The 72089-nt window shown below is 40.2% G+C and overlaps 1 protein-coding gene across 1 annotated transcript; it reads left to right on the forward strand.

The window, feature by feature from the left end:
- The first annotated feature begins 34036 nt into the window (after window positions 1-34036).
- ajap1 (adherens junctions associated protein 1) lies at window positions 34037-50850 on the forward strand. The gene is made up of 4 exons (XM_041060894.1): window positions 34037-34763; window positions 49043-49130; window positions 49272-49514; window positions 50778-50850. The coding sequence occupies exons 1-4, from the start codon at window positions 34061-34063 to the stop codon at window positions 50848-50850; spliced, it is 1107 nt and encodes a 368-aa protein (XP_040916828.1). The 5' UTR covers window positions 34037-34060.
- Window positions 50851-72089: the final 21239 nt, after the last annotated feature.

Genomic DNA, 72089 nt, shown 5'->3' on the forward strand with positions numbered 1-72089 from the left:
TTGATCAAAAAAGAAAAAACCTGTCTGGATTGAATTTACAGTCGACACCCAGACCTCACCTTGAAGCTACTGTATGGATTGTGCTTTTCCCTCCAGGCTTTTATCCATTGTCCCTGCACAGCAGTGTTACCATTTGTTACAACACTTTTTTCCCGCCTAGACATGGGGAAAAAATGTGCTACATATGTGACCTGGGAAAATGGAACAAGCTATTTCTCTGCACTTCCGTCAGCGCTATCGACCAATCAATTAGAGCATTCTTTCCTCCGCGGCACAGTTTCTGCTTTAAGTTATGCCCTGTGTATGCCTCTTTTCTGTCAGTGTTATGCTTGTTTCCATAGCAATGACTCCCGTGCTCCCACACTCTCGACTTCCAGGTAGGCACTGCCTGGGTGACAATGCTTCACTGAAGAATTTCTCATCATTACAGATCCTCTGCTAGGCTAAAGAGAAATATTCCAGCAGTAAGTCAATTGTCCTTGAGTGTGTGCCAGTAAATTTCCATTGATATCTTGCTGAAAGGCCCAGGTATTAACATTCGACATACCAGAGTGGCTTTCTACTTAGGTCTCTCTGATTTAAACCGAATAAAAAAGGGTTGAAGTAGAGGAAAACAGACTTGGATGGCTTATTTACTGTACACATGATAAATATCAAGGGGAAATGAGATAGAGCACAGCAGTACATTTCTATACATAGTAATGCTTTCGGTTATTATTTATTTGGTTCGTCACTATAGCTAACCACTGGATATTTTTGCATCCTCTGGGCTTAACCAGAATTAAGCCCCCCACCGCTAACACAAATTAAACATTTCTTCAAGGTCGGCTCCCGTTTTACATCACTGCACCCCCCAACCCCCAACCCCCCCCCCCCCCCCCCCCCCCCCCCCCCAACCCCCAACCCCCAACCCCCCACCCCCCAACGGCTCCGCTGACTGATTTATCTGGCTCCCTTTGTATGATTCAACAAAATGAGTTGGAGGACGAGAGCCATGCTGCAACAGGGAACGGCATTTAAAGCTATGCATTAAAACAATAAGCTGTTGATAGCATCTGTGTGATGAAGGGTGGTTTTTTTTTTACCTCATTTTATTTAGACAGTCATTTTCATTTGTTCATGGAGAATGCTTGCAGCCAGAATGCACAGGGATAAGGGTCTTACAGTTAGTCAATTAGCAAATCGAGCTTGATTTAATGTTCCCGCCACCATCTAATCATGTAAAACACTCAAGCACTGTGGTGATTTATCACGTGCCAATCTTTCCCACTTCTGGCGAACACCGCACAGTGTGTGAAATGGATTGAGTCACTTTGTTGTTTCGCTTTTTTTTTCCAGGCATATGTCTGTGGCCTCACGTAGACGCCAAATAAAAGAACCCCAGTCTGTTTTCTTTGGAAAACATATGCTAGTGGCTCAAAGACAACAACTGTTCTTCGGTCTTCTCAATCTCAGCTTTTCCCTTTGTCTGATTTGCCTTTTCCCCTCCTTTCCCCCCCATTTATTAAAATTTGTTTAATTCCATCCAAGGAGAAACGTTGCTAAAAAAGTTTGCTGGCAGCATCAAAGTTGCAACTCGAGGTTGTCAGTGTGAATTTGTTTCAGGGTGAAAAAAATTGTGTGACTTCACAACAGCTGTGTGAAAGCAGAGGAGAGAGTTTAAAGTAGTGTATCAAGTAGACACTAGATGTTACAGACAGGTAGAGCAGGTGAATAGGTACATTTTGTAAGTGTGCAATTCTTCCCCTCCTCCTTCAGCATTCATCTTCAAGCTATCTGTCAAGACGTAAACTGCCATCTCTCGCTCTCAGACATCTCCTCCTGCATGCCTGTGCAGCACAATATAAACACATTTTGTTTTCCTTTCCACAACAAAAATTACATGTAAACTAAAGTGAATGTGAGTTCAAACGCCAATAAAAAGAAATAAATGTTGCTCATCTTTGAATTGAGAAGATGTGACATTTCCCTGAAAATTGTTGAGAGGCCCTGGCCACCGGCCCAGTATGCTGACAGGATGCCTTTGTCTGTTTCTGTGTGTGTGTGGGGGGCTGTCTTTTTAATAACAGACAGAATAAACGCATGCAGTAGATGTTCAACTTGACTCCAGAGTCTCGCCAGGGAGTGCCGGGTATCACACCTGGATGGCAGAAGATCAATGGAGGTGGCTCATCCTCAGACTCTCAACAGTTCTGCTCACACTTGCTCATACTTTTATCTATCCACTCACAGACCCCACGGGTAGCATAGCATCACTGAAACAATGTCAATGTAAATCACAAGGAAATTTTGCGAGGTAGATGCAATGAATAATATTTTAACTGTAAGATACAAAGAATTAGTCGATCTAATTTTCAGCTCAAAATTTAGTCTGATATCAATTAGACTGATGTACTGAGTGGGCAGGTTTTAAACATGTTGAACCGTGATCCGTAAGAGGATAAACAGTATAGAAAATGGATGGATAGTCTACATGTACTTTGGTTTTTCTTACTCAGTACTGCTGGATTGTCTACCTAGACGGGTTAGGACTTATTTCCTCTCTCCAACTGGACTTCGGTGTGGTTTGATGTAACTATTAAAACCAAACCTGCATAAAATAATCCTGAATCAACCAGTTCGCTTTGTTTTTGTGAATCAGAAAGTACAGGTTAAAAAAAAAAAAATGTGGTGTACACATATGGAATAAAACATTTTACATACATTTTCCAATCCACATTCACTACCAAATTAATATTTCCCAACAGAATTTTACACACTTCTGTTCTCTTTCTGTAAAAGCCTGACAGATTAAATAATGTATTGGAATCAGAGGGTTGGAGTAGATCTGTAGTCTGGGTTACAATTACATGTTGGGCTATACACCCAGTAAATGAATGTGGCACCATCCTGGAAAAAAGCATCCAGTTCTTTGTGCGTGGTAAAATCTATGCCCTGTTAGTAACACAGGCTTTTTGTTCAAAAATACAGCTAAAGCTCCTCCAGAGCCACTGAAGACATTATTTACAACCAATTTCAAAGGCTGAGCAGTGGCCCTCATGACTCGTAAATGGATCTTCACTTCTGATCATCAACTTTTCATGATGAAGTCAGCTCGTATCTCCTCCCTGTGCCCCCTCTCACATACTTTCTTTTCCTCATCTGTGTGTGTTTCGCTGTACCACACCTGTCCACTACAGATTCACCTGACTGCACTTGTCACCAGCTAACTCCCTGCACAGCTGTTCCTCATTTACTCATTAGCTCCTCAGTAGATCCAGAGAACACTCCCACCCACCTGACTGTATATATTGTGTAACTCATGTAGTGTCTGAGCTATTATTGCTTGTGATATCAGACTCAGTACCTGTGGAACATCCTGACTTGACTCCCCATTAAAAGCCACGTAAGAGCCTTTTACATAACTTGACCTTCTCCATCTGTTCAGTTGGCTTTGGGTCCAAACATTGTCCACCAGCGTTAAATAGCCTCAGAACAACACGGCTGCGGCTAATTGTTCATTCAAACAAAGGAAGTTCAGAAGATAACATGCCGACAATATCTCAGCACAATATCAGTTTACTTCATTCTGTGTGAAAGCCTGTTTGTATATTTACAATCACAATCAGCTGTTTACACACTCTGTAGCCGAGAGTCGCAGTGCACGACCTCCAAATTTATAACTGTGGGAGCCACTGTAATCAACATAAATCAAGCAATACGGGAATTATGTCTGATTTACCCAGCAAGCAGCAACATCATACACTGTTCAATCAGAAAAGACTAACTTATGAATTAAAATATTTTATTTAAATTTATTAAATTATTTAATGTCCATATGAAACATATGGGGGCCCTCAAATAAAACGCAATCAAGTAAACGTCAATTAAACATTGGACTCAACAGTCGTCCTCTCACCTTAACCATGTTTATTATTACAACCATGATGACAAATGTCCTCTAACCTTAACAAAGTATTTATTTTGACCCAAACCATGACCCTTCTTTATACCTTATCAGGTTGTTTTTGTGCTTAAACCTAGTCAAACCACCACCATAGCATTGTCACATCATTAAAGGGTTAGTTATTTATTTTTCAACAGTGCTTTTTAATAATTTATCCGTGGCATATCTCCTGCTGCCATAGCGCTGCTAATTAGGGGAGATGCTTCTATGGGTTGTATGAGAGGGTGGGGACAAATGACCTATATGGTCATTTAGGTTGGAAGACCTGTTGTTATAATCATGTGTGTTGTATTTCAACTTATTTCATTGTTTGATCTGGTTTAGTTTAGGCCTTCAAATCTTCCCTACAGAATCCCTAAAGAGTGCACTGAGTAGTGATACTGTGGGCCCTGTGTAGAAAAGACAGAAGCAGTTGTAGTTTTAAGTGTATTTGATTTGATGGTTTTATCCAGGAGGGAGCTGCCTCCTGAATTGTACTCTGACAGGACTGTAGAAATAAATGAAAATATATGAATGAATGGGAGCCAAGAGGCAAGGCTTAGAGGGAGTATTAGAAAAGAAAAATTTAACATGAAGTATTCTCCCTGACTAGACTGTCAGTAAGCTCCATTTATTCTTTCTCACAGAATGGGTACTAGACAATGGAGGTAATGCCTCCTGTTATTTGAGGTAAAGGTAGAATGCTCGTGTTCATGGTTTTTTCCAATTAGCTGTTTTATGTGCACAGACAGACAGCTCATCGGATGAAAAAGTGAAATGCATCCAGTTGGATTCCCTCAGTCATTAGCTAAGAGCCAGCCCTGACCCCTAAATGGGCTCGAGCTCTCCACTCTATAGGGCTCAACCTCCCCATTAATACCCAAGAGCTGAAGAAGCAAAGGACAATATGATTGCCTCTATAAATACCCCAATCATTTACCTGACCGTCCATACATTAACAGCTCAAGATGTTCACAGATCACAGGACCTGAGTGGGTAGAAAGGTCATGTAGTTTCTCATGGCACTTTTACTGGAATGTGGCTTTTCTCTACAAATTTCAAGTGTTGAAAGAAAAAAAAACATGATCCCTAGAAAGTTAGACTGTTCATCCCAGCTGCCACTGAAATGTTCATCCAAATGATGTTGCCATAGTAACACATCAGTTTTTCTCAGTCTCATGCTCCACATTTTTGGCACATGAGATGTAGTGATTATGTCAGATTTCCATGGCATGCTGTAAGGTTACCATGGTAAATGGCTGTATCAAGAGTGTAGATGTGGGTATAAATGACCAGTGTATCCGTTTCTTTCATCTGAAATGACTTCATGTAAACTATGATTGCAGCCCTGCTAACACCACAAGGTGTGCAACTCAACACAGATGTGAAAAGTGACCATTATTCAATATGTCACCTCCTACAACATAATATACTAAGTCAAATTAAATGGAAACCTAGAAAGGTCATCTGTTACACATGCACTAGCCTTTTTTTTCTTGATGTGTTTGTTTTCATCAGCACTTTGGAGAAATCGAGTGGTAAGCACAACTTCCTGAGGAATTAGCCAATATGAGTCAGCCTCCACAACAAACATAACACACAATAGACCTACAAAAACTTTTTGGCTTGTCTGTTTCTACAAGTATGGTGTGCCAACTGTAGACCACATTTACACTATGTTTTTAGCATCATTACCCCATCACTGACTATTGTGAGAATGGTGTCCTACAAAGCTGAATGAAACTTATAAATGTTCTTCATTTGACCTAAATTAGGAATATTTTAGCAAAGTCACAGTAAATCTACCTGAATATGATAGTTTTGATGTAAAATGTCATACCATGATGGTAACAATGTTCCTCACAATATTTTTTGTGCTTCAGGGAGGCTTGTCTGCCATGCAGCCTATTCTGATTGGCACTGCTTTACACACCAGTAGCATGATGAGGGAACTAACAGCTGCCCTTATTGCTGCCTTTGCAATATATTTTATCTGTGCTTGTGATTTCAGTTTGAAATTCCCACGAGCAACCACTTTGAAAGTTGGAAACCTGAGAATAAATTCTCTGAGTCAGTGCTTCACAACTTTTGGCAAGGGACCCGTTAAATGGATGCAGAATAATTACTGTGTGTTGCAAGAGGTTTTGTGGGGTATATTGCTGCAACCAGCTGATGATTAATCGAATAAAAGAATGTGAAATGTGACAGTCACTCATTGGATGAACCACTTTGTTTTCAGTGTGAGACAGGGTTAATGGTTAGGGGAATAGGGATTGCTTAGGTTTATGAGTCAAAAGTCAAAAAGATGAAGTCTTAGTTCTCTAATCTATGACTGAAACTAGGAGCTGCTTCAGTTAACATTTAGTGTTTTAGATTTCATATCCAGTTGTATCTTGTTGTAGTGTCCTAACCAGTTTTCCATTTTACATCCATTCACAGCCTTTTTTTTAAAAAAATACAACCTAATATTTTAGGTTATAATATATCAGTTTAACTAATATGGGCCATTGTGCTTTGAGAAATAGTAATAGATGTTCAGGAATACTGACTAACCTGTCCATAGCAGGATATGGATGCCCCCCCGAAGCATGAGCACTGCACTGAGTGGTATTATTAATGTGTAACTAAACCATGTGTTAATGGCTGGTTAAATGGGTCTTTGCATATACAAACAGTGTAGATAGCTCCTGTGTAAACCACCAAAGGCAAACCTGAAAAGCTGCCAAAACACTGGATTAAGTGATTTTTATAATGGAAGCATATGGACAGACCTGTTCTGGTGCGATCACTTGACAAGAATTAAGTCAATTACAATACATTTTTATGTTGCATAATATGCTCAATTAACCCAATGATGTAAGAGCAGACTGCTTAGTGTAGCATGAGATTTGAAAAGCTCCTTGCTTGTTCCCATTCATTCCTAGTAAGATCAATCCACTCCTACTTTCTAAAGACATAATAAACTAATCTGACTGTGAAAAAGTCGCCAGCATCAACGGGTTACAATTGATTGTGTTACCTCCAACAGTTGTAGTTATAGTTTTTAGACAGAATATTTACTTTCAGGCTAAAACTTCCACATATTTTAGTCACATTTGGACCAAAACTGCACATATAATATAATAGGAACACACAGTATAATATGGCTGCTTCAAGTCCATAGCTTCAGATTAGAAAAATGAGCAGTGCTGTATGAGTGTAATTAGATTTTAGACATTTAGACATCTACTAATGTATCTGTTAATTATGGAGCTGTTTGGTGAAGTTTCAGTAACATTGGCCAGATGCTTTGTACCGTGTGTCATGGCCTCTATTTAGGATGTTTTATTTATTATCTATTTGGCAGTCAGCAAGAGAATACATAATTGTATCCCACTGTTCCCTGAGGTTTTCCTTCTTCTTTCATATTGTCACAGACTTGGCAAAATTAGATTTAAAGAGAAGTACCTTCAACATCAATGGTAATGAAATCAAGCAGTGTAATTGAATTTGAATTTATAGGGGTTACTGTTGACTAAATAAATAAAAGGTTGTCTTCTCTTCTTCCGCATGACTATAAAAAAAAAAAACAGTGAGCAGCAGAGACAAGAACAAGAAAAGTTGTATTGGAAGGACAGTCCCTTATCATTAAAGTTGTACTGGACACAATGGATTAAGTGATGATGTGTAATGTGCAAGACGTCAGTCATAGTGAAAAACCTACAGGTCAGCTCAGTTCTTTTTATCCTCTTTTTGCTTGTTGTTTTGATTTTAAAGGCTGCAGACTTTGCTCTCAACAAGCCTGTTTCCACAATCAGCAGACTACCGATAAACATATGGTGAACATATGGGGTATTTAGCAGCTATAGGGACAAACATTCTTACATCATTAAGGGAAAAAAAGCAACAGTGGGGAGGGGGGCAACTTTAAAGCCGCCAAGTGTGTCTGTCCATTTCTGCTACAAAGGCTTTAAGACACTGAAGCCCAAGCAACTGCAGCCTGACCCCTGTGATTATTATTATCGTTATTACACAATGAAGAGAGTGAAAAATGAAATATATGTATAATAGAAACCCTATCATAATACTATAATAATACTGAGGTCAGCTGTACAAAGCTCTCGTAGTACTTAAGATTGCAGAACAGAATGAAGCCTCATACAGCTACAACAAGCAGGTCCAACGGTTTCCCAGGGTAAGATAAATGGGTTTTAAAAGAATGACAGGAGGGATAGTTTCATGACAACCTCTGCACTGCAAAGAACAGACTGAACTTGCCCAGTGAGAACCATGTGAAGTCCCTACACTGTACTCTCTGTCTGTAACCCCATCTAGACCACAGCCACAAACCCCCTCTGCAGCATCCAAATCACCCTGCACATGCAAACTGAACCCACAACTTCTGTTCAGAGTGTCTCAGTCCAGCTTAGCAGATCCACAGCAATACTCAAATCCCTCCTCCTTTTAATTCGCACTCTCGTGGCGGGGTGTTAATGGCTTACACAACAGATGTTTAGTATGCTGCGTTTAGGTCCATATGAGTTGAAGTCACCCGCAGTCTTAGACATGCATGACAACCTGTGACTCCGTCTCTGAGGCAAAATAAGCCTGTTCGCACTGTATCACACTTACGTTGCTTGCATGAAGCAACAGAAACAAACACGTGAGTACAAGTACATACACAAACACGCAACACGGGAAGACAACATGCAGAACAGTGAGCGTAAGGGGAGAGGGAGTGTGAATGAGAAGGAAGAGGTGACAGTGAAAAGGGAGCGATGACGGCTTCCATCTGCCGGGGCGCCACTGACAGTTTCCTCAGACAGAGGTATCCACTTGGATCAGTATGTATGTATACACTCTAATGCAGTAATGATGGTATTTGACAGAAGTGTGCTTCATGGCAACAATTAGTGGAGGAGGAAAGTTGCCTCGTCATGTATAGAGCAATCAGTTTTAGAAACAGCTGCAATTCATCTGATTGGGAGAAGAGTGACTGTGTTCATAACTACATGCTGTTCAAGGCAGTCCTGAAGAGTGTGAGCCAAAGCGCGACACAACAACACCTGAGACAAAGGGAGGGCTCATTTTTGCAGGCTCAGACTATGAATCTTGAGAATTTGTGCACAAGTTCAAATACAGCGAGCACAAAGAGTCCAGCCTTGTGATATTTTTTTTCCAGGAAAGGCTAAAGCAGTCGCAAAGGCTAAAACAGGTGTAATGTGGTCATTGGTTTGACACTTTGACCCTGAGGTGTAGAAGAAAGGCCGCCACACTCTCTCTTTTTCTCACGCAAGAGTTGGTCTTGTCATAGGTAATATTTTCACCTATCTCGCAGTGCGGTCACATCAGCACATTGATTTTAATGTAATGGGATTTTACCTACCACTGACATCTTGTAGTGCAGGTGTGCAAAAAGCCTCCAGGATGACAGTTTAATGCTAAATTCATGTCAAATGGGAAGGATGGTAGATATAAGCAGCCCTCACTAAGTACCTTTCACTTCAGTGTTCAGCTAGTAAATATTACGAGAAAACACGGTTAACCTCAGCTTGGGGAGTTATCTCTGCTCTGAAGCTCAGGGTGATGTGACAGATCCCGATGTCTAAGTTTCTCTGAATTCTGACGTCACTACACATCCGGCTATAAATATGCTGTAATATATATATATATATATATATATATATATATATATATTTTTTTCCTTTTCTAAACTGGAATTGCGCATTTTAAAGAGGGTGACAAAATATGGAAATGACACCAACGAGTCTGTGAATGTTCTCATTAATCCAGGTCATAGTTCTCTCTTTGAAAATTGAATCGAAGGCAACTGGACATATGTTTGTCTGGGAAGACGTTTCGCCTCTTATCCAAGGGGCTTCATCAGTTCGTATGCATCGGTCTATCTAGTCCGCACTACTCTGACTCAGTCAGACTAGTGCGGACTAGATGTTGTGCACATTTCCGCACTAGTCTAACTCAGTCAGACTAGTGCGGGCTAGATAGACTGATGCATACGAACTGATGAAGCCCCTTGGATAAGAGGCGAAACGTCTTCCCAGACAAACATATGTCCAGTTGCCTTCGATTCAATTTTCAAAGAGAGACACCAACGAGGGAAATATTTTGATACTAATTTGATACTAATTATGAACAATGATAATAAAAACTTTGTTCAGCTGCTCTAAATGACTTTCAATTTACATCTGTAATCTTTGATGCCAGTGTGATGAGATTCGTCTCTCACAGACAAGTATTATGTGCAGCATTCCCCATGCCTTGTGAAAGGCAGAGCATTTGCATAAGCACATCATATGGCTAAACCCAGTATGCGACCACTGGAGCGACCTAAACAAGCTAAGTGCTGTAATTTTTGAGGGTTTAAAGCTGCTTTAAGTGGATTTTGAAAATATCTGACTCTAGCTCCCTCCAGTGGTTGTACAAAAAAGACACTAACATTTTCCTTCGCTGTACGCTACACTCATGGACACTGGGATAAAAGAAAAAACATGATTTAATTACTCAAAAATTACTTCTTAATTTACTTTGTTTCTTTCAGTAATTTTAATTGATTTTTGTTGTGCACATTTCCAGCTATTTTTTCAAAGCAACAATCAATTTGAAATGCCTTTTTTCCCGGTTTATTGTTTCAACCATTGCTAATGCCACTGGTATTATCTGCCAGCATCAATTATAATAATAATTACAATAATAATCTGGTTGAGGCAGACGGCCGCCCACCCTGAGCCTAATTCTGCTTGAGGTTTCTGCCTCTTAAAAGGGAGTTTTTCATTGCCACTGTTGCCAAGTGCTCACTCGTGGTGAACTGTTGGGTCTCTGTAATTAATATTATAAAGAGTATGGTCTCGACCTGCTGTATATGGAAAGTGCCCTGAGATAACTTCTGTTATGATTTAGTGCTATACACATAAAAGTGACTTGAACTTGACTAATTAGCCTAAGCTGTTGTCACTTAAATTTTTAGGAGCAGGGGAACTAATACTCTGCAAATTATGGGTTATCTAGTGAATACAGATTTGATCCTGTGTGTATGGGGGAGAAAAGACCAGGCCCAACTCAACCCTTAAACAAAATGTTACATCATGTATTATTATACTCAGAGGGTCTGTCAGCAGGTCCTGGTGCCAGCTGCTGTGAATACATGTATCTGACACAGAGCTGTTTCTTTTTTTTTCTTTACCAGCACTTTCTATGCAGAATACACCTTTCACCCATGACTCTCCGTGTCTCAGTCCTACACAGCTGCACGGCTCTCGAGCTGTGCTGGACAGCGCTGCCCCTTGTCGTAGCCGAGCTGACACTCATGAGTGGCAGCCGTGTGACGCGAGACACTCCGGCACATGACATATTTGGCTTTAAAATTACGTCACGGGCGCGTGGGGCTCAGCAGGCAGGTCGTTCGTCAGTCTGAGAGAAGAGGAGCAGCAGGAGGAGACGGACCAGCCTCCTCTCCCCCTACCAATGACGAGCTCTCATTCCCCCTCTCTCCAACTCCTCCGAAACAACTCTCAACCTCCAGGATTGTCCGTCGTCGCTTCCCCTCTTCCTCTTTTCAGTTGCACCTAATTTTTTTTTTTGGAACTTTATCTAACCCCTCCGCACCCCTCAACACCTCCAGAGATGTGAGTAGATAATGAGGACCCCCTGCCATTGGTGACTTGTCTCCTCCGTGCTTCAGAGAACCGAACATCCTCATCTTCCTCTTCCATTTTTTCCTTTTTTTTCCCTTCGTCTTCTTTTTTTTTCTTTTGGACGATCATCTGCCTCTCAACGATGTAGGAGAAGGTGCGCTGTCATTTCAGCGAGAGGATGCCAACTACATGCCTTGTTTTTGTTCTCCGCATCTTACAGCTTTGTCATTCCAGCCGAGAGGGGGGAAATGAAAGATATGCGTGAAGGCAAAGTTTGAGGGTACCTCTTTAGGTTTCCCGCTCACCTGTCCGCCTGCACGCGCGTACCCCTCTCCTTTTAACTGATAACGAGGAAGATAGAACAGTTCGACAGCCAACTTCAAAAAGACCTGACTATTTGCTCTGGTATTTTTTTAGTGGGATTTGGCAGCGGCATTGAAGGAATTTGATGTGCGCAACGTTGAAGGATATGGCTTAAATAATGTTGGCGTTAATGACAGCTGGAGTAAGGTCCGTCACTTGAGTGTTTTTGTTTTTTTTTTGTTTTTTTTTTTCAAATCAGTTATTGTCGACTTTGGTGGAAACCCTTCTAAATGGGAGGATACCTGGAAGACTGAGTCGGATTCGGCAGTCGAGAAAAAAATGTGGATAAAACGGAGTGTTGCGCGCAGGTAAGAAACGAATATTTTCCATTTCACGTTAAAGCAGTTCTCTTGTAATTAGCAGACGCTTGGGAGGGACCGAAAAATGTTGATATTGTTTCATGTTGTTTCACATTTGACGCCGTTGTTCGACAACATGTTGTCTCAGTTTTTTTTTTAATCTACGCCACTGCAAGTTATGAGAGTCTGCAGGAATTGGTGATTAGATTACATGTATTAGTAGGTCTGTCATGTTCTTTAAAAAAAGAGAAAAGAAAACATGTAAAGGTAGGTACCCTTGTACCAAACTTCTTAAAATACACCGACTGTCTTTCGTTGTGGTGTTGACACTGAGGAATATCAAGGCGTATGGATATGTTTTGTGATGGTTGAAGGGAGAAAAATGATCGAAAATTTCGCGTCCCGTACGCTGGGGGTCGCCAACAGCACGGCGCAAGAATCAACACACACACACACACACACACACACACAGCGTGCGCTCGGAATACACGTGCACAGACGCACGCGCACACGCAGGCTCAAGGTTAGGTCTGTCAGCTCCTCCCCAGCTTGTGAGAACAAACGCACGCACGCGCAGCTCATGGACGCACAATTAATAAGGTAATTAGCCGGTGAAATTAAACACGAAAAAAATATAAATCATACATATAAATTATACATTCATGAATACTCTTCAAATTAAAATTTCAGAGTTTGTTGCTTTTAAAGTCTAGACAACCCCCCCCCCACAAAAAAAGGAAGTAGTGGGTGTATGTACTGAACAGTTCTTACACGAGATAGAGGAGAGGATGGCATCCAGACTGGCTTTACCCCATTCAACAACATCCACTCACACTTTACCCTTCCTTTCCTCCTGCTCTGATACTACGATGAAAACTGTTAAAAGTAAGTAAAACAATAAAAGGATATTTGCTTTGCTTTCATGATAAATAAATAAAGCTCCTAAACTGAAGCAGAATGGAGCCCAGTGTCCCCGCTTTGACTCAGTTAGGAAGTCTGCAAACAAAAGCTAAAATTCAGCTCATTCATTTGGCGTAAAATAGGTTTAGAGGGAATGACACGCTGTGAAATGAGACCAAACCTGCCAGTGGTGAGATTCTCTAGCCACCTGCTGGATGTCATTCCCACTGGTAGCTCTAATTCCTGCCCATTTGCAGTTAGACATTTATTATGCATGACACACACACTGTACATCTTTGGGCTGACCTCGCAGGGTAATGGCAATACATGCCATAGACAGGGCTGCTGTAGAAGATGATAAAATGAAATGCATTTAGGTCCCAGATCTCTACCAGGGATCGGTCGGAGGCACAGAGAAACCAATTTCCATCTTCAGGAATTTCCTTGTCACTTGCTGACATGATGTGGAATGTCAAAATGGGATGTGGGATGGATGGCAACTGCTGTTATGGACTGAGGCCACTTCCTATTTGCCAGTAGTTTGTCATCACAGGCTAAAAGCTTGTATTGTTTGTTATTATCATTTATTATCTGACATTGATGGCAACACTTGGGGGGGGGGCACATCTTGGCTGGGATAAATTCTTGCTCTTCAGTATGGGTTGAGCATAACGTTATTAGTTTTGTGGGAAAAACAAATGAAGAAATGGGCAGTGAGCATGTGCAGGAAAAAAACACTGTTCCTCTCGGAACAGACAAAGAACAGACCACCTATAGAACCTGCATATGTGGGCGTAAATGCAACAGGACTGATTTTAGCAACGCAGGAGAGAAGGATTGATGGATAGATAACGAAAGAATTTAAAACCAAGGATTTTGAGGATGACCACTGTTGTTACTCTTCATTTACTCTGGGCTGACTGACTCTTTAAGACACCTAAAGGTCTAGGGTCGGGTAATAATTCTGTATGATTGTTTAATGGTTCATTGAGTGAAATACTATGGTGTTAAAAACTAACAGAAAAAGTTGTTTAAGTTTTGTTTTTAAATACAGTATGTGAGATTTCCGCTAAATAGTGGACTCATATAGCTGAACACTAGTTTGTTAGTTTTAATTGTGATTTTACATACCTTTATCTTAATGTGAGATAAATGGATATCAAAATAAATTCCACAGTCTGATAACTACTGTAACTATTCTGTCCTGAATAACTTTAGAATAAGGGTGAAACCATCTTCTGCTGTAATGCTAAAAATGTTTTAGGGCTGCAATTAAGTTTGAATAATCAATTAAAGATAAAAGATAGTAAAACATGCCCGTCGCAGATTCCCACAACCCAAGTTTCTGTTTTTCTGACCAACAGCCCAAGATTTCCAGTTTGCAGTTTTATGAAAAAGAGAAAAGGTGAAAAATCCTCATAGTTGTGACACTGAAATAAATTAATGTACAGCATGTTTGCTTTATAAATTACTCATATAAATGGTCAAAATTGTGTAAACTGATTAGTTTACTGCTGACTGACGAATCGGAATATTGACTTATAGTTTCAACATCAATTATACTGCACTCAGAATATGTTTATGTGGCGTGACTGTGGAACACAGGTGCTTGTCGTCGGAAACTTCTGGAGCATTTTGGGTAAAAAAACTTAAGTAAAAATCTTGTTCTTCAATCGTGAGTAACACTGTATTGTTGACTGGTTTTAATAGTGTGTGTAGTGAAATACTCACTATGGCATTAACTGTCCAGGCTATTGCTCAGGTTACAAATGTAGAAAATGTGCTTTGCGGTGAGATGCTGTACACCAGCATGTCCTGTAAATGGGAGTAAAACAGCACGTGCTGCATTGCCACTTTAATGTGACATTTTTCCAGTCAAATTAATGGGGTTCTCAAGCTTCATGTTTTTGTATCGCAATAAAGGTAGATTTAGTTTTAATGCGAGGACAATGGCACAAAATTATAACAAGCTCGAACCAGAGAGTGTCTCACTTGAGAGTAAACCAGCAGGGATTCAACTCTGCCAGGCGCGGCATCTCCAGGCTCAATCTTTCATGGACGTCACACAGTTTTAGGTTCCCCACGGTGAGCTCTCGTACTGCTGAGGCACAGGAGATGCTATCAGACCTCGGCACACTACAGCTGCAAACTGCTGGCAGAGACACCAGTTGCCTTTCAGAAGAGCGTCATTTGTCAGTTTTCACTTGCCTGCAACAAGACTTGTAAGTGCAGGTGACTGTTCCTTCAGTGTCCAGCTTTTTCTGCCCTGGATAAAAGCTTGTAATAAATGTGGATAGGGTAACTGTGATATGTCAAGTGATCTGCGTGTTAGAACGCACACTTAGTATATACTGCTACTAGAAAAGAAAAGGTGGCTTTGATGGATCGTGAGCTATACAAGGTTGGGAATTACATTCTCATATTGATATTCCTGGTGATGATGTGCTTAGTATTCTGCGTGTTATCGCATGTAAAAAACAAAACTGACTAATAGTCTAATTCTGATTAATATCACTGGCTCAATGAACCAGGGTTCCTAATATATTACGCTCCACACTGAGGTGTTTTCGCCAGTGAGAAACAATTCCTCTTGCACAGTGTTATTCGTCTAGAGCTGCTTAGGGTGTATATGACCGGCCGTCTTCCTCACAGCTAGCTCTACCAAGAACTCCAGGGTTAAACATGGCACTACTGTGTAAGGGGCCATCAGATATTCAGATATTCCTGTGATTTAGGTGCCATCTTAATAGCCTCTATGAGGGTTATTAACTGGGCCTCTCTGGAGCGTGATTAACCTAATTTGCAGTGAAATAGGATGTGTTGCTTCTCTGAGATCCTATCCTCTGGAGATATGTGTGTGTGTGTGTCTCACTAAGTGTGCGTGTGTGCATGTCCTAAACACCCTGTGCTCAGCAGTCTGTTAAATCCAGAAGGACCAGAACAGGTTGTCCCTGTGAAACAGCGTATGAGACATAACAGACATGGATGCCGGTTCATCTGGCCATTCTGGAAATACAACGACAAGAGAAGAAGAGAGTCGCTAAGGACAATGGTGAACTATAAATTACTCTTCATTGACCAGCATAGCAATTAATGGAAAGAGTACATAGGCAGAGTTGCGTGATAACTGCTTTCAGTTCATTTCCCCAACATTACGCATAACTGCATAGAGGATGCTTGAAATGACAGGGCTGGAGTTCAACCCATACAGCTTTTGGAAAATGAGTAATACTAAAACACTTGAATTTGAACTGTGAAATGTCGAGTGGCTTAACACTGCTTCCTTCCTAAACTTAAATCCCCATATTCAGATCTCATGAAATTCAAGTCCAAGTTCCCACCACAGTGTCAGCAGCCCTCAGCCTGATTGGGTTTCATGACAAACTTGTCCAGGCTACATGAGAAAGTGTGTGTTTCTAATTCACTGAAGCACATCCATCCCACAGCGTAAAGGAACTAACAGCACGGAGCTCATACTTGATTCATGTAGTGAGCTTTTGCTGGATCAATACTGCCTCTACAAAGGATCAGATTTATCCGTCATGGCCCTTCCCACTAACTGGCCCTCTCCAGTCATGGTGGGGCGTCTCTCAGCGGGCCATTTTCCACGAAAATACTTCATAAATGAACAAAAGGAACAAAGGTAATTGATGTGGATTGTTGTATAAGGCAAAAATAAAAACTTTGTCTGCGAGGGGGCCGAGTTGATTGGAGCATTGTCCTGTTTGTCTGATCCCTTTTCTCTCCTTTTTCACCACATTCCCATGCTCTTTATAGCCCAGCTTATCTTTCTGAGCATGTGGGTCATGCACACTGTAGTGGAGGACATTGTGCAGTGGGAGTAATTAATGGGATGATGCAACACCCTTGGCTGTTGCATCTTAGGCCCTCAAACCACATACATATACACACTCCACCCTTTTTCCCTTTTGTTTGCTTTCCTCTATGAATTATGTTGCGACCTCAGCAATGCAACAATGTTTCTTACACTACTACCATAGTAGCAGCTGCTGCAGCTCAGCCTTAAAGGCATGGTTGGAGTCTGTGTGTGTGTGTTTTTGTGTTGCACACTACCAAAACATTTGGAAAATTTCGTAGAATATTTGCCTCCCAGAGGCCTGCTGCACAGAAGCAATCCATAAATCTCTGTAACTCTTCGGAGAGCCAACTGTGGTATTTATCTCCCTAATACTGGATATCTACTGAGGAGAGCTTAACTCCTACACCTCAGAGCCTGTATTTTTCAAAGCAACACAGCCACATGCAGCCGATAACTAAAAAAACACAACCTAACGCGCAGAGATAATTCCAAACAGTGCATTTTGATTTATGATGAAGAGTCCAGTTGAGCAGAGGTACTGTACTGCAGCACACTGCCATCCTCCAAAGTAAAAGGTCAAAACAGACGATTGTGTATCTACAAAGATGATTCTCGGCAGCCCCCCGCCCCACTCCCCTCCAAAGTTTTTGACCTCTTGAGGTCACTGAGGAAGTTTGTTCGTATGTTCAAAGTATTTTGAATAACAGCTCATGTCCTAATAAAGGTTATACTTGTGACATGTTGTTTAATGAATCACTCAGTATTTGGATGTGACAAGTTGCCTTTGTCCAAGGGATAGACATATAGACATACATGTAAATCCCAAAGGTATTGATTTCTCAGACTCAAACAGTGAGTTGAAAAGTGTAATTGCAAAAGGGAAATTGTACAAAGAAGCAGAATACCTGAGTGATAGGTCTGCCCTTTGTGTTTGTTGCTGATCGGTGGGAGCAGGGATGGTGAACACCTGGCCAGCCTTGATGCTTATCGCCTTCAGTTGATATCAGTTGCCTGTCACTTAGCTGGAGCAGGATCTAGGAGGATTTAGCCACCATAATCAACAAATTAGAAACACAACATAGTGGGAATAAGCGATTTGGTTCCTGTGTATCTTGGCAATAGAGTTTGCCACCACAGAGCCATTTGCATGTGTGTATGTGTGCGTGCGTGTGTGTATGTGTATACATGCTGGGTTATATTTGCCCTGTCGCTTAGTCTGAGAGCTTGAGCACACAGCCCTCTTCAGCTCCAACAAAGGCATGATTGCATATTCAACAGGCTGCAAACAGAGACTCAGAGGTATCACAGCTCCTCCTTATAGTGGACGGAGGATGAACCCCCTCGGCTACTCCACGAAATGCACATAGTTCCACAATGACTGTGCAAAAACAACCAACAACAAGGGGCAAATTCTTGATAGCTTCTGTATCCAGTGCATGTATAGATGAGTGATGGCTATGATACGAAAATATGTAGTAATATGTATGTAGATTTTTATGAGCTTGTAATTGAGACTAAGTTCTTAAATGTAATGTAAAAGTCAAGTGACTTATAATAACCATTTTCACTGCATGTTGGGTATAATGTATCAATTAATGTATTAAAATGTATTATTACATTCTCCTACCTCTTGTCATAGGACACATATCTTTGTCATAAATAACTAAATGACTTTTCAATATCATAATCACAATATATTGGTCATTTACAGATGCATTATTTAGAGTTTTAACATTATCAACAAAGTCCAACAAAGTCTGTAAAAAAAAAAAAAAAATCAAATCAAATCCAACAATGAACTGAGCCTGCTAAGTACTGTCCATGTATCCCAATTCTGGCAGAGCTTATTCCTCTGCACCCTCCTTGGGTTCTGATAACTGGTTCCATTTTGGATCTAGTTTGCCATCTGCAAGATATCTGGATTCATTAAGTTTCAGCTCTAAAACGCCTCTTATCATACCCTTTATCTAACCTAATTTTTGAATTTACATTTTATATATTGTGCTGTTGTAGATAAAGGCTGTGAACATTAATTAAGCTGCCACTAAAAACTGTTCTGTTTCTGCTTTGTCGGCCAACAAAAGGTGATTAAAGATCTTTGAGAATAGTGATTTTATCCTTGAGTTACTTGCAGATGTTGAAATGTAAACTTGATAGGTTTCAGTAAGGGATTTGAAAGGATTCTGACTTCGATAAAAAGCTGTCAAACCCCATCGACTTCATGCACCTAATGGACACTGTACTTTATCTTGAGTCACATCAACCAATGCTGCTGTAAATACTCACAAGTGTAACAAATTTGTATTAATCCAAGCCAGAAAACAGTCCCACTTGTTTGAGTAATGTTTGCTAAAAACTGCGGTGCCCAGCGGACCATTTAGCTCTTAAAAAAATGAAACTATATATTTGTGAGCAGTTTTTAAACATTTACTTTTTCACTGGGATTAAATATGCTTGGTGCTGATAACCACAGACACGAGCGGGACGTTGGAAAGTATTGAGGGACAGACCGATTTATTGCTGTTTTTTTACTGGATTTGTTGATATGATATTAACACAATAATTAATTGTGTGTGATAGCATTACGATAACCATATAATGCATTTTGACCCACATCTGAAGTGTCTCCTATGTAAAATGTGGTTCTGAAAAACAGAACATGATGTTCATGAGCTGTGAGGATAAAAAATCAGTACAGTTTTCAGATGCTCAAATCTCTACAATCTGCCATCCACCAGAAATAAAAAGGCTGTTGATGCTTCATCCCTGAAAAATTGTGTGCACAATGGCAGAAGCGAGGTTGAGAAAAAAAAAAAGTGCCAAGCAAAGGAAAAAAAAACGAGCAGAACTGGATTTAAATAACAATGGAGCATTTTGCTAATGGTCCATTTTGAGCTGCTGCCACAATATGATACTGTCTGTGAGAATTATGGTTGGATAAGAAAGGTGCTGATGTCTCTGGAGAAGTCCTAATGCTTTGCACGCTGTACTGCATGAGAATGTTAGTATTTGATAACAGAAGTGCAGTGTGCTGACTGTCATTCTTTCTCTCATACATGTGACCTTATTAACACACATTAAAACCTGCAGACAATTGAGATGAATTACGCTTTGCTGTTCTTTAGTGAAGAATTTACTTTTGAGTCTGACAAAACGTGAAGCACTACTTCAACAATGTGTTAAAGTTTGCTTTCAGTGCCATAGCAGGTTCTATTGTGTCCCAGACTGTGGGCCAGGTGCCAGTTAAAATGACTTTTTAATTGAATAATGGAACAAGCCATGTAGCCTCATAATTCATAAATATCCAATATGCAGCACCATTCATCAAGGTTGCAGAGAATTCCTTTCAGCATTTTGTATACCTTCTGACATTTTCAATTTGCTTTATCATTAACAGTTTATTGAGTTTATTGGACTGGAAAGCCAGCCCTGCCATATTTTTCATATGAATAACACATTTCTCTGAGAAGTTCAGGCTTTGTAATGGTGGTATATTTTCTAAAATGACAGTTGGGTGTTTCTTTCCAACTGTATGCATGAGCACACTCATTTTTATTTTATTATCTTGTGCAAGTTGAGATGATTCCAGTCAATTTAGAAATTATCAAGAGACACAGAGATTACACTAGACTGTAGTTTTGGTCTTCTGGTAAGGTTTTAGTGATCAATGCATCAGAGCGTGGAGGGATAATGATCTTCATATACTGTAGCATCAGTTAATACTTAGGACAAATAACAGTAACTTGTTGAGTTGTAACTTAAATTTCAGTGCTAGTCACCTTGATGCTTGCACTCAAGGACGAAAAATCATGGGAGATGTCTCCTAAACTCTAGAGTTTATGAACAACAATATAAAAGCACATCATTGCATTTGCCTTATGTTAAAAAAATCATGTTATTATAATGACAGATCCTTAAGCTCTGTTCACCTTGTCACAGAAAAACAGCCTTTGCATGCACTTGCTTAGTTATTGTGTATGTAGTATGTGGTGGGTTTGACCTGCTGTTAGTGCTAGATGACAGGTCAAATCACCAGGAAGGTTCGTTCTTTGGGAACCATTAAAGTCTATACCATATATCAAGGTAATTCACTCAGTAGTTGTCCAAGCACTTCAGTCTGGACCAGCGTGGTAGACTGACCAACCAAGCAGTGTATGCTTGGTGAAACATCAGGTGCAGCTTCAGATGCAGGGACCACGGTTTGATAGAAAATAAAGTCAGTTCTCTAGGTAAACACATGAGAGGATGAGAGGTTATAAAACTTGGAAATTGCTGGAAGAAAATATGGTTATTTGTGCTATAAATAATGCAGAGGTTTTTTTGGGGGCTCTATCTATGGTTTTATTTGTTTGCTGTCCCTAGTGTGTTAATGTAAACAGTAAAGGAATACATGTGGGACAGGTGTATTAAAGGAAGCAGAACGGTCAGGGAGTGTGTTTGAGTGTGTGTTTCTGGAGCTTGTTGAAGTGAAGCTCCTCCACACTCCCTCACTCCCCTTGAGATTTTTGCGCTTTGCAAGAATCGTACAACATAAGAAGCCTGGTTTTTGCTCTATAATCTAAATGTCACATAAGTCCCCGGCTTCATCGTCTGCTTTACCCCACACACATGCACACAGATAATAAAATAGCAGTCCAAAATTAAAACTGTAATACGTGTAAAATATTTAAAACCTAGTATCCCATCAATCTCAGTCTAGGGCAGTTTGTTATTCACTGACAGCTCAGAACAGAGCATGGTCCAAACAGACACAGACACAAACAACAAGGCAAGATTATTAGAAATGAAAAATTATTAGATGTTAATGAGAGATTTATAACGAGATATATCACAACATTGTGCGTCAGAGAATTCAATCCTCTAAATACAGGTGTGTTTATTCCAGTGTTAAACTTCTTTTAAAACTCCTGCCTGACTCTGTTTCTGTGGTTAGGTTTTCCTCCAGGGACAGATGAGGGTAAAACCTCATGCTGCGCCTGCCTCACAGACTGTATTTGAAGTTTGGAGTTAACATTTGGGTTAGGGCTGAGGTTTGGCGAAGGGATTCTTCGCAGTCTGATTCAGCACCCAGGCTGCACCCGAACCCCACTCTGGTGAGACCACTGTGACAACCTTCAGTCCAACTCAGTGCTTGTATTTCCTGACCAGTGAACCTGTCAGTCCTTCTCCCAAACTCTAAAGAAGCAAGGGGTTTGGAAGAAATATCTGTCTCGGACAGAGCATGCACTCGATGGGCTCTCTCTGTTTAGCTCCTCAGGGACCCATCACTGCCCATTCAGCAGGAGAAACTTGATTTACTGAAACAGTATCTGAAATTTAAATGAACAAGACATGTACAGTAAAAGTAAATTAAAAAAGTAAAATATCCCACTCTGGTTTTACAGAACACCTTCCTGACTGAATGAATTTTTTTCTCTCCATTTGTAAATTAAAGTATCACTTTAACCCCATGTAACACATCATCAAAACTGTTAGCCAGGCCGACTATTTTGGTAGTACCTTTGGTTGTAGTGCTTCTCTTTTACAAAGAGAACAGTAGTTAAGTTCAATTGTTAAGAGCATCCCTACTTGAGGCTGTCTCGGCTTTACAGTAAATCTCAGCTGACCTCCTCTTGAAAACAGTGATTATTCTGGGTCAGACTCTCTTAAAGCTACATGCTGGAATTAATGGAACTGGGAAGGGCAGAGAAGGACTGTTATCATGCCCTCATTTTCTCAATATGCTGCAGCTGAGGCAAAAAAAAAAAAAAAAATCTGTTTTCCTTCTCTAATCCCAGAGGGGTCAGAGCAATTTCCATAAGATGTGAATTTATGTGTTCTATAAGAAAGCAAGGCAATTACCAGTATATTGAAGGTGTTGCCAATAAGTGGGAGTGATGCAGTTATTTACTGTGTGTTAGCGTTGTGGCTCATGTTTTTTAGAGGTCAGTTTAGTCTTTGGACTTTGGACAACATTTTAAGCTCCCTAGGACGTAAGGTACTTGTGAATTTACTATGATGCTAATACGGCATGAACCCTCTTGTATTATTGAGAGCTCAGGTCTGTTATCACAGCGTGACAGCGCATGATGTCATTTATGTACTGTATATTCATCAGTCTCAGCTGACCAAGCAGTGATCTGTGGAGCAGGAGATGGATGTGTTTCCTGGACAGAGCAGAGGGGCACTTACTGTAGCCATGGAGAGTGGGATATGGATATTTCTGGGATTAGCAATAATATGTCAGGTTATAAAACCTTTCTGAGCTGCTGATGCACCAAAAAAACAGCACCACCTTTTTTATTTTTTGTCATAGCCACATCAAGTGTTTAGGTGAATGTGTGTAACGTGTACACATTTAGGACTTAATAATAATACATTGTCAGTACATGAAACTTTTTAATTGTCACATTATTACTTCATGTTATCATTTTATTAAATTTGTCAACCAACCAAATGATTCTAAGCTAATTTTAATTACAGTATATAGTTATTAAGATTTTCAATTTAGATGTGTGAAGAGTTTTGTCAGTAGATATGTAGAACAGCAGAACACAGGCAACTGCACTGGACATCAATTTAATTATATAGTGAAGCGGACTAAAGCCAGAGCTTGAGGGTTGTGTTCCAGATGTAAGAAAACTGCATTCAGAATCACAATGACATTTGTAATAACTTGGAATTTAAACTAAATGCTACACTGGCTAAAACAAAAAAGAACATTCTTGGATATCATGGATATGCCAAGAATAGTAAACCCCAAGAAAATGTGTAGTAGTTTTACACACACACGCACACACACACATCATTTTCTTATATATAAGTATATATAAGTTGTAATTACATTAAGCTGTCAAATACAGCTTGCTTTGCCAGTGGGGTCCAATCTGCACTTCTGTGTGCATTGCCCTCACAGTGAGTCATCTGAAAGGAGAAATGTCCTTGTTTTATGGCCTGGATGTTATCAGAGAGGTTTTACCCCCCAGAGGGGTAAGACTGCCACACAGCTCCTTCCCTGTTCTGTCTTTTCTTTCTCCATCTCTGTCGCTCTCTTAGGGTAATGCAAATGCATACTCCATATCCCCCCATCTCTATTTTAAGAGTCTTCTCCCCAGTGTGAACGGGTTGTGCTTAGGGCTGGCAGAATCAGGGAAGGTGGAATGAATGGAAACACATTATATGAGCTTTCACCAGCATCCCACTGTCTTTAGTGTATTCTCAATCCATAATCCTTTAAAGTTGTTCAGTCTAGCAACATAGCTGCTGGAGCTACTTAATAGTAGGGCCTCAAAGTGTATGTATGAGTTTTGAAGGAAGACATAACCAACCCACACATCCCCCAGAGGCTTTTGAGGAAAGCAATGACAGTGTCATGTTTTACAAACAACTTGGCTATAAATAACATCCCATACAACGATTACACAGGCACTGAAAGCCACAATGAATGTTTCCAACTGGAAACATATCTGATTGTGCAGACACTGTCAAAGAAAAGATGAACATCATTTTCTTACAGATCTTCCCCAACAGCGTATGTACAGCATATGGTGTTACTGTTGCTTGATAAATAAAAAAAATATTCATTCAGTACTAACCAGATGTTAAGTATTAACATTATGATAATCATCACAGCAGGGTTAGGACAACCTGTGTAAGATCATGACTAAGAAGTTTGCTTAGTCCCATATAAAACTGGTTATCATGGAATGGAAACATATTACTGTTGCTGCTGATTTTACTCAGAGTGTATTTTTTCAGTTTTTTTTTTTTTTTTTTTTTTTAAACACAAACTTTCAGATTGGGTTATTTCAGGTTAAATACAGTAGCCCTTGTATTCAGACCATGTGAGCCCAAACCAAACTGCAAATAAATGGTTAAATAATTTGCTATGTGCAAATTATAAAATCTTATAAACCATAATAAGTTTTAACCGTTGAACTCTACCTTTAACAGAGCCAATTCAACAGCGTAAAGAGAGTATGAATCTTCTTGTAACTGGTATGTTTAAAGTAAAAAGGACCCCAACAGTTACCCCCATCTAAACCTGAATAAGACCTCAACAAAATGATCACCACTGTAAACACAGCCATTGTCTGCACACTGGAGATACTGATTAGGTAATCCTTATTGTGCTGAAACCAGCCGTAGAATCTGTTTCGCTCAGTTCAAGTGGTTTGGTTAAGCCCAGAGGCTTCAATATGTGAAAGGGTTTATGATTCAACGCAGAAGCATGAATCACAGGTAGGTGGAATAGTTCCTTTATGGTTTGTTCTTGAAAGGGTTTTTCTTTCCTCAAAGAAAACATTCAACATGACCACTGTCGACTAACCATCATGACTGACAGCTGCAACTAAATACTACAGTACAACTGCAGTGTCACTCTCTCACACACACAACTACGGAGTTCCTGTCTCTGTCACTGGCTGTACCATTGGCAATGATCTGCAGCAGTGGGTAGATTTTCAACCTAGTTGGCCCATTTCTATATTTGTACATTCCCAAAGTATTCATTTCATTCCATTTGTTGGTATTTTCAGTGGACAGATTTTTATGCAATAGCTAATATTTTTTTAATACAAAATGGATACATTTATACCCGTTCTTTGATGCTAAATTATCCCTTTATAAAAACTATTTTAACAAGTACTTATAGTAAAATATACTGAGCGTAAACCACAACCGAGAAGTATATGAAAGTGAAAAGTCATAATTCACTTTACCTTTCACAAAGAGAGTAGTAGTAGTAGTAGTAGCAGAAAATCCATTTCTCAGAAGAGAGAAAATACACTGATCTTACTGAAACGTATCAGCGCTCTCCTCAGTTGCATACTTTAACTAGACAGGAATATTAACATTTTATATTTTGCATAATTTTCCCCTGAATGAGGTAAAACAAGTGTTTCTGGGAATATGATTCATTCTGACATACTGACGTTGTGTTTCTTTCGCCAGATATTTTACTTGTTAGATTATTTTACTTTCACAAACACCCCCGTTGAGCTCAAATAAAGTAATGGATTAGTATTTAATGTATGTGTCTTTTTATGTCCTTGTATCAGTTGAAAAATGACTGAGGTTGTGTGCACACAGCTAAAAAGTAGCTCAACTAGGAATATGCTCAGACTGTCTCTGTCAAAAATCGGTGTCTTCAAAAGCATAAAATTGACTGTGATGACCAAAAAAAACAAACAAAAAAAAAAAAAAAAACAGGACAGCTATGCTGATTATAGGAAGTAACATTTTGGAACAAGATAATTTAATATTATTGTGTGTAATTTATTTAATAGAAAAATCCAGAAATCTGATGCATATATTAGTCTTCCTGGAATCCACACAACAAACAAACAAATCAAATGTCAGAAAGAAAAAGTCAAGTCAGTGAGAACAAGTTTATTGCTGAGATGCAATCTGCTCACAGAGTCTCATTTTAACCTCTTGCTGTGTGTGTTTGGACCCACCAGAGAAAACCACCCACAGCAGCTTGAAACTTCATGAACTACAGTTGGTGAACCTTTTCCCCAGTGGATCTTTTTTTTTTTTTTTTTTTTTTTTTTTTTTCCAAGTGCCGATTTTAGAAGTGTGTGGGAGAGACATGGATACCATAGTTCAACGTGTAAATGCTCTATCAATTGCTAGTGCTACCCTGAATAAAAACACTGGTTATTTTTTGTACTCTGAAATTGTTAACATAAGGCTGAATTGCAGCACCTTTCCCAGGGCAGGAAACACCCCACTGAGAGGTTAAAAAAAAAAAAGCAAACCACTGATTCAGTGTAAATCCTGCCTGGCAGATAGCGTCTGCCATTACACCCAGCTTTTCAGCAGAGGTGGAGTCACCTTCAACAAGGCACCTCTCAATGGCTGTGTTGGCCGGAAAATTATGTGTACTAAACTGGCAGGGCTGTCGAGACCACGCTGATAAAAATTTCTGTTGATGGCAGCCTCGGGACGCAGGGCGAGGGGACTGAAGGAGGCATGCCTTTTTCACCTCTCTCAGGTGGGAAGCCCATCTGCTGAGGCCTCACTTTTGCAAACTCCCAAGAAGTTCTAATTAAGACCTACTTCGCACAAGTGATCACAGTGTGATGATGACACAAGAAGTGGGCCAGAGATACAGTGGAGAAGACAATAATTAGGTGCAATATCTGATTAGCTGCAGAGATAATAGTTTTGTTCTACTGGGTCGAACATGATGCAAAGGAAGAGTTCAAAGAGTCAGATGATCCTTCATTAGCCCCTTTGTACTCTCATGACAATAATTTCTATACACTATAAGGAAGGAATTTGGCTCTAAACTTTCACTTTTTTTAATAGTCCCTATGTGTAGTGCTGCATTAATGTATTCTTAACTGTTTTGCCACTTTTTGTTAAGCTTGACTTCTTATGATTACTAAAACATCGAGGCTCTGTGATGCATTTTAAAAAGGCTTCAGAAGAGCCTTTAAAGTTGGCCTCATTCACAGAGACTATATCCTGCCCTTTGTTTCTTTGCTTATCTGTGCCCCACTGGCACATGGTTTGCAGAATTGCTGTGCATAATAGCCTACACAGCACTCAACGACTTTGATCTTTTCTGGGGGAAGAGCAGAATCATCAGGCACTGGGCCTTGCTTGTCTTTTTCAAAATGCTTGACATGGTGCAAGCGCTAAATTTACTCTTCCGGGAGATAAAATGCATATGCATTAGTAACTTAAATATATATTAGCAGATTAATCTATAATGAAGACTACACTTAGTTGCAGCCCTAAATTCACTATTAGCACAAATAATTCATTAGTATCGGCAATGTATACCAACAGTATCTACATTGGTGCTTATTATTCAGTCTGTGTTTGTGTGCACGTGTGGTAAACTGTCCTGGGTATAAGTCCATTTAGTGGTTCCTCTACATGTGCGACTCTGCTTAAATTAGCATTTGCACATACTATATAAAGGTTAGCTAACATTACATCATATCACTGCTGACTTCATACATACACATGACATGAGTCATACAGAGTTAATATGCAGACAATACCATTAGATCAGTTCAAAGTGATATACATAAACTGTAAACTATGAGTAAGATGATGAATAAGTCTGGGTCATCATATGATTTCCATTACAGCTAGGTTTTAACTCTTGACCAGGCTGGATTTTATGCCCTAAACCAATTCAGTCAGAATTGGCCAGCTCTCTTTGGCATTTTCAATGGTCTTGATGCAGATTATCTGTGTCGGGTACATAAAAAAACAATAGCAAAAAAAAAAATCTCACATAAATTCACTCAGCGAAGACCCAGCAATCCTCCAACCGCACTGTATAGACAGCCTTTCCCGTCTCTGAGGGACATTAAAATCTGTTTCAACATCTCCATATGAACTGATGCTACATGTGCAGCAGCGGGAGGGAAATGTAATTATTTAATCTAGAGTGCCTTAGTCATTGTGCTGCTGGGAACAAGAACCCTCAAACGCTGGTCTGGCTGAATTCACAGATCACGAAAGAGTGAAAGAAAATAGGTTGGAATCCAGCGATCATACAACAGTTCAAACCACAGTAGAGCACTTCACATGTCAACAATTTGACATGTGGGATGTAGACAACATCCTCTTATGCAAAGCAACCTCTATCTTCAAGGCTTCGAGGCATAAGAGTCTGTATGAATGGCCTTTTTTATTAACCACTCTCACCCTTTGCTCAAGCATTTGATTCAGGATTAAGCTGTGAATCTTTCTCACAGACTTCAAAGGCTACTTTTCATTCATTTTGGTCTTTTGATGGCTTTATGTCGGTTATGTGAGGCTTCCAGTTCCAACGACAGGTAAATGGTATTAAGTACTGTGTGCAATGGATTACTCAGTCTAATGTTTTCCCTGTTTGCTCAGCAGTGCAGTGTGGGTTTTGAAGAGGAAAGTGACAGGAAATCAGAAAAGGGTCCACTTGTTTCTAACATTGAGTTTCTAATAGTGAGAAAGACACAGTGTTCTATAACTCTGCTGGCAAAGTCTTCAGTTCTACTTTGCAAACCTTATTTTAGAAGTTTGGTTTAAAAGTTGTTTTTTTGTTCATGTGCAAGTCAGCAGTTTTTGGACAGCCTTTTTTGGCCATAGGCGCGTTGTAAACATAGTTGCGGAATGTTATTTATTTATGACTAACTCTAAAATGCAATTTAGCTGTATAAATCAGAGCTTGAGTCATATGCCAATGATATTTTAATAAAATGGGAAACCCTAATTATGCACTGCAGTGTGGTTCTCAACCATGAAGATCATGTGTTTAATTTGGAGTGCCTGTCAAGGACTAATCCTAACCCCCCTGACAGTGGCATTTGTAGGAAGCTGCAGAATAAGTTGGAAGTAGATTTACTGAATATAGTACAGCTTAAACTGGCATAGAGGAGAGAGAGAAGTCAAGCTTGGCGAACCCTCCTCCAGCGCTTTTTCGTATTTGGGCTAAGAGGCATAATCCAAATATACTGCTCCGAAATATCACATCTTACATATACTGTTACATCACTGGGTTTCTGTTGAAATTCTACATTGCACAAGTTTGATGAAGGACAGCTGAGGGTTCGATCACATAAACACACGAGCACACACACACAAATTTTCCCAGGAGGGATCAATAAAGTAATTAAAATAAAAAAAAACAAAACAAACACACACACACACCAAATGCTACTCCCAGCTCTGGTCATACAGTATAATTAAACATATGGCAGGCATCGTGGTCGCTGAATCAATAGGTACAAGAAACAATGAGGGATAGCAGCAAACATGACATACACAAAAATTGTCTGTTTTTGTATGTTTCAACAGCAGAGACTGCAGGAGTATGTGTACATGCAGTGCACTGAGATTTCAGTTTGACGGGTGTGTCTGTGATCAGAAGCCCAGACTGCCTCTTTCATCTGCTGTCTGTCAGCTCCTGGTTAAGATCATCATTCCATCTCGTCTTCAGCTGACCTTCAAACCCGACTCCTCCAGGCCAACAGACACGCCAATTAATGGTTCGCTCCATAACTTTACAAAGTAATTTCATTCCCTGTATGTCTGGCTCTAGAATGGGCTTGGCATACTGAGATCCAGGACTTAAAAGTGGCCTGTTAGGTCACTGAATGCTGCCTGAATAATGCACACACGGTGGCCTACAGTCAACTTTAACTTTCCCCAGTCCTCCAATAAATATGTGCATGGGAATGTGCCCTCCTCTGCCGATATGCCAGTTTCTCCGTTTTCTCACTAAATGTGGCTTTTCCCTGAAAATCCATCTGCCTGTATGCCTCGCAGGGATAGCATGTACAGTCACAATGCTTTGTGATGGTAAGAATGTGAGGTGGGGGCAGTTCGAGCTCAGAGTCAGGAGACGTCACAATCTCCACTAAAGGGATTTCCTGCCATATTGTTAGGGCTTAACTATATTCTGAAGTTAGTAATGACGGTATGATGGAGCATGTGCTCATAAAATAGGACACCAGACACACATTCCCACCAGAAAGCAATCTGGTATGTGCACGCTGTGAATACTGCACTTTATCTGCCATCTGTGCAGTATACTTTCAAATTATATTTTCATTATGTGGGATGTCAACGTGTATTAGAGAGCTGTTCTTAAATAATGGAACTACAGGTCTCAGAAAATATTATTTGCAGCCCATTTTATCTGTAGCCTGTGCTGCTCATCCTGGAATTATATCAGTCTTCTGTGCGGTTGTACTTAAGCTCCGTGTCAACTTTGAACATGTAAGTAACAAGACCAAGAAAGTACTTCACTATGCAGACTGGCCAATACAAGTGAAAATATGTGTTACCATGCCCTGCACTGGCTTATTTGAAATGAATTTTAGAAACAACAATAATAATTTAATAATTATTTATAGATAATAAATGAGTGAAGCACCTCTTCTTCACTAATAGTGAATAAAAAAATAAGTGAATTAAAAAAATTATGATAAGGACTAAAAAGAAAATTATAAGAGTTTAGCTTCTTATTTTGATGCTACTCAACCAAGCTAACTGTAGAGTTGACTATGTGCTTCAGTCTGTAATCAAGTCAATTAATGAGTTATTTCACATTTAAATTACACAATTAATAAAGTACATTGTTTATTCTACACAGTGATAATTAAATGTGTTGTTGTGTTAGAGTTCCAAAACAGACGCAGTGAATTGTGACCTGATGGTCTTTCAATTTAGAAATGTGCAGGCTGAAGCGTGTTGGGGACTGGAATGTGTGATGTCCCCCCTTCTCCTCCAAATCAGTCCCAGTGCTTTGCTTTCCACAGTACACTTAACAGGTGGACAGTAAAGGCTCCTGTACCCCTCTCTGGGATGGACTTTGTTCTATTTTTGGTTAAATGTCACCTAGACTTGTCAGCAAGTCTCCAGCAGTTCGGCAACATGCTACAGCCTCCATAAATAAAGTTAAACATGATAACAGATAAAAACAGTTGGTTCAGAGAAGATGAATGGGAAGACATATTCACCATACAGTAAAGAGCTGTTTGGTAGGTTATGGTGTATGTATGTGAAGTTTTAGCCTAAAGAGCGAATTAGAGGCCTTTAAATTTGTGAACTTGTTCTGTGCTGAGCAGCAGTTATAACACTTTTGGACACTCCATCTCCATCTTTTAATGGTAAGCTACCTGAGAGCTTTGGGCCTGATTGTGCTACTGAAGAATACGATGTTGCAGCAGTAAAAATGATCATAAAACAGTTTATATCACTTCTTACTGGGCAAAAGCATGAAGATTTAATTTTGACACCAAAGCTCTTTTCTGGAAATATTCTGTTGAGAAAAAGTGACATAAGTGTAGAGTGTTACACCTAATGAATTCAACAATAATGTTAATGTGTCTTGGGAAAATAGCTTGATTTTGATGTTAGTGATCTGTGTGTCTTCATTCACGCATCTACCATTCATTACATAGAATAAATCTACCGTCTTTTTTATACCCAATGACAGACTATTGGAGATCGCAAGTTAAAAGCAAGGTGCTTAACAAACAAGGTCATTAAACATTTTTCAGATTTTTTTTTCTTTTTGTTGCAGATCATATTATTCATAATGAGTAGCTACCACTTTTCTTATTAGATATTGCATTTATTTGTGCCTGGGAATAAAAATTGAGTTACCTCAAATGTGCTGATTGGGGAAGTGCCTGCATCTCAGTCTGAGGTCAGGGCCAAAACAATCACAGGACAAATTATTACCCATATTTTTAACTGTCAATAATACACTGACCTTGTCACGGCTCTTTCATGACCACATCAGTCACCATTTATGGTGCAATTAAAATGCCATTCTAAATTATTTCTCCGTTAGTGGTTTGTTGGTCGCTCTCAACTGAAATTAGAGGTGCGGTGAATAATAAAAAAACACGGTTCAGAGTCACTCCTCATAACCAGTGTAAGATGTTGACTGAACAGTATCCCGAATTATCCCCACAGTTAAATTCTCATGTCAATAAGTCAATAATGCATACGAGTATAATTCAACATGTTTGAACTTATCTAACTTGTTAAATTATATTTTGGACATACAGCACCACCATCACAGTCGGTGCTGTGACGGTAACATAAAAATGTAAAAATAATGTGTACAGAAAAAAAAAGCTTCCTTAAGTAGTACGGCTGTCACTTTTTCAAATAATCAAATCTGAAGGAATGAGAACTAACATAATTCAAAAGCAACTCACAAATCCTGAGCTATGTTTTAGAACAAGATCTGCCACTTCTCTAACGTGACAAGCTGACATTACTGTCAGGCAATTGTATTTTATGAACTCGATAAACAGCCATAGCTTTGCATTAAATCCAAATAACAGGTTTGATTTGGATTTGGATGTACTGCGGAACATGGAATGGCCTGTTCGAAAGATAGATTGAATTTCTGATTAAAATAGACATCCCCATTTAGCAGAGGTGACAAAAAAAATGATTTCAGATCCACAGCAGAGCCATTACAATTCATCAGATCCCTTGGCGTGAACTTACAGGGCACAGTGCAGTCTTTGTGCCATTTCCTAAACATTCATATTTGATAAACACAACAACGCAAATTTGCACGTGAGCAGAATCACTTATGACTAGAGTAATTGAAAAATCCCCACATTACCAGCAGAGGTCCAGCTTGCCTTGTCAAATTTCAGCTAGTTAAGCGACTTTAAAAACATAACTTGGTGATTATGTGATTGACAGACATCTTGGTGTTGCCTCTGACAGTCAATGAACCCATTCACACTTTTCCATCTATCATCACCTCTGTGATGCTTCCAAAATGAGTCCTCTGTGTGGGCTTAAATTGGCCAAGGACAGCAGAGATGAAAGATAGCCCATAATGAGCTTTCTCCCTTAGGAATCAATGAGCTTTGTCCCAGGGGCCACTGAAGGTTGGCTGTAAAATCAGTCCGCTGCAGGGTCCCAGCCTGAACAGCCAGCCTATCTATCACCTTGCCATCTTGTTGATGAGCAGAAGTCAGGTTTGTAATGTAACAAAGGACATTTCGGGACACACTCTGGTATTGAATAAATTAATGCCAGAGCCGAATAGGTGAAGATTTCTGCGATATACTTGTCATGCTGTGTCGCCTGCTGGCATTGCGTGTTACCTCCCCGATCATTGCACTGCATAATCAAATTGTCCTTTGGGAATCAGATGACTTTGTGTCTGTGGAAGATAATGCGGAATATGATGATCAGCTAAACCAGGCCTGACCTTGTGTGTCAGTGTAATCATCCCTGGATTGATATGAATCTGTAACATCAAGGATAAGTCCTCACTGCTTTTGACAGCTGAGAGCAGAGTGCAAATCCATAATCTTTCACGTTTTACAACATTTACTTTGAGTCTGACCTTTATACTGTAATTCAAGAGGCGCTCGCCAAAGCTAATTATTATCGAAGCTTAATTGAGTGGGAGTTTAAGAAGTTGTGGAGTAGAACTTTGCCAAGAGTGCACATGAAGGGTGAATACAGATGTGAATCTTTACAATGGGCCATTTACTTGAGGGTGGGAGATGGAGGGAACCTGATTTGTACATGTACCTCACTGTGTTTGAATCTAAAACAGTTTCTCTCATTTACTTTCTCCCTCCTCTGCAGTCCGTCTGCTTTGAGGCCAGGCAGCTGTGTGGGGCACCGGGTGTGGATCCTGCTGGCCATGACCCACCTCACCCTGGACTTCTCTGTGTGCAGCCCCCTCAGTCAGGGTCTGGGGATCAAACTCACGCCCAAATCGGTGCCTCGCTCACGGCCTCGGTTGCAGCCCCTCTGGGACACGCCCAATAAGCTTCACTGGAGAACAGTGAGCCCGCTGGCCCACCGGCTCTTCAATCCTGTCCCTCCTCCCCAAGACAACAGGGCAGGGACAGGGCCAAAAGTCAAGGGTCAAAAGCATCGGAAGGCAGCACCTAAAGGACAAGCGGCGTGTAAGGAGTGTCGGTTGAGATACTCTCAAATGGAAACAGGTGATCCTTTGGCTGTTATAGCAGAAGCTCCAGTGGCTTTATCCAGTGGGAGCAAAGGAGACACAGTGAGGTTGTTACTTAGAGCCAGAAGGCAGCTCAAATGGGACAGCTATGACAAGTCTCAGGAGGGCCGGACTACCACGGTGGCCGGATTTATCGACTGGGGACCCACAGGGACAGATAGCATAGATGGCGATGACAAACCAGAGCCGAATGTAACGCTGTTCACCAGGGTCTCAACTACCACAGTGGCCACAACCACTAGCACTACAACCAGGCCCACCCAAAGGACGTTCACTGTAGTGACTACACCAGAGCCCAAGAGGCTGAGCACCACCAAGGCCCCTGTCAGCTCTGAGACTGTCAAACCACCAAAGCCATATGGGGACACACCAGGTAAGACATGTAAAATAGCTATTCAGCTGATCATCTACTGTGAATTTTATTCTTAATATGAGTGAGTAGGCTAAAGGAATCTTTGTTTTAGGTGCCTTTGTTGCATTTTCTTCCCAGACACGCTTTGCAGATTTAAACCATGTCTTCAGTACAAAACAGTTAAAGTGCTGAGAAGGTTTTCCCTCGGGGCCAATGGTGCCCAACCCCGTGCCTTAGGTTTTGCTCTACAGCCTGTCATTTTAACTAAATAACAGCTCAATTTACCTTTTACGAGAGACAATAAACTAATTCATTAAAATTAGTACTGAACACAAATAAGAAATCTGCATAGCACAGTAAGAAATACCATGGATTAAGAGTGGTGTCTCAAGTGTTTAGTATCGAGATAAACAGGCTTTAGTATGGCTCCAGTTTGTCATGTGACGAGGTATCTAAGGCTATATATTAAGACTTGTCTAGCACCTGTGAAACCTCAAACGATCTGTGTACACAGACCTAAAATTCAGAAATGAGCCTTTAATCCATGTTTGGGGCCACATGGACCGACAGAGTAACGTACATGCACAGTGACGAGCTCAACACTACAAGACTGGATTAGAAATGTTCTGCTTTGCCAATTTATACAAAAAAAAAAAAAAAAAATGCCTCAGCTGCCTGTGTGCTTATTGTGTAGGTGTTTGTATGGAGCACGTAGTCCTAAAGTTAATGAAAGTCTTGGTGTAAGAAGAAACTTGAATGCTGAACAATTATATCAGTTTAAAAGACTCAGTGGTCACATAGGGGCAAATTTCTCACTAACCACCATGACAAAAATCCATGTTTTGATTGCCAGTAACATTACCTCTAACTTTACATTGTGTGTGTGTTCCAGCAAACACAATCTGTTTGTTCACATGCGGGAGGCTGCTGTAGGTCTACATTTTTATCATGCTATCATTTATGCTAGCAGGTGAAAAGAAGCATGTGGCAGCATTTTGCGTAGCATGAATCCTGCCACTTCCAAACTGCAAAAAGAATAGATAAAACTAACTAATAATAAAATAATAATATTTTTTCTCCTATCTGTTCCTCTGATAATACTATGGTACACTTTTTTCACCTTTCGACCGAAGTGCATGAATACTGATCCAGCATAATTACCTACGTTTCATTAGTATGATATTGCAACTTCAAATATCACAGGGTTCACAGAGGATGTCCTTGACCATATTGTGGCTCTCATGCCTGAAATAGTGTACGTGGGAATGTGTGAGTTTATGGACAGTCCCTCTGTGCTGTGGACACACAAACCTCCCAGTCAGGCATATCAGATTTACCATTTCATTAAGTCCATGAGGAACATGGCTTTTTAAATGGACCATACAGGTAGTCATAAAATATAAGTCATGTTTAACAACTTCTGAACAAGGACTATGCTAATTGAAGGTTTCCCATTTGGTGCATTAATATAGATGTCATAAAATTGGGCAGCGAACAGAAAGGGTGATCAAAAGTCCTTGGCCAGCTCTTTTTCAATTACAGTGAAAAATGCCTCAAAGCACAGAGGAATGTGAGACGGTATGAACAGTAGAACTGAACAAAATATCTATTTTAGCTCAGTCATGAATTCAAGCCAAATTCACAAGACAATTCATTTGTGCTGTTTTAGGACTTCAGTGTTTTTAATCATTTCATTCCCAACACTTGAATCATGCTGTTTTTGTGGAGCTGTACAAAGTGTTTTTGTTTGGTGGCCTCACATGCATATATTTTAACTTGGAGATGAACTGTGATAATGTCATTTAACTTAATTGATAATTGTGAAACACCATAATTCCTGTATTCAGTTAAAAAAAAACATAAGCAGCAATAGGTCCTGGACAGAGACCACAAGCAAACACAGATGCTGTTGCTGATATTACTGTATCCTCTCAGTCCTTTTCATATAAAAGAAAAAGCCTCAGCTGTCACACTGCAACAAAGATTACTATAAAATACGGCTTTAATATTAGCGGTAAAAACATATGTACTATGGTGACTGACGTGAGCATATTGGATGCGAAATGGAATGGCAGTATGTAATTGTCTTGTCAGCGTTGTTGTGATTGTGATCTCTTCATTTTCTCTTAATTGGGGAGGTGAGTGTGAGACCACCTGTGAGTCAAAATGATAGCTTGATATTGTATCCTGGAGGAAATCAGTCACCACTCCTAACTGAAAGCTGATGAGGGAAAAAAAAAAAAACCAACAACTTTTTTTCCGACTGGATGCACATTGTTGTATCAATAAGCAGACTGTGTCCCATCAGGGCAAGTGAACAGAATCACTTTTCAAAGCACTGCCGGGGTGCTTAGAAAACTTTCCTTTGCCTACACAACACATTAAACCCATGTCTGCCTCATATTGGCCCCAAGACAAGATAATAATTACCACACCAACGGCACAGCATTGAACTGCTGATGAAATGAAACTATTAGTGAAGGAGAGGTGCTTCACTTTGTCTCTGTCTCTTACTCTTATCTGTCCTGCTTTGTCTTTGAGGATGTTTATAGATACATTACATTCAGTCTTAGTCTGATTAATGCAAATTTTAATTGTAAAAAACTCATGCAAACACATTTAACTGAGTATCTTAATCAGAGCGAGGTGATAATCACAGCTCACCTAGATTTCTCCTTGTGTCTTCTGATATATTTCAGCATGTATTCAGTTCAATTCGCAAAATAATTTGTCCCTGAAGGGGGAGTTTAAGAGATGCGGTTTTGCAAACGACTGAGGAACGAAGACACATACACATTGTACACAACTCATACATAATACATGATGCATTTATCATTGCCACAAATACAGATCGGATTGTTCTTTTACTGTACAAGGAAAAACTGTTCTTACATTGGCTATTTGAACCCTCATTTTTTAAAATTTGGTCACCACCTCTATCAGTTAAGAAAAGAATTGCACTCACCAAAAGTAATTGCTGAGATCTGGGATCACGACTACATCAGGGTTTGAGCAACAGGCTTTCAGTTAGCCTTGAATGCTTGTTGGTTGCATTTACACTTAATGTTTGTTTTTTTTTTTAAATATCAGATTGCCAATCCAGTCACAAAACATGAAGTGGCTCAGATAATCCTCTGGACATAACTGTAACATGTTAGTTCACACAGAGGGGCTGGTGAAAGGTGTTTTTCTGTACTAGACTACTGAACGGCTGGTGCACATGCACACAGCATCATGATAATTGAAATGTATTAGACTGAAAAATGCGTTACCGTGTATGCACTATGTATATTTGCTTTTGTACATTCACAGATGTTCAGTCCTGAATCTGCAGTATGTTGACATCTAAATTCTGTGCGTTGCCATCCAGCTGCTCGGTGGCTACTGTATCTGGCTTTCCTTCCATTGTTGCATCTTGTCAGCCTGCAGGCTTACACTTGCTGCGCCGAGCTAACCTATCTCAGGTGAATAATGTAAGATCTGCTTGTTTTCATGGCAGCGCTGACACATTCCAATTTGAGCATTCAAATGCAAGCAGGGAAGGCTGCAAACCACGCAGCTCTATGAACACCAAATGATCTGAGCCCAGTGCAGTGTTATGAGCTTTACACAACTTATCGTGTTAACCAACTAACAGCCAAATTTACTGCTGTTGTAATTTCCCACTATTTGATTATTCCCAGTAATCAGAGTATCAATCTGCATTTGTGTCTCTCAGTATTTCTCCCTGCTTCTTTCATCCAGTATCAGCTCAGAGTAAACCTCTGGGAGAAACGAACCCAGCTACCCTGAGATCCACAGCACTCACAGCTAATTGTAATCTCAAAGCGCTGATGTAGAAATGACAGTTGGCTCATAACATGTCTGTATTAAATACAGAACTGTGATCCAATATTTATTAGTACCGTGGATTCAGTTGATTGGCAGAATTATTTTGTCTCTAAAATGTCAAAAATAATGAAAAATACACATCACAAGTTACCAAAGCCCAAATCTATGTTTAACAAGTGTTTACTCCGTCGGATCAGCAAATGACAAAAACTTCTGGTAAATCACTAAACCAGTTGTTGACTAATAAAATATTCAGCTAGTTTCATCTATTCTTTTGCTTGTTTTCTGTATCTGTTAATCCCATTCAGGAAAGTGAGGCCAGAAATGGGGTCTGAACTGAATATGACTTATTTGTGTTTCTTTATACATCCACATTAGAATATATATATATATTTTTTTAGGAAAGAATACTCATTGTTTCACATAAATGCTTCAGCCACTGCAGGTCAGAAAATTTATCTTTCATTGCTAGTCAGTCTCTCAGCAACTATGGGATTACAGTATGTGCATTCACCCCTGCAATAAATGGGTTGTGTGAACTATCTCACCATGACTCATGAATACTGTAGGCAACTAGCACAAATGCAGCCTATTAGTGTACTTTGTCTCAGCCCCATATGGCATGTGTGTATCATGACCGCAATCATCTCATGCTGTGTGTGTGTGTGTGTTTATATGGGGGTGTGTGTGCACATCACTGTCAGGGAAGGATGCAAGTGGTTGTTTGTGTGAGGAGGCAGAGCGGAGGAGAGGAAATGATTTCAAAATGCCTCTCTCACACAGAAGTAGATGGCGAACGGCATCCTGAATCTTCAAGGTTCGAGCTTGACTGTGATCCCGTATCATCATTAATACATCAAGTGATCATGCAGCTTTGACAGCCTGTTGCGCCTGTTTCACCACGAAGATAGAAAGGAAATGTAGAAATGCAAGCTTCAGAGCACACTGGAAAAGTTGTCAAAGTTTCCTGCCTCCTAAAATGAAATGTCTCCTCACATTAAGTCAGAGCTGCACACACACACACACATACACATATTTTGTACTAACAGCCTGAATCTGATCAGTCTGAGTCTCCTTATTAAATTACCCATTTTTACCACTGTGCAGAGGAATTTCATGTCCAAACACTCACTGATTCATTCATTGTGTTCACAAAATTACCATCTGAGTGATACCAGCTAGGGCCAGTATAGCAAATGCAGGATGAGTGGTAGAGTTTTGTTGGTACTCAGGCATTTTTATCAGTGTTGCTGTGATTCAGAGCTTTCAGTGCCCATTTATTTGGTAATTTATATGCTCTTCCTTTGCAGATAAAATGTACTTTTTCTCTGGCAGTAATGATGACTGAGGAATGCTGATCTTAATTTAAATGGAAAACCTGCCATGTTATTTGACTGTTGAGTCTCACTCAGATTGTTTTGTTTGTATCAGTCAGTGTGAATAAGAGCAGTGTGATGTGTCTTTTGAAATGAGGAAACTTTAGAACTGTTCTACAAAATCTGCTACTGCTGCACAGCAAATTTAACTTTAACTCAACAGCAATAATGTGATATAGAAAACTTTAAATAGCTGTAGTGGACACCAGGGGTTGGACACTGACCATGTATTTATTTAAACAGAAAGGTGAAAATGACCTAATGAAGAACCCACTTTATATTGTATCCTCATGCCTGCCTTTGGCTTGGTCATGTTCTTGACTTGTTTCATTAGTTTTTTGTGCCTCTGCACTGGTGAAGGCTGTGGGCGGAGGTATTGTGTTCTTGGGTTGTCCGTCTGTCCGCCCCATTCTCGTTAAAGCTATACATCACAAACGCCAGGAGGGAATTTCATTATGTCTGGAACAAAAGTTCACTTGGACTCAAGGATGAACTGATTGGAATTTTGTGGTCAAAGGTCAAAGGTTACTGTGACCTCACAGAACAAGTTTTTGGCCATAACTCGAGAATGTATCAGCTAATTGTAACAAAATTTCACACAAATGTCTAATGAAGTAATAACATTTTATATTCAAAAGGTCAAAGGTCAGCTTCACTGTAACATCATAGTGTAAAAACTTTTCTGGACATTATTCTGCACCTTAACTCAGGAACAGAAGGGCTGATGGTAACCATATTTCCAATTTGGTTCGACTCTGAATTAGTGACAATCTTTGGTGCGCACCTTTAAACTGTTGTGACTATCTTCTGAGCTGAGCGGTTGAAGATGTGTGAGAAAGTGAAGACACTTTAAATTATTCTCTGAAATTATACATGTGAATACAGTGATGACTTCTATATTGCCAAAAAATGCACTTAATACCCTTTATTAAATTCCTTCAAAGTCTTTACTACATATATTACATGAGTCCAGATAGACATGGATGCAAACTTTAACTTTGCTTGCTAGTGAAGGCGTACAATCAGTTCTAGCCTTGTACTGTGACATTTTGTGGTTTGGTTTGTTTGAAAACCAGCTATGTAGTGACACAGAGAAAGTACATGACAGCTCGCCACAGCTTGTCTCTTTTGCACTTGTTGACTGTAGGCTATGTGTCTTAACTCCCACTCACTGTTGGCAATGACAGTGCAGGACAACAAAGGGAACAACTCTTTCTGTTAATGTGGGAAATCCAACACCTTTCCCAGTATCAAGAAGTTAATGTTGCACATAATCAGGCTTTCAGCAAATACCCTTTACCTGCTTCACATTTTTTTCCCCCATATATCAGTATATCACATTGCTCTGGCCATCATACAGGAGATGTCAAAGGAGAAAGAACGGGAGAAAGTGGGTGGAGGTGGGGTGGAGGGTTATATCTGTGGTGCCTCCAGATGCTCACCGATTGTTCCTGGTGATTGTGCTGCTAGTAACTGCAACCCCCCTCTACCCCTACACAGATGGAGCTGTCTGCTCCATTATGGATATGAGATTATTAAAACTACAGTCAGCAAAGCCCCTACTGACAACTTGGGTCTTGTTAGACGGTCTGAAAATCTCAGGGTTAAATGTCACAGGTTTTGTTTGGAGTAAGCAAAAACTACTGAGTGTTTCTGAAAGGTGCAGTCAAGCCTTACAGATCTGTCTGTGTCTGTAATGTGGCTTCCTGAAACAGACACAATTAGCAGAAGTTTAGAATAAAAGATGACATCCAGTGTAGGAAGCCAGCAGGTATTTAAAAACAAATAGATCCATCTGGTAACAATTCACATGACAGCTTGAAGTTTGTGAAGGGGGTGGAGGGTTAAATGAATGGAGTAAATAAGTAAGTCTACATCCACTGTAGAGCAAAGTGAGCACATGTAAAATGTATGTTAAGTGTCTCAGGAATCTATTTTTAAAGAAGTGAGCTCAGTGAACAATGTAATGCAGCATTTTGACCTGTGTTAGATCTGTAGAGGCGTACAATACAGCCTCTTCAACTGTGAGAGACACAGAGACAGAGAGAAACCACTTTTCCCAACGGTTACCATGGCAATCCAATAAATTTGCCATTACTCTCTGTATTGACTCTCAATAAAGTGGGTAAAAATGAATCTCCTTTTCTCGAGTGTTAAATCTGGACTTAAATGCTGATGCCTGGTGACAGGCGTGCAGAGTCAAACCCCCTTTCCCTGATTTACAGAGAACTCAGCCAAGAGGAGATGAAGGGGCCAGACTGAGCAGATGCTGTTTCACTTTCTGTTTCTCTGCTGCTCAGCTCTTTCTTCATGGCTTGACACATCTGCCTAAAGGAAGAGAAGTGCAGATGTTGACTGAGACACTATTTTGGATACAGGAGGATTTTGCTGTCAATCAGAAGGGATAGGGCAGAATTTTAATATGACCCCCTTTTCAGTCTAATTTGAGTTTATTTAATTTAGCATTTGTGAGACTTTCAGTTTTGCTGAAAAATTACACAGTGTTACTTGACAGGAAAGACAAGAGAATGATACAATATGCAGACGAGAAGACAATTGCAGGTGCATGCATGATGTGTTTCAGAGCCCATTCACCTGCGAAACAATTCTGCTCAGCTTTTGTGTGGTAAAAATTACCTCCTGTCACCAACATGACAGTACACAGATTTCAGGATGGCTGACTGAAGCTGCCTCAGTAGCAATGCCATTTCACACCCACCTGAAAACTGCAGTCATTTTCATTTGTCGGTTGTTAAGAGGATGAGCTGCTGTGTATTCCCCACTGTTCCTAACACAGGCAGGCACATAAGGCAAGTGTATCCTCCTGGATGGGATGCCATCACTGAAGCAGTATACTCTGGCTACCACCTTTTTTGGGGGGGCAATTCTAGCGTTTACCATCCATCCTGACTGAATTATACAGTGATGCCTTTGACACTGAGAGAAAAGGCATGGAGAATAATTGTTTCTGATCTCTCCCTCTTCAACTTTCCCCTTCTCTCTCTCTCTCTCTGCCCTGCTCTTCTCTCTCCCTCTCTCAGCACCCTCTTCTTCGATAAGTGTTTTAGATTGCTTGGTGACTCAGTGGAAATCAGCCCAGATTGACACTTTGACACCAGCGTTAATTGGCAATTCCTAACTATCAGCAGGCCGCCTTTGACGGAAGCCTTCCCCCAACCTGCCCTGCTCAGGTGCCTGGTTGTGTGAGAGACGATCTTGGAGGGGTCACGCAGCGTATTAGCGTGTATTGAATATGCCTGTACAAATGTGCTTTGTGGTGTGTGGGAGCGAAGTGGCTCAACCTTTGTAAGCTGCAACTCTGTTTTACAAATGAGGGGCCTTTCCCACATTTTTCAGGAGCTTTTAAGCCAACACTGAGTGGGTGTAGGCACCATTAGCCCCAAATGGCTCTTTGCAACGGATGTGTGATAGGGCTTCCCACTACATACAAACGGTCTGGCGTACACACACACAAACAACTAAAGACTGTTGCTACTGACAGTAACTTATGCATACATGCATAAAAATTAGCCATTCTCTTTCCCTCATCATTTGTCCAGTATTGCCTTTATTTGAAATGGTTACACTGGGCATTTTTCAGAGCACTAACTGCCTGCAGTTTAGATGTTGTCATATAATTCACCACGTATACTGCAAACAGACAATTCAGGAATTCAGCAAGGTCAAAAACTGTATAAACAAACTAAAAATAGTTGCATGTCAAGGCCGTCTGGTCTTTGCTTACTAAATGTTATGGCTGACCATAGCAATATTTACTAATGTGTTATTTTAACATGGGACATAGAGCCTAAAGTGCTATTTTTATAATCAAGACATTTTTTAATTGCAGGACATTGCCTGTCACGGCAACTTAAATATGGTTAAGTATCATAAGTGTTTTGACAGAAGGTCATTCATTCATTCATTCATGCATTACAGGCAGGGTAAGAAAATACATTACCAGATTCTGAGCAGTAAGATTTTTTCATGTGACATATCACAGTAGAAAAGGCACAGGTATGAATAATAAAATGAATGATGGCTGAATTCCATTTAGCCGCTTCAGGGTCCTGGTATATTCATTGGTGTATTCCTTATCACACTGTCATGGCTTACTGGGACACTTGAATACAACAAAGCCACCGTTAATGTTTATAAGTAACTTTTGCTACCATGGCAAGTCAAATTGTCTGCTATGGAAAAGGTGGTTGTCCTTCATTCGAAGTGTTAAAATGCTCTTCAAGGAAAGGAAATTCCTATATTGTGGGGATTATGGGAAATATTCCGCATGGGAAGCTAAAGCTATTGCCGATTTTTCAGGCTAGTGACCATAACTACTAAGAGGTATAGCCATAGACTCTGATAGATGCCTGTGTTCCTCACATTTGAATGACTTATGTTGGATTGTCTTTCCATAAAGCTGCCATAGGTACATTTTTATTAGTTTCTTCTCAGAAACCTGCAAACACTTGCATCCTTTTTTTCAAAGTCATATATAATGAAAACAGTTTCCACACGACCGCAGTTTTGACTAAACAATGGCTGATCATTTTTCATTTTCATTAACCCTTAAAGGACAAACTGAATGAACCAGGAACAGAAATAAATACAGCAACAGTGTCATACTAATAATACATTACTAATTACCACTTGACAGCACAAGAAATGTGTTGAGTTGCACATATAATCTACATTTTGTTGACTGTAGCTATGAAGGTTCAGGTTTGAGCTCATAGCTGCATTAACCGATTTTTTTGTGTGCCACTTGGGGGCAGTAGAACAAGCTATAGACGCAACGCTGACAGAACCAGAACGTTTTTCTAGCGTGTTGCTGTGTTTCTGGAAACATAAAGATTAATAACACAAATTTTTTTATGCGTTCAGCCTGAAAAGACCAAGATGTGACAATGGTAAAAACCATACTGGCGAGTTTTTAAGGTGCTACAAACCAGGCATTAGCTTTCACACACATTTATTGAAGCCGCACTGTTATTATGTCTAAATTGGGGATTGCTTATTAAAAGTTGGTTAAAATTCTATGCTCTTCTTTGACATGTTCATCAAACTGTCTTGGCCAAGAAGGCGAAAAATCTCATTTATTTCTCACTGGGAGCACTGATGGGAGCTCTAATCCCGCTGCCACAGAGGTCACAAGCTAGTTGTCTCCTCCTCTCCGTATCCCTTTCTGTCCCTTCCTTTTTTTCTGTCCCTTTCTCTCTCTATCCATCTCCCTCTCAGCCTCTTTTTGTTTGGCAGTGATTTGGCCAAACAAAACCTAACCGGGTATCTCTAAAGCAAGGTGACTGCCAAAGGTGATTTTTCAACCTGACTGCCAGGACACAATGAGTTTTAGATAGCCAGGCCAAATTTTCCACCCCCCAACTGGCAGTTGTGGATGAAAATAGAATTGGCCTCTGCTCTCAGATTTGTCACCCATGTCATTATCTTCTCTATTATCCCTGCACCCTTAAACGTACTGCCCTGAAAATGAGGTTATAATGGACTTCATGTTGGTGTTTGTGTTTCAGGACCTCACATTCTTGGGTCCATTTGTTTCATTAAAGAGCTGTGCCAGGAAAGTTTGCATATTTTTGGCCCCATATGGCAGCCTGAAGTAACTGTTAATGAGCTATTTAGACTTAATACCCCGAAAACATGTAACATAGCATCAGTAAACTACCCACAGCATGTTCATGTTTACCAACTGAGCAACTGGATTCCTCTGAATCCAAATAACAGACTGGCGAGGCTGCTAAACATGCATGGTGTGTTCACTGACATCACATTCACAAATCAGTGGTTTCACGCACCTTATGACAGTTTGTAATTTACTCATAAGTTTCACTGGTTTTCCTTTCCTGGGCAGAGGAATGTCCATACAAGGAAGGAACAGAATACAGGCTAATATAGGCCCATAATGTGATTTAATCAGTTGTGGTGTAAGAGGAGAAATTTGCAAAGTGCAGCTTTGGATTTAAAATCTACTGACTGGGAAGTGCCCACTTTCACTCTGACATGAATGTAAAATGAAACAATTCTCAGCAGACACTTCAGCTATTGATCAAGGTCAGGGGCAAGCTGTATTATGCCTGAACTTGGACAGATGTTAATTTATAACTCAACACTTTCAACTTAACAGCCTTGACGTCAGCCGGAGACAGGCAGAGAGGGAGATGGAGGATAGAGAGGGGATATGAGAGAAATGCAAATCACTCGCCTGATAAGTTAAAGTGCCTTTGTCGTGGCAAGGGACTCTGGTTGCACTGGGAGGGTAAGGCTTCCCTGAGCTGGCCAGAGATATCATTAATCCAAAGTTGACCTGGCCTGCCTTTTGTATGGCCCTGCCCACAGAAGTTTATTATCCAATAGGTGACTGTCCAGGCAGCAGGAAGGCAGAGGAGAGACCCTGTGCTTTTCCAAAATGACTGAGCAGCACTTCCTATTGAGCCTTCCCGAAGACAAATTGGCTTGGATCAGCAGCTAGGCAGCTGGCTGATGGAGAGGTGAGATGTATAAGGCCCACGTGGGCATTTTCATGATGACGGCTTTTCTTTTCTTTTTTTTTCCTCCTGCACCATGTCACCTGCTGCAGTGTGTCATTGTGTCCTAGTCCCCCTCATGCTCTCTCACTCACCCACACACATGCACAACACACTAACCATACAGTACAGCGCAATAGACTTGCACTAATCCTCACTTGAGACATGTACACCACAGTTTTGTTTGTGGATTACTGTCCTCTGGCAAAAGTGAGAGATCAGCACACATGGGAGTCTTAAGAGTTTAAATAAGAACAATGCTTTTGTACTTTAGTCATACAGAACAAAGGGAGCGGACAGAGAACATTTGGTCCACATTCATATCTGTAATCTGGTTAAGATGCAGCGCATAACCGAAAGACTTCATTCAAAGAATACTAATACTAAAATATCATTTTTAGGGCTTTGCATTGTCTAGAAAGCTTGGAAAACCAAGCCTTTAAACCCCATACCTGGAAGATGTCACAAAATATGTGGAATCATGATTACATGGTTTTCATTGCTCTGGTTTGACTTATGATTGTACAGAGGCTTGTGGGTTTATAATCCCTGAATTAAACAAAAACAATCACTGAAATACACAAAACCTTACAAGAGTTTATTCTCTACCGTTCAGTGTTTATAAAATATAGAGGACCCAGTCTGCATGAGTTATCATTTTCTCAACCAGTGTCCCTGCTGTCCTTTTGATAGCACGATAATTGGGTTTTAATTTTTTCCAATAATTATTTTCTGAGAGCAGGCAGACAAGTGCAAGCAGATCTTCAGCAGCCCAGTTTATCATGAGCATTAACAGTTGGTGGGTACGAAGAGATATGAGCTTGTGACCAATGGAGAAGTTCTGGCTGGAGTTGTTTACTGTGGTTCAGATACTTAGTTTAGAGGCAAAGCATTGCATTACCACAAAAATAATGAAATAATTAAGCCTTCCCTAGATGTAACAGGGCATCTACAGTTACTTAAAGCCTCTCTGGTTAATACCTTTTATATTTACAATGAATGAGTGAATGTATAATGTGAAAAGGGCTGCTTTTAGTGACATACTAGCAGAGCATTACTGCCACCCTTGCACTTCCCCTCAGCTCTGCATAGCATTTTAGCCACTTTGAGCTCATTATTTTGGTTTTCAGACCACAAACTCCACCATTATCAACTTCATTTCCAGACGCATTAAGCAGCCTGTTTCAGTGAAAAAAAGCTCAGATGCAGCCACTACACTACCCAACACCAAACGAAGGACAGACACAGTTAGCGACTAGTGGGTGAATATTATGGAGCATTTATCAGCTAAAGAGCCAGACAGTTTTCTCAGGGGTTGGTGGAGACCAAAACGGAGCCAAAAAGAGAGTAAGGACTCATATTCAGTCCGATATTCACAAGTGAAATGCAGTTCTAAATGCTAATGCTCTGCATTACTGGATGTGTAAATAGGCTACTGTTTTCTAACACATTTTCCACAACATTTTGACATTTCTAAAATTATAATACTTGTGACGTTGTGTTATCTTGTTAGTTTGTTCCACTGCCCCCAAGTGGCCAAAAACTCAATTAATACAGCTTCAAGTAGTGTATTCAAGTAGTGTATTTTTAGGGTCTTAAGATCTGCCAAAACATTTTCTGCCAAACAATTTTGCATTTGCATTATAGATTGTTCAAGTTTCAGTTGATATTGCTTGTCTTATTGCCCACTTTTCTATCTATTTTCAGCACTTTCTTGAGCTGTTAATTCACAAAAAATGTTTCCAAGGAGAATGTAAATCTAAAGTACAATAAATATAAGTGTCTTAAATTTGTCTCTGAAAATATTAATGCTTTTATATATATGTATCCTCATTCCTCTATCCTGCATTAACATGCCTCAAGCTTCAAAGCTGTCAGACTACCTATCAGGATCACCTTTTGATTAAATATTTTATTTGATATACTACATCAAATAATTTGCTCTCATTTAATGTTTAAATAAAAGCCTTCAGGCAAAATCTACCGAGATACCATAGAGACCACTGAGGTGAGTAAGGGTTATAAAAAGCATACCGGCTCTTCTTGTTTGGGGCTGCGAGTGGAGGATTCACTCAGCTTAAAAAATGCATTTGGGAGGCCAACAGGGAAGGTCTGTATGCCATTTGAGGAGTTAGGACTTAGTATACACAGGGATAATACATTAAAAAATAAATGTACAGTATATTAATTGGGGCTTATTTCCTTTTTTTAATGACATAAGAATAATAAGTTTTATAACTACTTAGAGAAAAGTTGGACTTTGTCATCTATTACAGTTGGCTGTACTGTAATGGAATAATTCATATCACTCTTAAATTATGAATAGCAGTGGATGACAATGTCATCAATACTTACTGAAGAGCAAAATTGTTCTGGCTTGTCATCCTCTGCTTTTTAAGTGAGCTGCCCTTGATACTTTGCGGAATGAGGTGAGTTTGTACAGTACTGATAATATAAGAGAAGAAAAGTCTGCTGTGAACAACAGAGCGAAAACATTCCCTACACAAAATGATTCTAATTCTATGCTCTTGTGTTTATTTCTATCTCTTTGCAGGTTTGGCAGTTCACCAGATAATCACAATCACTGTGTCTCTCATTATGGTTATCGCAGCCTTGATCACAACACTCGTCCTTAAAAACTGGTAGGAAAGATTCCTTTACTTTTTACTCATAAAGACATGAACTTTACTCTGCTCGCTCGTTGTCAGAAACCCTCATAGATGACCAAAGGTACAAGGTATGATTTTATGTTTGTTTCTTGTCTTTGGTGCGTGTTTTTGTAGCTGTGCGCAGTCGGGAAATGGTCGCCACAATAGCCATCAGCGTAAGATCCACCAGCAGGAAGAAAGCTGCCAAAACCTGACAGACTTCACCCCGGCCCGGGTGCCCAGCAAGGTGGACATATTCACTGCCTACAATGACAGCCTGCAGTGCTCACATGAGTGTGTTCGGACTGCCGTGCCCATCTACACTGATGAGATGATTCAGCAGACGCCTGTCTACAAGACTGCTTATAATGGAAACAGGTACGTTGGCCCAGGAGTGTCACAAAAGATGGATGCACACCAAAATATTTCTTCAGCCAATCAGCATTGGAAATCCATACTGCTGAATCCTTTAATGATGTTTGTGTCCACTGCAGTTATTATCATAACTGTTATTATCAAGTCATCAGAGTCTAATGGCCTAAGTATTATGGAACTCCATGCTGAACAGCAGCACTGGATCAATTTAAATTGGATTAAGAAATCAATGTCTGCTGTTTTTCTATATAATCATTTTCATAAAGGTATAAATGTTCTAATAACTTGTGCACAAAATTATAAAAGAGTAAAAAAAGATGACAGAATGCAAACAAATGAGACGGAGTGCACTGAAATGAAAATGATGTTTTCTTCATCAAGTGCTTTGACTCCTTGAACTCTTCTCCTTGCTTGTTGTGTTACTCTGAACCACAGTCAGCTTCAGTCAGAGCTTTTTGTGAGCAAATAACATACATAAATCGGTTGCCTTTAGTGCTGTTGTCCATCGCCTCATTCCTTGTCCATCTGCCTGACACCTGGAGTGCTGGCTGAATGCTGTCCCTCTGCACACTCAAGCTGCACAGGAAAAATCTAAATCAACCAGTAATTTTTTTGTTGTTGCATAATGAGTCAGGTTATAAATGTAGGGCAGTGAGATGTGACGTCTTTACAGTGCCATTTTCTACTTAACTGATCTTTCTGACAGCATTTCAAATGGCGGATAGGCATATATACTCTGAGCTTAAATAGTTCTGTATGAGGATGAAGATGTGCCCCTCTTAGTCATTTAAACTGACAAGGCAGGTGCGTTTTACTTAGAAATCTGGCCTACTGTGGGGTTAAAGCATCATTATATGTGTTTTGTGACAATAAGCTTGGTAAAGTGTAGACTGAGTGGATAACAGCAACAGTCATCTAACCGCATTGCTCTGTCTATCCAGACCCTGTATGTTGTCACTAAGGGTAGGAAAATTCATCTGGTGTAAATAGTCCGGTGTCTGGATTTATTTAAGTCATGGAAGGGTAGAAAGACCTTCTACAAGAGGTGCAGGTCTCCGTATGTGATTTTCTCCATCTCTCTGTGTGTTTCTCTGTGACCAGTGGCACAATATTGACTGTGGGGCTAAAGGTTAACTAGAGAGATCAGGCCTAGGAGAATGTATAATGTCTATTGAAAAAAATGCTAATGTAATAAGATCAAACTGCATCATATCCATCAAAACGAATCTACTTCATGATCTGCCTTTCTTGCATGTTACCCTACAGGCCCTCCCCCACTGAAAGACAGCTGATTCCTGTGGCCTTTGTGTCGGAGAAGTGGTTCGAGATCTCTTGTTGACGAGCTGAAGGCCTTCACTTCCTGTGGGTGGAAGAGACTTCCTGAAATCACGCTATGGTGGGTACTGTGCCACTTTGTCCCCTTGCAAATCATCATCTGAGCCGTAGCCACCTCCATCCCTGTGGTGATGCTGCCCCACTTTGGGAATAGAAGGGAACTTGGCATATGTTTGTTATTTGTGACATGATTATGCTTCTTTCCATCCTCTGTGCAGTGATGAGAAAGGGTTGAGAAATCCAGTTCAGTGCAGTATCAGAGGTCTGTAGTTGAGATAAGAGACTAATTATGTATATATCAGTATTAATAAACTATATGCTCACAGTTAATGATTTCACTCTTCATATCTGAAACATTTTCATGAATTTTAATTTCGCCCCTCTCATTCTTACACCAAGAGCATATTGTTTTGAACATTTCTCGGCGTAAAGGAGCACTTTCACTTGACTTGTGACACATTTTTATGTATTGCTAATATATGCCAGAATGGCCTGCATTTGAAATTCAAAGCGTGAAAGTTAAGCACATGCTCTGGCCCCACAGTGTTGCTGGAAGCCCGCGGGGAGGTGTAACGTCTGCTATTGACCCAGATTTTAAAAGGAATAGATTGCCTGCAGGTAGCGTACTGAGAGGACAGCGCCCGTCCGTTGTCTGGACACACATTAGTCTCAGTCAGCGCAGCTCTCCACAGCATGCTCCCAATGCTGTTGTCTTAAAAGATATAAGATCCCTTATTATCTCACCAGACCTAATGTATTTCATTCTTATGTTACAGCAGGCCTTAGAAGTACAGATTCTCAACAGAGCCTCTCGCTTTCATTTGGTTTGAGAAAGGCACTGGGTTCCATGTTTTTTTCAGGCCAGAGCTGGAAACCAGTTCCCCATAAAATCAGTGGAAAGTAGGCTGGCTTTGAAAATCCTATCTGTGCTACAGTGATTGTTTTCCTTTGCGCTGGGCTCACAATGAGGAATAATTGTGATTTTGTTCCACAGGATCCAGTTGGAAACAAGAAACACACAAATCAGCTTCTTTTGTAAAGTAGTGTGATCACTCTTTGGACACTGGTGAAGATATTTATTTTTCTAGAGATGACAAGCAGAGCAGCCACAATGCTGCCACTCCATATTTCCAGGAACGTACAGTCATTTAGATATAGATTATATATAGGTATATTTACAGGACGTGTGGGACAAGACTGTGGTGGTCACAGATGTCTCAAGGAAAAAAAAAACTTTTGACATTTGAAAAAAGGAACCCAAGGAGCTGCTGTGAGTGGAAGATGAACAGTATTTATGAACAATGTGCCAATAATGCCACTATGTGCCACAACCTGGATAGAAGGACATTTCAACAACAACTGATGGACTAAACAAAGATCGCTATATTAACCCTGTATTGACTCCAACTGCATTATTTTTTTTTTGTTTCTTTGTTTTTTTTTAAGAAATGTGAAAGTTAAAAAAATGCTACAAATGTATTTGAATATGTTTTGAAATAGTTTTAAGAAATGTGTTGCAAAAGAGTCTTAACGATATTTATATGAAGCACTATTCTATTAGTTGGAGGAGAGGGAAGATGGAAAAAAAAGAAACGGTATATGCTTTATTGAACATCGTTTCTACAGGTCCCATTTTAAAAACAGAATAGTTATGTCTATTTTTTTACACAGTAGAGTCTGCCACAGCCCTAACAGTGGAGGTCTGAATTACTTGGGATTCATCACTGTTAATTAAACACTCCCACCCGGGCTGAGATTATAACAAAGAAAACCATCTGAATACACTTGGTGCAAGCCAAACCAACGCCTGCTCCAACTGCTTATTGTGTAAGATCTGAACCTGATTTGGGTCAGCAGAAAAAACACACAAAAGGTTTCAGCAAATTCATGTACAGATTGAGAAAGGAAAGCCACAACAGACTGCATGGAGCTGGACAGGACATTCATACTGCCTCAGGTCTGTCTAGCTCTTTTGCACACTATTTGTTGGTCTTAGTCTCAGCAGTTGTTTGGGATAAATTCTAATGACTGGTTATGATTCATATCTGAGCTGCAACACTAAAAGGGTGGAATAGATTCAATTTGAGCTTCACATTCAAATAATTCATGTGATAATTTGCATAAATAGCAAAGAGATTGAAAAATGAATCCCTCCACAGATAGTAAATGAATATCCCCTCCCAACTCCCAGATTGGTTCACTTTTGACAAATTATTTTTGAAACCTAAAATCTGAATTGTAGTTAGAAAGTCAAGAAGAACATGAACTAATTTGTTGAAGACGACGCATGAAATTATCTCCAGTTTTTCAGCTGATACTGAAGAGGAAGAAGCTGTGACAGAGGTGCTGCAAAGGGGATCCCCTCAGGATCAAAATGATCTGCATCATGGGTTTTAAATACAGGATGTAAGCAGGAAGGAACTCCCTCACTGAATGTGTGGTAAGGGTTAGGTAGCTCAATCCAGAGCCAGATCCACTCAATACTTGAGGACAATATTTCTAGCATATCAGAATTTCAGCTATCACAGCCAGTGTGTCGGGAGGACTGTGCACAAATAGATTGTTGTAATTTGTGCTGAGGGAAGCAGAGCGAGAATACGAAATGTACCTATGAGAAAGTTTAATTTTGTTCCTTCAAAAACCGAAAACACTCCGTCAGTGTATTGTTGAAGTAAGGGGGGTTATGACAAGCCAGTCAACCGCTGCCAAATCGGTTTAAACTATCTCTTAATTAAAGGTGAGGGATCTCCATGGTCAGGAAGGACAGTGAAGCTCTCCTGAGAGCCTTCTAGCACCAATAATTTTATCAACCTCAAGCTCTGAAAGACAGATTACCTTTGTGCTATGAAGCTTTTGAGGGAGCTGCCTCTGAATCTACCTTTTGTTGTGCTGTGGGTTTGTACAAAGCACAAATACAATTCTGTAATTGTAAATGTTTTTGGCTGCAGACAGCAATATGTACAGATTAAAAATGGTGGGTTTTATTGCGCGTTGACAGTGAAGCTCCAGTAATTCACTTAGGTGGTTTTTAGGCTTGTGCTCACTTCCTTAAAGGATCCAAGAAAGCAGGTTGTCCCAGTGAGAGCAGCGTCTATAAATGTGAGCCATTCAAGATGTGCCAAGTTGGTCTGGGATTAACACTGTGGTGCAAAACTCCTGCTTTTGCCCATTCACAACATGAAAACCACTCTCATGAATGACCCATACCAGTCCAGCCTCACGTGTGTCAGGCTACGGAGTTGCTTCTTTGACATAACATATATTTTTTTGAATGAAGAGTGTTATCTTACTAGTCAGAGGGTTACAAAAACTTACTGTATATTATACACGTGTAAATGTATTTTCTATATATTTGCTTCTATTTGTGTACAGGTGTGTTCTATTTTTCAAGACCTCTCCCATTTTTGGGAAGGTTTCGGCTAGGTCGGGGATAGTGTCTTTGTTTACATGTGTAACTACGGTATTTCTTTCAAAACACAAAACTAACCTTGTGCCAAGCTTCCTACCTGCACTTTCAAGCAGTACTTGTATTATATCTTTAGCTAACCAGTATAATACTTCAGTAGACGCTGCAATAGTTCAGAGACTGCAGAGAGATTTCCAGGTGGCATGTCTAAAAGTAACAGTGCTGAGGGGTTCGAAGAGGTGTTGTGATCATGTCTTCTGCTGAATTCACGGTTGGCTGGGAAACCAATGACTTGCTGTTCTTAAACATCGTTTCGACATGAATTGAAATATACAGTGTTCCATCACATGAATAAAAAACAGTGCAAATCCAACACTAGCTGCCAAGAAATCCAACTAAACTTGATCTACACTGGGTTGCATTCATTTGTCATTTCTCTCATTTTCCTACAACTGCTCCAGAAGATGTATCATTTCCACATACTTTATTGTAATGACTGCGAAAACTAATATTAACATTTATGAGCGTATGAAATAATCAGGACAAGACATCTAAAGAAAGAATTGTGAAAGGAAGACGGCGTGTACTGTGTCTGCATTTTCCTTTTTAATGCAACCGCTAAATTGCTCTATTTCAAAAATGCCATGATTAGGTTTAATACATTGATGTGGGAAGCCATTTACTTTACATTTTTAAAGGATAATTTTGGTTTATTTCAACTTTGGCCTTATTTGTAACCATGCAAGCAGCAGTTTGCTTTACTGGCCTGTCAGTTGGTCTGTCCACTGCTACATAAACTGGGTCCCTGACTGGCATGCTAACACGCTAAACCAAGACAGTGAACCTGGAAAACAGTTCAACTGCTTAACAGCAGCATGTTAGCTTTGTAATTGTGAGCACGTACAGCCTCAATGAAGTCTAGTTACATGGCTACAATGAAGTCTGACAGGGTTAAACACCAGCGCACAAATGTGTGCACACACTGCTACAGCAAGTGTGGTAGGTCAAACTTAATCCATGAAGTGTGTAAACTGATGGATGTTTACAATGGACACTTTGTGTAATGATTTTACTGTTCGCCCTCATTTCCTCTGATCGTTTTTCTTTCCACGTCAGACTTCTTTTTAGTGATGTTGGCGCATTTCAAGATCTCAGCAATTAATTTGTTGAGTATAATGCTGTAATTACTGACAGGAGTGATACTGAAATGTATTTTAAAAAGAGCCAAGTTGCACTAAACCTGAATTATCCTTTAAGCCCTTGCAGTGAAGACTGTGAGAGATCCGTGCTGAAGTATCATGAAGTGGTTCCCTATTAACATTAACTTTCAGAAATTTGGGCCGTTGAACATTTGTGACCATGCTAGTTCTTTGAATTTCTGTCTCACCTGAGAAGGCACTTGTGGCTGGCAAGTTTCTGCACGAATAACACTTAACCTGATAACTGTATAATCAATTTCACCCTATTGAAAATTGTTGAAATTTCTACCACGCTGATAATGATTGTGTGGGACTGATTTCTGATTCCTTGAAACTTACAAAATCACACGATGGTACTAAGAGAAACGCTGACATTATGAATTTCGTTCTGTGTTCCATACTGTGGGGAAGAAGGTTTTCTAGGGTTTCACTTCAGTTAGCCTTGAAAAGCTTGTTTGCATTGTTAGCATCTCATTAAAACCACAGGGAGCTGCTAGCTAAAAGCAATTCATTTTGCGTTCCTGAAGGACATTTTGACGGACAAAAGAAAATGTAACTTGCAGCTATGATATATGTTTGGAGACATCGGCAAACATCAGCCTTCTTCCTTTTACCTCTATCTGAAATCAAACTGATATGTAAGGAAATGCCGTACTGCTTTCTTGCCTTTTCAGTTTATATTTCAGGATAGCTGATGAGTGTGGTGTATTATAGCTAAGAGGGAGGAAAATGATTCCACTCCGCTGGTCAGGTTTGATTCAGGAAACATTATCTGAGAGCAGCGCAGGAAGAGGCAGGGGCGACAGGGGAGGGGGGGCAGGGCTTGTAGAAAAGTCTAAAACAGACACCAAAGACTTGACATGCCTTTTTCACAACGAATGAATATTTTGCGGCTCCCATTTCTGTCTCTTCAGCAACCCACAAAACCTATGGTCCCTTTAGCACAAACAAGCTATCAATCAGCAAGGCTTTTCCTGTCAAGATGAAGGATGTGCTGCACACTCGTTTGCAGGGACTGTGATTCCTGTTTGCATGTCAGACATACAGAGTGGAACTTATTGACATATGTGTTGTTTGAGTCAGATGTTGGCTGAACATCTCCAAGGCCAAGGTTTGTTTTTTTCCCATATCATCAGAAGCATTCAAGTGGGGGGAGAGGAATCAATGTATCGACTGTTTCATCATTGCCTTTGGGTGTCTGATTAGCCGAGAACCTTGTTTCAGAGATGGCAGTGATGGAAATGTGGTAACGATATTAATTAATAATTAAAAAAAAGTCTACTGCAGGTTGCTCAAACAGCAAAGTGAGACTCAGCAGGAAGGAGAAAATATCTGATTGACACTGAAGTTATACACACAGAAGGAAGGACAAAGTTTATCTTTAGAGACTGATATGTATCTTACTGAATCCATTTTTTTAGCCATCAGAAAACTGTAGCTCCTCACTCTGCTTCTCCTCATCGTTCAAGAAAAATCACGTACTGTGCGCTTACTGTATCTAAAGTGGAGGGCTCCGACTCTCCTCTCGGGTCATGTTTTTACTTTTCTATTCACAAGAGCTAAAGCACTGTCACTCTCAGTGCTTATCAATACAGTCAAAGACTTGAAAAAGAAAAAACAACACTTTGTTTGCAACATCTCAATTCTCTCATAATCCCTCTGCTAGATGGGGACTAGCTGTGTGACCCAAATCTGCCGTAGCGGCATTTGATTTGCATAGAGGACCTCTGACGCTGTGCGATGCCTTCAGAACAAAGTGTAGGGACTGACATGAGTGACACTGCAAGGAAATTTGAGATAACAGGGAAATATCAATCCATTGTTAGTTGTTCCTTAAAGGTTGATCAAAAATAGAGGGGAGGTATCAAAAAAAGAACATAAATATCATACATACACTTTCAATTTGAAGGGGTGAGGAAGTAGTAATGGGTTTTTTCTTTTTTGGGGGGGGAGGGGAGGGAGGGCTTTTCACATGGGGACACAATGGTTTGTTCATGGAAGCTGACTTACAATCACAATTCATACCATGAGGGATCCTGACTCGAGTTGTGTTGTCGCCATAAAAATGAAGAGTTTGTACTTTGTGACTCTTAAACTTTTTATATTTGTGTTTAATATATCAATGAGTACCTCTGTTAACTTTTGTATAAGACCTATGACTATAGTATATACAAACACACACATACACACACACACACACACACACAAAACAACATGACACACCTCCACAAAAGGGACTCCAGTCTGTCTCTGTGACGGCTAAATGTTGTATAACTTTTATTTTGTGTCTTATGAACCACATCTCTTCCTTTTGTAGTTATTGGTAAATGTTTCGATTTCCAGGTGACTTTGATTTGGTTACTCTTGTACTACTAAGCTCTGTATTTGCAAGCACTGTAAATGCGATTCTCATTGGATTCGTCCTCTGTACATTTAGTACTCTGATGTTGCTATTAATAAAATGTAAAACAACATGGGCTTGTGCTATAGGGAGTTTGTTGGACTGAGTCTGGGGGAGGGCAGTGACCAGGGCAAACAGCACAAAATAAAAGATTTGAATATGAATTCAAGCTGGGCTCTGTATGCGTTTGTATTAGCTATGATGTGTAAGCATTTTAATCAATAAATAATCATCTTCTTAAATTTGATAAATTAGTATTATTACTGCTATCAAATGAGACCAGCACTAAAGGAAGCACCATCATCTACTGCATTTACACTGTGTAATACTGGACCAAGATGTGGTTCTGCCAAAACCAAGTGTGAAATGTTAATGAAAGAGGTTTGTTTTCGATGTAAGCAAGACACCATGGGTTGAACATATAAAAAATACATGACACCTAATATTACGGTTATAACAATAATTTAACTAAATTTTGACACCATTTCCAGAAATGTACACTACCAAGTTAATCACTGAGATCCAGGAATTAAGTAAACATTCTTAAAAACATGATTGGAACATTGTAAACAAGCCAAGAGTTTAGCCAGGTTACCTAAATCACTTCACAGGGAGGTAAATCTGCAAGTGAGTGCAGCAAGTACAGTAAGTTAAGTCCAAAAAACTATTGTCTGCATACTTACAATTTTATGCATGTGTTTAGAAACAGATGTGAAAGTGACTTGCAAAACAACCCAAGCAATATCTTTTAAAAATTACCCCAGGATAATAATAACCATATTACTATTCAATAAATGAGTAAATGTCATAGTTCTTTACCTGAGGCATGTGGGACTCAATAATAATAAGGCAAAATATCAGTATAGTTCAAATTCTTTGAGTATATTTGTAACTGTCTAGGACCAACACTTCATGGGTCTAAATCTGATCTACTTCAGGTATATTTGGAGTCACTGACAGGGGAACATCTGCTGTTTAGAGAAAATATGTACAAAATATTTTTAATAAAATGATATATTGCTATATTATTGTCAATATTGTGGTCATTATGATCTAGTTATTGGCTACAAAGCACTATTGCCTGGTTAACTAACAAAAATAAGTCTGGCACCATGGCCCGTTTGGATAAAATGCTCCAAAATGGGCAGTGACATATTTGTAGGGAGAGCTATAAGTGCTGCAATTGCTATTTTTCTACCTGATTAAGGTGTGAAATGTCTTCTCAGCTGGCTTGTCTTCCTATCTAGAGCAGTCAACCATTAATAATAGCATTGATTGAAGCTTTGTGAGCACAGTCCCTGTTTATTTAGTATTCCCTTCACAATGGTTTTGCAGGCTGGGTGGAGATACCTGTTTAACATTCGCCTGAAGTTACAACCTCATTCTAACAGCTCACATGAAAAAGCCATTGACATCACCAGAGCCTAGTGGTAGACATTATATTTCTTTCATGCTAATATTTACATTTACTCACTTGGAAGACAATTTTATTCAAAGCAGCTCACAAGTGAAGGACAACAACAAAGCTTCGGTAAATCAGGAGACCTTGAAGTAAATACCAAGTACTAAATCTGTTCAATAAAATAAAGTGCAAGGAGATCAGGCAAAAAAGTGTTCAGAGAGTGCACTCTAATGGATACGGTGGTGGTGAAGGAGACCCGCCTCCCCTGCCTCTGCGACCATGGCTGTGGTGCCATTGAGCAAGGCACCGATCCACCCCAGCTCCCAGAGGGATCAATAAAGTAATTAAAATTTAAAAGGTAAAGGTGTAGTTGAGGGCAGCGTTCCCTCATCCATGTGGATGTATGAGATCTGCGCTGAGACCGTGGACGGCACTGACAGTTATAGTTAGGTGTCATCTGCACAGCAGTGATATGAGAAGACATGCAAGCAGATAACCGGAACCAAGGAGGTGGTGTACATTGCAAAGAGATGACACCCCAGCACCCAGCCTTGGGGCACCCCAGTGGGTAGGGGTTGGGATAAAAACGTATGTCCTTGCCATTACATATTGAATGAATGCCCAGTGAGATAGGATTCAAACCAGGAAACCACTCTGCCTGAGATGCCCATATCACAGAGTATGGGTAGCAGGATGGGGTGGTTCACCACATCAAAGACAGATAAGGACCAAGGAGTGAGCTGCAGCTCTGGCTGCCCTTAGAGCTTCTGTCACAGACAACAGAGACGTTTTAGTGGAATGGCCGCTCTTAAAGGCCAGCGGCTTTGGATCAGGGAGCACGTTCCGTGAAAGGAATTCTGAGACCTGAAAATTACTCTTACCATAACCTTAGATTAGAATGGAAGTAACAAAACAGGTTCATAGTTCTCAATTTGAGGAGGGCTGAGCTGAACAGAGGTGTTACCTGAGCTGTTTGAATGTTTCTGGAAACTTTCCCAAAGCCAGTGAAGCATTTATCACGTGCTGGCACAATGGTGTGAGATATGGCTTGGAGGAGGTTGGTGGAATGTAGTAGGACAGCTACCAATCAACAGTTTTTATACCTCACTCTCAGTGAGAGGGATGAATGAGAGAAGTAATGCAATGTTGAATTTCATTGCTTGTCTTATTTGTGGCACGTTTTAGCCACTCTAGTGGAGTTTGGATAAGGAAGCAAATGAATGTTCCAGCAAACATGACTGTAGTTTGACTCATAGTGGCAATGTAACCAATGTTTAATTCTAACAACAACTCAGTTCAGTCCATGCACTTTCAAGTTTAAAATTTCATAAAAGACATTCAAGTCAACAATAATTCTTGTTCAGTACAAATGATGCTGTTTATTTACGTCTTAATCCGGAAATATGGCATCACACTTTATGCAGTAACTTTACTATTTTACTATTTCATTACTCATTAATTCTGACAGGCTGAAACACAGGCACGAGAATACTCTTTCCCTAGTTTTCAGCAAAATGCAATCAGTGGTGTCTGAGACGGGGACAAACAAGCAAATGGACGGAGACAGTTCCGAACACAAACAGTTAATTCCATCGATGAGACGATAAATGTTAATTTCCTCAAGCAGCCAGTTAGTGTTTTTCCATTGAACAACCTATCTTCTGATCAGTGGCGCCTCTTACATTCTCTTGTCTTCTCTTTCAGTCTCTGTCGTTTTCTTTCTGTCTTGCCCATGCTTTCTCTCTCACGCTGTCTGCATGTTTTTGGGATCACCTGGAGATACAGTTCTCCTCTCTTGTTTGACGAATCAGCATAGGCAGAATGAGTCCTCCTCTGTGCTCCCTAAAGCCCGGCTCAGACCTCGGGGAGGCCTGCCAGGCCGCATTAGCATGAGGCCAGTTGGATTGGTCCACACTGACTGTGACAAGCCTAGAGCCCCCCTCACTCCTCATACATTAAATAGAATTATCCAGCCCTGCCTGCACAGACGGGCCCGATCAATGGGGAGGACAGCACATGACAACAGCTGCAAGAGAGATACTTTAGTGTGGTGAGATTAATCCCTGCTGCAAACCTACACCTGTTAAAGACTCTGCCACCACCAAGCCCAGACAGCGCAGTCGAAGGTGATTAGCTCCTTGGTTGTGCGGTGTGGAGCGAATGGACCAGGCCGCTTCGAACTGGCACCTGAGACAGGTAGAGGCAGGGCTAAAAAGACTACCAAAAAAAAAACTACTAAAAAAAAAAAAAGAAATGAATACTGTTCTTTGCAAGGGGACAGCAGAAACTGTGGTTACCAGTTGGTTTGGGCAGCAATGGAAAATGTGACTCAAATTGGACTCAAACACACTGCATCTTCATACCTCTAACTGTCGCCTGCAAGTCTCATCCTACATCCTAGTGTGTCCTTCACCCTACAGAGAACCATGCAGGGATCCAAAGTGTCTCTGCATGGTAAACTTACAGCACAAGGGCTAACCACCTGTCCAGTTAATGCATGTATACTTCCTACTGGTCTAAGTGACCATTGGTTCTAACCCCCATCTTGCCTGCCAAATTTGACAGGGTCACATACACACTGTAAAGGTTTAGAAGCTGCATTAGTAAAGGTAATGACTAAAACCCAACAGTGGTGTAGGACCTTTCTAACTTTCTGTGAGCCATTTTCCCTGTGTCTACCTGGATTTCCACATTGTGCATATCCCAGGTCACACTGGGTTGGGCACTCCTGATCACCAACTAGCTACTCTGCTATGGTGGACTTCTAAGGCAATAACTAAACAGGGTTGCGTCAGCATCAAAGCTACACCTCAGTTTCCCTTCGCCTGTTCACAGATTTCACACCAAAACAAATGCAGAAGTGAGTCTAAAGGTCATTGTGTATGGAGTGTGGCACACGTATTAATACCTTGAAAGTAAAACTACCAACAAATCTTCTTATGGGATCAACACTCTTTAAAAATATGCTGAAGATGGTGTAAAATGACACCAAGTTTAAAATGTAGGTTGCTGTGTCTGAGATGACAATTATAATACAAAGCTGTAATCAAACCAGCAGAGCACATAGAAATCAACCCTTTCTCCTTCAAAATACATTAATACACTGTTAATTTGCAATGTCAAATGCATTTGGGTGGAAACATTATTGCTGCTTAGATTATGTTCTCTGACAACATTATTTCCAAAATAGCAGACAAAGAAAAAAGGTGGGGAGCTGTCAAACGCAGAAAAGTGAGAACATTTAATTTGTTAGAAACTGTTCACCCAAGAAAAAAAGAATCAGTAGTTTTAGTTGTTTCCTGTTTCCAAATGCATTTTCTGATATAATTTGAAGGACTTGTTGGCTAAACAGGAGTACAAATATAGGCTTTCCAATCCAGGAAGTCTGTCATTCTTTGGGGGATGGGGTCAGGGTGGATGGTGGGCATGTAAAAAATGTAAAAAATAGATGTATCAGTAACACTCATGAACTCTAAGCTATTAAGAGGATGTGCCCTAAAACAAGTTATCAGCTAGATGATAGTGTAAAGTATTAATAGGCCCCAAAGCAATAATTTGATTCTGAAATTCAGTCATTATTCATTTGTGATTAATAAATGGTCTGGATTGAGAGATGTCTTAAGCTTTCACAGTGAGCTGGACTGCTGGTACTTTACACTGCTTTCCCATCATGCCTCAGCACCATCCAGCCTCTCTGGATTTCCTGCCTTCTAGAAATGCTAAGTGGTAAATCCAAATCCAAGCTTCAAAATGCCCCTTGATAAACCTACAGCTGACGTCACAGGCGTCAACTCCATCTTTTTCTACAATCTGTGATTAGAGCTTAATCCTCCAACTGAGACCAAAAAGATATTTTAGAACCCTGATAATGAGCTAAAAAAGGACAAGGAGCACCACAATATTACACAGTGCTTATGGTCAAATGCCATGCTGTAAAAACACACTCATCCTTAGCGCCCCCAGTAATGCATTGTGGAGTCTGCAAATGGCAAAACATTTTCGGGTGACAGACTAACTTAATGTCTGTCACTTAGAGGAACTGTGAGATGCCAAAGGGTGAGAGAAACCAGAGGGAGAGAGAGGGAGAGAGCCCAGCACAGATTTGGGAGTTAGGACTTTTACCATTCCTTCAACAAACTTGTAACCATAGGCGGCTGCGGGAAAGCATGAAAAATGACAATTTAATTCCTCTTGCAACTTGAGGAAAGACTCCATAACAGGTTAAAACCCAGAGCTTGGAGTTGCCAGAGGTGATTTGTGGTGATGTCATCCAGCTAAAATAGCTCCTCATTAGCACCTCTGAAGCAGGTCGTATGATTAATCGTCACCAAAGATTTACAATCCAATTAGAGGGTGTCTGGGTGTGGAACAAATGACTCACCTTTGAGGGAAACACATCAATGAACAGACCCAAATGGGCTTTTTTTGGGGAAATTTTTGTGCCTCGGGCTGATTGATGCAGGAGTGGATGGGCGATGTCTCGGGGAAGGTGGATGTTTTTCAGATCCACAGGCCATCACTCAGCGTGCTGGGTGGCTTGTCATCGAAACACGACAAGTCAGTGGATTCACAGTTTATTCTTGACTTCAAACATTTTGTTGGAAGGGATTTTACATTACATTCAGTCAGAGAGCAGCAACGAAAAATTGGGTCTCAGTTTGAGCACATCTGTGAGTGTGTGTGCACACATGTGCCTCTGAATGCATTTCTGTGGGAATGACTAATTTAGCAGCGAGCGCGTCTCCGCTCTCCAGCCTAGCCTGAAGTTTTAATCCCCACATTTGCATGGCTAAACATAGATCAGCCTCTACACATCCGCACTGGATATCGACTCGAGGAATATAAATGCTTGTTTTGACTGCATGTTGAAAATGTTGATTAAACATTCATGAGCGCGCTCCTTCTTTGTCTCTACTGCAGACTCTCAAACACTACCTGTATATGATACAGTGAGACAGTATATGCACAAGCTCCCAAGTGAAGTGAAACAACTTCAGATTTTTGTTTTTTATCCTTGTTGGGTCAGGCCACTCTGTGTTCCAAAGAGTGATTCAATTCCTTGCAAATGGGCTTCTCCGAGAGCTTCTTTGCTGAGTTTAAGGAGAGAGCTCACAGATGCGGAACGGATGCAATAACCGCCGACTCACTGGCTGATAGAATAGCTTTATCACACACTACTTGCGCTGTTGAGCTGGGGTATTCTGTCTGTCTGGTATTTTCACACACACACACACACACACACACACAAAAAAGGCTAAATAAGAGACGGTGATGTACATGACAATGAAAATGCTGTTAGTTTTACTGCAACCATCTAACTTACAACCAAAATATAGTAATTTCCATTTAATTAAACAAGAACAGAGTGCTGTGGTTGTGTGTGTGTGTGTCTGTGTGCTGGTAATGGTAGTTGACACTGAACACATCCCAGCAGCTGCCTAGCCCTCCTGTTTGGCAGAGCTTCTTATCTGAAGGTGCCTCGGCTCTTGGCTCAGAATGTGGCCAACGCTGCTGGAGCAGTAAGCCAAGTCACATGTTGGAAGAAGTAGATGGATGTAGGGATCAATGAATGTATGAATCAATGCATTCTACTCTACTGTGTTGTGAAAATAATACCCTGTGGTTGAACATACAGGGTTTTGGTCAACAGCCATGTAAAAATAAACAAGAAACAAAAAACTACCTTTAGTCTTTTTACATGCACAATAGTATCTGGGTTATTATCAGGGTTTTAGAGCATGTGCATGTAAACATCAAATCCTGGTTTCAGAAGGCTGCATATTTTAGCTGGAGTGCTCTTTTAGAGAGTGAGATGCTGTAGCAGAGATACACATCTCATCCAGGATATGTGCAGGTGTGCTCTTGCCTCAGGTAACAGGGTAGTAAAACTAAAAAAAAATGATGATTCACAAGGCTGAAATAAGATATCTGACATCAGTAGCTTGAACTGTATGGTCACTCTTGTTTTTCATTACTGGTGATCATGTGGAGAAGCTAAACCCAGCAGAGTTCAGAGAGCCAGCCAGAAACCAAACAGCGTTCATCCTCAACTGTTAAGGTGACTCAGTCCTTCCAGAAATGAATGTCTCTGGGGCTGAGGAATTAAGACACACCTGCAAACTGAGATATGAATAACCACTGTGTCAAAAGTTTGTTCAGCTTGGTTTTCAAGTTATGATTTGTGGTGGTGTTGCCTTGCATTATACTGCAAATTGGTCCTGTTATTTTTTCCCACCCCCTTTATGAAAATACATGAAACACTGCTAGCGCAAGCTATTTTACCATTAGGGCTCCTCCTAAAAGATGCTAAAAGTTCCACACTTAGAGTTTCCTCTTAAGGAGCATGGTTGACCCTGGTACTCTGGGAGCTTTTGAGTGAACCTACAGTGACTGAGGTGGAATAAAACATGAAACAGTAGCGCTAAGAAGCGAGCACACATGGCTAGACAGTATACCGATGTACAGCTAACGGCTAACATGAAATGAGCAGATGCCTCTCAACCAACTCTGGAACAAGTTCATACATCACAGTTACCACTGGCCTCAACGCATGCAACCAAACATAGTCAATACTTCACTTTATTTGCAAAGACCTGCACCCTCTCAGGGTTGTGGATAATGACGACTTTCATAATATGATATAATATGACAACATACCTTCCTGACAGCACATCACTACCTATTAGACTATTTTGGGGGAAAAAAAAGTTGCAATATATCACCTTGCTTGTAGAATCCCAACATATCGCTGTGTATCATATCATCACCCCTGTATCAGGACGTGTATCATAATGCCAGATTCTTGCTAATACAGTAGTAGTAATGAGCTAATTGTACATATTGTTTAGCAACCATTTTTTGGGTAATCTCAGCCAGTTAGGAGTTATGTTTAGCCTCAGGATGTTTTCTGTGTACATCTATATGTTATGCTCTCAATGTTGACATAGAAGTGGTCTAAACAGCACATCTAATACTGAACCTGTGTATGCAGCCACTCAAAAGTTTGATCTTATTCTGAGTATCTGCTGAGGTTTAGAAGTTTTCTTAAACCGACTGGACATCCAGATATTAAACTTGTCTGGGACATTCAGTATTCAAAATATGCTGTTCAAAAATGGGCCTGCACCACTTGTTGTGAAAGTAACATAAAATGATGTGACAGTGGGGCTGGATTTGGGAGGTTGATAATATCTTTAGTGTGTAGCCGCCAATAGCAAATATGCTACAGTTTATATTTGAATGAAAATATATCTGAAATGAAAAACTTTTTTTCACCATGCCTGCCGTCATCATATCAAAAAGCTAAATCTTTATTTTCTATACTGAAAAAGAGCTACAGCTTGACTCAAAAATGCTCGGCCTTCTTGATCGTCTCTGACGCACCCCTTACTTGTCCCACCTCAGTCAAGTTCAGTCACGTTCATATTGAGTCACCAAAAGAGCACAGGCAAGAAAATAAGGGTGTAATTGACTTGTATGCATCACACATACCATAAAAATAGGATCCTTCATGTTCACATGTGTGCAGGCAACATATGTTCTGCCATTACACAGACTGAGTCAGATGTGTTTGTTGGTGGTGAGATGATCGGTGTTTAATTATCAAGTCTGAAAATCAAAAAAACTTAAGTAGCAACTCCTACAGGCTACAGGGTTCATTATAATAAGTAATAGGAACAGGATGCTCACAGGATGGAGCAAACATGATGTCAACAATGTGACTACTAAGTTAGGAAACATGCAAAGTACAGAGGCAGATCACGGGAGCCACTAGAGGCCATAAGGTTATTAAAAACCAAAGGGTTTATGTCCTTAGGAGTGTGACATTGCCACCGTGACATTACTTGCACACAACTAGATATTTTAGCCTGATGGTGGAACCCAAGGAAAAGTCAGAGGGTCACTGAAATGCTGGAATTTGAAGAAGAATTTTCAAAATCTAGACAGATCCTTTATAAAGATATAAGATTCTTTATTTTTTTTTTATAGAAAAAATAAACGATAAACATAAGCATCTTTCCTTTTGTCAGTCTAACATTCCCACAGTGCTGCCCACTCACACAAACTCTCAGACGTGTTCTTAGCCGTTAGCAGCAACTTCTGGGAAAACAGGGAAGTCACCTCCTGTGGGTATTGATTTTTCTCCCCCTGAATGTTAAATGTTTATTAAAAGAGTTCAGCAGTGGCAGGAGAGGCGGGGTGCCCTGAGGTGATATCCTCTTCTCTCCCTGAGTGCGCTCGCCCCCTCCCTCTCTGCCCCCCCACCACCACCACCACTTCATTCTCTCCCTTTGAGCGAACACAGATTGACTTTAGGATAGCCAAGATCCGCCTTTTCCCATCTCTCTCCGGGGCACGGCTCGCTTTCCTCATCGCCCCGATGTCCCTTTTCTCTGCACAGGACCGTGATTACCTTCTCTCAGACCAGTGGCTCTGAATGGCTCGACCAGCGGGTCAGGAGTCCAACTGACAATACAGGGAGCGGGGGAAGAATGGGGCCGACTTATAGAGCTCCAGCTAGACTTACTGTTCGCCATCTGTGACTTGTTTTCTTTCAGCGGATAGAAGATGACTTCCGGCTGAGTTCTCTTTCAACCAGGCGGGAGAAGATCAAAGAGGCAGAAGTGACAGCAAGAGTTTCAAAGAGTTTACACAGACCCTACTTTATACATGTTTCTTATTTAATTTTCTGTGTCATTATTTAAGTAGACGGTTTAGGACAGCAGATTTGCCACAGCTATCTGACTCTGTCACCTGTTTTCCTCCACATTAATCCATGAGGTGAAAATGAATCATCATCCATCACAGGAGATGAAAGAGACATGAGTGTACTATATATTCGAAGATTTTTATTTTTTTTTTAATCTCAAAGGATCGACTTTTAAAATCAACAAAAACTAACAAACTCTACAGGTCATTTATTTAAGAAAAAAAGAACATAGTTGACCCTCGTTTCCACCTGAGAAGGTTAAACGAGATCAAAGCTGCTTCTGGTGTTAATATTTTAGAGAGAGCGGGGAAGAGAAATTGCACTTTGCTATGAGCTGAAAGCTTTCATGTCGGTTTTGTTCATTGTAATGTTTGCTCCTGATGAGAAACACAGCCACTGGGAGATGATAGAATTAAGCACTGAACTTATACACTTGGATGAAACACTTTTTTAACACTGTGTGTGTGTGTAGGTGTTTCAACACTATGGAAGGAATTAAGTGGATGAGGGGAGCTAACAGGAAGTCATGTGAAGATGTAAAATGCCGTAAGTGTCTTCAGGAAATCCAATCAAATGAAACATTACAGGTCAATTTAGAGGCACTTTTATGATCAATAATGCCAGTGTTTTACAGCTTTACACGTAGGACTACACAGTAAATACTCAAACAAGATACACAGTTTACTGTGATTTTACTGCATGTCTCTGAGAGCAATTATTTCACCGTGTATCATGTTCCATAATGAAATTAATTTGCTCTGTCTGACATATTCCCATCCAGATGCTAATTGCCTGCAGGCAACAGATGAGGTGGCGCACTGTGATTATAATCACAGATAAGTTGGAGATTTTCATATTTTGCAGACAGTGTCCCGCCGGCTTGACCTTTCAGCTGTTTTCATGGGACTTCCCTGTTTATGATCAATACAGCAGCTGCCCTTCTGAGAATCGGACCCTGTGCTCAGAATCCTTTATGTCTTTCACAGTCTCCTACAGCATCATCATTACAATGAGACTGGCTCTTACTGTGGGTTTAGCGTCTGTTAGATGGCTCTGTGTTTTTTGCCATTATCATCTGTCAGACCACAGTTTCTAATCCATTTCCATTTTTTTTATTATGTTATAAGATCATGGCATGTTTGTAAAAAGACATCACTGACACAGTGTTTTCACTGCCTGATGCTACATGGCTGACTGATCTCCACAAAACAGGTGTCTGGTCTGAGGAGGCTTGCGCTGTAGATATCAAATTTTCACAGTGGTTATATTTTATGAAACCTAACAAACACCTACACTGAACCACATGTTGTGACAATGAAAACGATTAACATTAAATACTCTCAAAACCACCATGAATAAAAGAAGGTTAGTGATTAAAAGGACTGTAGCTGACAGGGAGCTACATTCAGTGTAGCATAGTGTGTGTGTGCCTGTGTGTGATTTTACACTTCCATTCATGTTGCCGTGCACCTGTGCAGAACCATCCAACGTGAACATCAAGTCTGCATTGTGCACGCCTCACTGTGCACTCACCTGAAAGGATCATGCACATCAGGATTTCAGCACATGAATTGCAGGTATTAGAGAGTAACTCAAAACTCTGATGTGTGGTCAGAAGGTGAGACTGTCCACCCAATAAGAGCGACAGCACCGGCCATTTCGGCCAATGCCCCAAAACAACATCAGAGTGACAAAGCCCTCCAGTGGCTGTAGTAATTATAACAAGAGCAGAGGAGGAATTCAGGTGACGAGTGACATGTTTGTCGACAGGAGGTCAGGGTGGATGGATGAGTCAGCAGGACATGAGACTGAGAACATGAGACAACAGACAGCTGTTCATTTCCTGTTTACAACCACCTGTTTTTTAAAGCATGTCACTTGCTTCCCCCCGTCCCCCTTCCCCCATTTATTTTTAATAAGAGCTACAGACTTGAAAATCTTTAAGTGCGCTGGGTAAAAAAACTGGAAAACAGAAAGATTAGAAAAAAAAAAAAAACACTACCAAATTATGAGACACCAGTGGCAAACACTGTGTACTGGCTCTGTCTAATTTCCCCACACAATTTCATCTCTATATTTATAAATAATCCCCAGATGTCTCTATATATTTATAATCCCCAGATGCTAATATGATTCAAGAAGCAGCAAGTTAGAGGCTAAGTTTTAGGTAGATGGAAAAAATTTGTAGATTTTCAAGGGTGTGATAAAATTCAATGACTCACTGCTAAGTAAAACTAATTATTTTAAAATAAATACAAAAGACAAATAAATACTTTTAATTGTTGTGGTGAGCCCAGCGTATAAAAGAACATGATTAATATTTAGATATCATGTGAAAGCATACATACAGAGCTGTACCATCCCTGTACTAGAAAAACAGAAAGTTCCAGTCTCAGAACTGTTGGAAAGTTTAAGCTTTCAAAGTCATTTCAGGAGGTTTCATCAGTGGCAGCTGGTGAGAACATTAATTGCCAATCAGTTGATCCTAGCAGTTTGCAGGGGTTAAGACCATCTCATCTACTTAATGTCATCCACTGCCTCTCCCTCCTCACATTGATCGAATGTTGTTTAATTACCACCCAACTGTAGAGACTCAATGAACTATTAAATAACTTAATGATTTGGCACTTTCCCCCCAGTAGCTCAGATATTATACAAATGACTACCGGCGGAGGTGTATCAGCCCCACGCTCCTGTACTCACACCAAACACATTGTAATTTTGCTGCTATGAACCACAGAGCCCATGTAAGCACCTTGAGATCATAAACACTGCAGGAAAAAAAAAATACTGTTATCCAAGATTTGCTCTTTAAAGAGCTTTAAAAACACAAGTAAGTCATTTAGTTCTTCAGCAGTGACTCCATCCCCTGAGCCCCCCCGACTCCCTCTAAGAGCTGCTGTATCACCAAATTGAACAGGAATTTTCCAGGCTTTATGGATTGGTGATGATATGACTTCCGTCAAGCCTGCCGTGACCCGCTGTGTCAACAATTGCCGCAGCTACTGTTTCATGCCACTGCTACCTGCTTTTTTCTAACAGTTTAAGTGGAAAATGGAAAGTTGTGGATTATTAAAGACATCTAAGAGGCAGCTGTAGTAAGTCGCTGCCACTGGAGAGCTGTCACTACGATCCACATGGTGGCCAAAGGCAGCTTTCATCTTACTAAAGAGAGTTTGCACTGTATACAGTACACCTGCTACGCTGCCTGCCTGCATCACCACTAACAGTCACTCAATGCAAGTGTATGAACATCCATCTCACCATAAATCATTCAAACATCTCTCTGATCTTACCCTGGACTAAAAGGGAATGCAGAATGTACACACGTATTAAAGGAGCATACTGGTGCTTTTCCATATTTCAGTATTATTTCAACATCTGCTGCAAATTGTGCACAATAACATCACTGCAGATCACTTCCCAGAGTGTATCATTCAGCCATTCAACAGAAACAAGCAGATTTTTTTGTTTGTTGGTATTCTTTTCACAAAGATCAGATTTGCTTTTCATTTACTCCCCGAGTTAGATTTTCCAAGAATATTGCACAAGCACTGAAAGTAAAGCTCTGCTTTGACTAATGAGACATAAGTTAGATGTCTAAGTGTCCCTGAATGCAGCATGCTGTCTAAGACCTTATCATATCGTTGTATTCCTCATTGGTTGATATGTCACCATGGCAATTTTAACGTGAAGAATCAGCAGTATCTTACTGAATACATACAATTTTCCATAAATCAGATTAAAGGCATGACAGAAATCAGACTGACGTAAATAATCTAATCTAATAATCTGACTATATACAACTTTTATGAATAATGTAAATAAATTTTAGTATTTGCAGTATTTAGTTGTTTTTTGTATGGATTAAAGAAACAAGACATAAGCTTTAGAGGTGCTAGGACGGGATTTTGGTCAAAGCCAGGCCAGCAAACTAAAACAATCATAGTAATATCAACATTTCTCTATGGATGCCTCTGGAGGAGTCATATCTGAGATTAGTGCGTGCTGAAAACTCCTGGTAATGATCCAGCTCAATAAGCTGCAGTTTTCCAGGTTTGGGCTTAAGGAGTTGTTGCTCTGACAACAGCTCCAGATAAGTTTTAAGCCACCAACTGAAAAACC

This window comes from Toxotes jaculatrix, chromosome 2 (assembly GCF_017976425.1).
Source record: "Toxotes jaculatrix isolate fToxJac2 chromosome 2, fToxJac2.pri, whole genome shotgun sequence".
Classification (NCBI taxonomy): domain Eukaryota; kingdom Metazoa; phylum Chordata; class Actinopteri; family Toxotidae; genus Toxotes; species Toxotes jaculatrix.

Excerpts from the sequence above, each read along its gene's own strand:
- ajap1 (XM_041060894.1), top strand. The coding sequence starts at position 34,061 with ATGACCCACCTCACCCTGGACTTCTCTGTGTGCAGCCCCCTCAGTCAG. Across the intron at positions 49,131-49,271 it reads ACACTCGTCCTTAAAAACTG|CTGTGCGCAGTCGGGAAATG; the intron begins GTAGGAAAGATT and ends GTGTTTTTGTAG. Across the intron at positions 49,515-50,777 it reads ACTGCTTATAATGGAAACAG|GCCCTCCCCCACTGAAAGAC; the intron begins GTACGTTGGCCC and ends GTTACCCTACAG.